Below are 72,089 nucleotides of genomic sequence, written 5' to 3'. Positions count from 1 at the left end.
AAATATATATACACGTCTTGTAGTAATTTATGGACATAGCTAGTCCTATGCACTTGCACTTTAGTTTAATCACTTGAATATATGTATATACTTATGTATTCACATTTAACACCATTGGGTTTATTATATTTCCACTTCATATACTTTCACTTTGTATCACCTTTGCATTCAATAAATTGGCATCCCTATAACTTAGTTTAACCCTAGTATCCTTCTGTTTATATTTATATTTATTACTATTTTTTTGTTTTTTACTTTCACTTGAGAGTCCTGAAATTAAAATTAATATGGTGACATAATATATTTCTGTGTATATATTACTTTTATCTGTCCATCACATTTTTGAGGTTCTGTTCACACATTACTTTTATTTTTATTATTTTTATTTTCATCATTATTTCATTATTATTTTTATTTTTTATTTTCTTCCCAAATACTTATGGTTTATTGTTTCTATTCTATATACTTCGTATAACCATATCATTATGACATCTCCTTTATGATTGGAACTTTGATTGTGTCTCTGTGCTGTGAATCTTTGATATACTTATTCTCACCTGGACCTCATACGCCTTCTCCAGTACTAAGGGTAGCTATCCTGTGGTGTGGTGTGCGCTTCCGTTTGCGGGCAGAATAGGTTGCCGTGGCAACGTGTCCTATAGCGTCAACTCTCCCCTCCTCCTGGGCTGACGCGTCGGCCGGTGGGCAAGGTCTGGTGACGTGGTACGCCACGGCTTCTGCTCTACCGCGGCTTCCGGAAGCGCCGATGCAGCCACATGTGAGCACACTGAGTATGGCTCAATATAAAGGAGATCTCCTACCCCCTATGTACCCATCCCCCCGAAAGAAGCGGAACGCGAAACACGCGTTCCGGTTGTCCCTCCTTCAACAGTGACCAGGTTGTATTGCCTCTTCCCTCTATTCCCCATATACCTAACATGTTATGATATATTTGTGTATATTTTATGATGGATTTTCTTTGACACTTGTCTACATCATATTCCAAACTGGCACTTAGCCATATGTCAATTTATCATAACTCTTACTTTTTTCAGGGCTTTTTGTGGCAGTGACAATTTTGAGGCTCCTTCACCATTTTTAAGGCCTGATATAGCATCATGCATGGACTCTTCATATTATTGCACGTTGCACTTTACAGTTCTATGACAAGTTCTCTTTACAGGTTTTTTATACCGCTGAATCCTTTTGAGTAACCTAATAATTTGGGTCCTCTTTATTATGAACTGTTATAGTACTATTATTATTTATTGCATGTGACTAGTGTTGAGTGAGCATGCTCGACACTTCTCGGTACTCGCCCGAGCATCTCGCTACTCGGGATGTTCGGCGAGCAACAAGCATTTCCGGGTTACTCGGGCGGGAGCTCTGGTCTCCGCCCTGCACGTTTAGCGCTCTTTACAGAGCCAATGAACATGCAGGAATTGCCAGCCAGTCACTGTAATGCCGCAGCCATGTTGTTTGTGGGCATTAAAGAGATTGGCTGGCCGCACAGCCTCACCTCGAGTATTTAAAACCGGGCGCCGCCATCTTGGACACAGTCGCTCCGGATCAGACAGTGTAGGGTCAGTGCTGCAGAGCTAGGGAGAGACTAATATCGATCCCAGATATCAGGCAGGCAGGCAGGCTGTATAGGAGATGCAGTGGTTATACCAACAAACAGTGCATTACAGTCCTGTGTACTCCTTCTGGTCAAATTGCTAGATTTATCACCCGGTCTCAGGGGCCAGGAAAAATCCTTTTTTTTTCATCTAAATCCTGTATTTTTTTTCCCTCAGTCAGACTGTACAAATACGCATCTTATTAACCTTTCGTATCCCCCCCCAAAAAAAAAAATTGAGTGTGTCTGTGACTGTTCAGATACCAATATATCTTGTTAAAATATTCTGGTGTAGGCCAGATAACTAGAAGTTTGGTTTTGCAGTTCCACGGTTCAAATCTCAGTATTATGCAGCTTTTGGCCTTTTTTACATATAAAAAACAGTAATAGTGTCTCCCTGACTGTTCAGACACAAATATATCTGCTTAAAATATTCTGATGTAGGCCAGATAACTAGAAGTTTGGTTTTGCAGTTCCACGGTTCAAATCTCAGTATTAAGCAGCTTTTGGCCTTTTTTACATAAAAAAAACAGTAATAGTGTCTCCCTGACTGTTCAGACACAAATATATCTGTTTAAAATATTCTGGTGTAGGCCAGATAACTAGAAGTTTTGTTTTGCTGTTCCACGGTTCAAATCTCTGTATTATCCAGCTTTTGTACTTTTTTACATAAAAAAAAACAGTAACAGTGTCTCCCTGACTGTTCAGACACAAATATAACTATTTAAAATATTCTGGTGTAGGCCAGATAACTAGAAGTTTGGTTTCGCAGTTCCACGGTTCAAATCTCAGTATTATCCAGCTTTTGTACTTTTTTACATAAAAAATAACAGTAACAGTGTCTCCCTGACTGTTCAGACACAGATATATCTGTTTAAAATATTCTGGTGTAGGCCAGATAACTAGAAGTTTGGTTTTGCAGTTCCAGGGTTCAAATCTCTGTATTATGCAGCTTTTGGCCTTTTTTACATAAAAAAAAACAGTAATAGTGTCTCCCTGACTGTTCAGACACAAATATATCTGTTTAAAATATTCTGGTGTAGGCCAGATAACTAGAAGTTTGGTTTTGCAGTTCCACGGTTCAAATCTCAGTATTATGCAGCTTTTGGCCTTTTTTACATAAAAAAAAATATTAATAGTGTCTTCCTGACTGTTAAGACACAAATATACAGTATAAACCAAAAGTTTGGACACACCTTCTCATTTAAAGATTTTTATGTATTTTCTTGACTATGAAAATTGTACATTCACACTGAAGGCATCAAAACTATGAATTAACACATGTGGAATTATATAGTTAACAAAAAATTGTGAAACAACTGAAAATATGTCTTATATTCTAGGTTCTTCAAAGTAGCCAACTTTTGCTTTGATGACTGCTTTGCACACTCTTGGCATTATATTGATGAGCTTCAAGAGGTAGTCACCGGAAATGGTTTTCACTTCACTGGTGTGCCCTGTCAGGTTTAATAAGTGGGATTTCTTGCCTTATAAATGGGGTTGGGACCATCAGTTGTGTTGTGCAGAAGTCTGGTGGATACACAGCTGATAGTCCTACTGAATAGACTGTTAGAATTTGTATTATGGCAAGAAAAAAGCAGCTAAGTAAAGAAATACGAGTGGCCATCATTACTTTAAGAAATGAAGGTCAGTCAGTCTGAAAATTTGGGAAAACTTTGAAAGTGTCCCCAAGTGCAGTTGCAAAAACCATCAAGCGCTACAAAAAAACTGGCTCACATGAGGACAGCCCCAGGAAAGGAAGACCAAGAGTCACCTCTGCTTCTGAGGATAAGTTTATCCGAGTCACCAGCCTCAGAAATCGCAGGTTAGCAGCAGCTCAGATTAGAGACCAGGTCAATGCCACACAGAGTTCTAGCAGCAGACACATCTCTACAACAACTGTTAAGAGGAGACTTTGTGCAGCAGGCCTTCATGGTAAAATAGCTGCTAGGAAACCACTGCTAAGGACAGGCAACAAGTAGAAGAAACTTGTTTGGGCTAAGGAACACAAGGAATGGACATTAGACCAGTGGAAATCTGTGCTTTGGTCTGATGAGTCCAAATTTGAGATCTTTGGTTACAACCACCGTGTCTTTGTGCAACACAGAAAAGGTGAACGGATGGACTCTACGTGCCTGGTTCCCACCATGAAGCATGGAGGAGGAGGTGTGATGGTGTGGGGTGCTATGCTGGTGACACTGTTGAGAATTTATTCAAAATTGAAGGCATACTGAACCAGCATGGCTACCACAGCATCCTGCAGTGGCATGCTATTCCATCCGGTTTGCGTTCAGTTGGACCATCATTTCTTTTTCAACAGGAAAATGACCCCAAACACACCTCCAGGCTGTGTAAGGGCTATTTGACCAAGAAGGAGTGTGATGGGGTGCTACGCCAGATGACCTGGCATCCACAGTCACCAGACCTGAACCCAATCGAGATGATTTGGGGAGAGCTGGACCGCAGAGTGAAGGCAAAAGGGCCAACAAGTGCTAAGCATCTCTGGGAACTCCTTCAAGATTGTTGGAAGACCATTTCCGGTGACCAGTCATCAAAGCAAAAGGTGGCTACTTTGAAGAACCTAGAATATAAGATATATTTTCAGTTGTTTCACACTTTTTTGTCAAGTATATAATTCCACATGTGTTAATTCATAGTTTTGATGCCTTCAGTGTGAATGTACAATTTTCATAGTCATGAAAATACAGAAAAATCTTTAAATGAGAAGGTGTGTCCAAACTTTTGGTCTGTACTTTATCTGTTTAAAATATTCTGGTGTAGGCCAGATAACTAGAAGTTTGGTTTTGCAGTTCCACGGTTCAAATCTCTGTACTATGCAGCTTTTGGCCCTTTTTACATAAAAAAACAGTAATAGTGTCTCCCTGACTGTTCAGACACAAATATATCTGTTTAAAAGATTCTGGTGTAGGCCAGAGAAAAAGAACTGTGGTTTTCCTCTTCCACGGTTCTAATCTCCTTTTTATTACCCTTTTTCCATTGATAGTGCGAGTGTAAGCTATTTTACTTCATTTACAATGGGCAAGGCGCGTGGCAAGGGACGTGGAACTGGACGTTCTGGTGATGGTGCGTGTAGAGGACGGGGCCGTTTCCAAGGTGAAAATGTGCCACAACCAACAGCCACATCTTCTCGCTCCCACTTCTTTACCGAATTACTAGGGAAGCACACTACAACACCAGTATTGCGAACTGATCAGTGTGAACAGGTTATTAATTGGATAGCAGTTAATACTACCAGTTACTTGGGCACCTCCACCTCCAGTCTGTCTTCCACACGGTCAAGTTTTAGTAGCTGTGAGTCTCGACCGCAACCTCCTCCGCACCCTGATGCTCCTTCCTCCCATCATGCTGAGTGTCGTCAGACAGCAACTGATCCCACAGTTGGACACTCTGAAGATCTGTTCACTGGTCCATTTCCGTATTTGTGCTCCTCGCCTGCTCTGCTTGATGTGGTGGAAGAGGAGATCCCATGTAGCGATGCCCAAATATTTGAACAGCCACGGCCACAGGATGTCGACGCTGGCAATTTGTCACAAGAGGTGGACGATGACGAGACACAATTGCCACGAAGTGAGGAGGAGGATCGCGTTGCGCAAGTGGAAGAGGAGGAAGTGGTGGATGATATAGTAACTGACCCAATGTGGCAGGAGGACACACAGAGCGTGGTCAGCAGCACACAGAGTGGGAGGCAGAGTACCCCAACAGGCAGGAAGAAGCAGTGTGGTGGCCGCACACAGAAGGCGGGCAACAGTTCCAAGTAACACCAACACGAGGGACTTTGCCAGTACAACCGGTAGGTGTTCCAGAGTCTGGAATTTTTTTAAAGACTCTGCTGATATCCCCAAAAAGGCCATTTGTACCACCTGCCATGCCAGCATCAGCAGGGGTGACAAAACTACCAGCCTGACCACCACCAGCATGATCAGGCACATGACAGCAAAGCACCCGACTTTGTGGGGAGAACCCCAGGGTCCACGACCAGTGTCAGCGGGTGTCACCACTGCTTCTTCCACTGTTGTGCATGTAAGAGAACCCCCTGTAGTGCGTGCAAGGCAATCCCCTGTCCATACTGCATGCAAAGATGCCCCCTCCTCTCAGTCTTCACTTGTTATGGCAGTTTCTCAAGAAACGGCATCAACGTCCACGTCCACGTCCCACCGCAGCATTCAATTGTCCATATTCCAGAGCTTTGAATGAAAGCGCAAATTCGCAATCAACGCCCCACAGGCCACAGTCCTAAATTTGCACATTTCACGACTGCTTGCATTGGAATTGCTACCTCTTAGGCTGGTGGAGATGGAATCCTTCTGCAACCTTATGGCGATGGCCGTCCCTCGGTACTCGGTCCCCAGCCGACACTATTTTGCCTGGTGTGCCATCCACGCACTACACAAGCACGTGTCCCAAAACATCTGCCGTGCCCTCAACAACGCTGTTACTGGGAGAGTCCACCTGACAGCGGACAAGTGGACAAGTGCTTGTGGCCATGGACGGTACATCTCCCTGACGGCACACTGGGTAAACATAGTGGAAGCCGGGACCCAGTCGGACCTTGGGACGGAAAACATCCTCCCCACACCGAGGATTGCGGGCCCTATGTCAGTCAGAGTTGCCCCCACAGTGTACAGCTCCTGCGCATCATCCTCCTCCACCTCATGTTCAGCCTCCATCTCAGATATCACCAGATCAGTTACAAGCTGGAAGCACTGCAGTACTGCCTCAGCCAAGCGGCAACAAGCTGTGCTGAAACTCATAAGCTTAGGTGATAAACCTCACACTGCTTGTGAGTTGTGGACAGCTGTGAAAGAGCAGGCAGATCTGTGGCTGAGACCACTGAACCTACATCCAGGCATGGTCGTGGGTGACAATGACCATAACCTGGTGGCGGCTCTGAGGCGAGGTGAGATCACACACGTACCATGCCTGGCTCATGTGCTTAACCTCGTGGTTCAGCGGTTTCTTAAATCGTACCCCGAGTCGCCAGATCTGCTCGTCAAAGTACGCCGCCTGTCAGCTCATTTTCGGAAGTCGGCTACAGCTTCCGCCGCCCTTGCTGTGCTGCAGCAGCATTTGCAGCTTCCGGCTCACCGACTGGTGTGTAATGTCCCCACACGTTGAAACTCTACCCTCCACATGTTGCAAAGGATTTGTGAGCAGAAGAGAGCAGTTGTGGAGTACCAGCTGCAACAAGGCCGTCGATATTCAGGTCAGACTCCACACATAAGACCTCAGGAGTGGACCTGGATGTCTGACATATGTACCATCCTGTCTTTTGCAACGCTCTCTGCAGAGAATTAAAGAGGAGGCATTGCAGCCAGAGTATGATGAGATGGATCAAGAATCCGTAATGGGCGATTACACACAGCCCAGCCTCATCTCATCCCAACATGCATTGGGGGACAATGAGGGAAAGGAGGAGGAGGAAGAGCAGGAGCTGGTATGATGCGCTGTAGATGGTAGTACCTGTACAAGTGTCATACCGTCGGTTCAGCGTGGGTGGCCTGAGGACAGGGGGGGAGGAGGAGGAGGAGAGCATGGTCAGTCGTCATCATGTTGAGGACACGGAAGTCTTGTCCGTTACCAGTCTGGCACGCATGGCTGACTTTATGTTACGCTGCCTTAACCGTGACTCTCGCGTTGTCAAAATGTTGGGTGACAGTCATTACTGGTTGGTGACACTTTTAGACCCCTGCTACAAGGAGAACTTTCACTCTCTCATTCCTGAGGTGGAGAGGTTTACAAAAATGTGGCTGTACCTTGAGGCCCTTGCTGCAGAACTGTTAAAAAAATTCCCATCTGAACACGCTAGCGGCAGAGGTCACAGTTCATTGACCAACCAAGGTGTACAGGCGAGAGAGATGCATCTCCAATCCAGCAGAGGCAGGGGACACTGTCAACATTCTGGGACAGTTTTCTGAGACCCGACCAGCTTACAGGCCCTGAGGCGCGAAGTACTCTCACAAGGAGTGGAAAGTTTCAAAAGATGGTGAGGGAGTACCTTGCCGACCGTACCAGAGTCCTCCGTGATTCCTCTGTGCCTTTTAATTTTTGGGTATCCAAGCTGGACACTTGGCATGAACTCGCTCTGTACGCCTTGGAGGGCCTGCCCTGCCGCTAGCGTTTTATCGGAGCGTGTTTTTAGTGCCGCTGGGGGAATTATAACTGATAAGCGCACTCGCCTGTCAACTGACAATGCTGACAAGCTGACCCTTATCAAAATTAACAAGGGCAGGATTGGGCCAGACTTCTCATCACCACCAAATGACAGCAGAGTAACATAAAGTCAAATCCACTGTGTTATTTCGGGAGGTGTATTCCCATGCACTGCTTCACACCCACACATGGGTATACTTTTCCTCATTTCGGCAGTTTTTTGCTCTTCTCCTTTTCCTCAGCCTCCACCACCACTTTAACACCAGGGTGACCGTGGTCCATGTTGCCACCATTGCAAGTTCCTCCGTCCTAATTTTTAGCAGCTTTTGCTTGTAAGGCATAGGCAAAGACTATGGGAGGCCCACTCCCCAATAATGGGAATAATGTTTTGAATATGCTGTACTACATGGCTCTTGTAAGGGGAATGAAAATTGTCTTGTTAAGCTACGGTGACCTCCACATCTCTTCCAAAGGGCATTAAAACCGTCCTGTTAAGCTTCTGCGACCTCCAAGACTTTTCCAAGGGGCATTAAAACCGTCTTGTTAAACCACTCTGAACTCCACAGCTCTTCCAAGGGGCATTAAAACAGTCTTGTTAAGCTACTGTGACCTCCACGTCTCTTCCAAGGGGCATTAAAACCATCTTTTTAAACCACTCTGAACTCCACAGTTCTTCCAAAGGGCATTAAAACCATCTTGTTAAGCTACTGCGACCTCCACCGCTCTTCCAAGGGGTATTGATATTGTGTTTTTATTCCAATGCAACCTCAATCACTTTTCCAAGGGGCATTAAAACCATCTTGTTAAGCTACTGCGACCTCCACCACTTTTCCAAGGGGCATTAAAACCATCTTGTTAAGCTACTGCGACCTCCACCACTTTTCTAAGGGGCATTAAAATCGTCTTGTTAAGCTACTGCGACCTCCACCACTTTTCCAAGGGGCATCAAAACCATCTTGTTAAGCTACTGTGACCTCAACGTCTCTTCCAAGGGGCATTAAAATCGTCTTTTTAAAACACTCTGAACTCCACAGCTCTTCCAAGGGGCATTAAAACCGTCCTGTTAAGCTAATGCGACCTCCACCACTATTCCAAGGGGCATTGATATTGCCTTTTTATTCCACTGCGACCTCCACCACTTTTCCAAGGGGCATTGAAACCATCTTGGTAAGCTACTGCGACCTCCACCACTCTTCCAAGGGGCATTGATATTGTGTTTTTTTTCCACTGCGACCTCCACCACTCTTCCAAGGGGCTTTAAAACCGTCTTGTTAAGCTACTGCAACCTCCACCACTCTTCTAAGGGGCATTGATATTGTCTTTTTAATCCGCTGCGACCTCCACCACTTTTCCAAGGTGCATTAAAACCGTCTTGTTAAGCTACTGCGACGTCCACCGCTCTTCCAAGGGGCATTAAAACCATCTTGTTAAGCTACTGCGAACTCCACCGCTCTACCAAGGGGCAAAAAAAACGTCTTGTTAAGCTAGTGCGACCTCTACTGCTCTTCCAAGGGGCATTGAAACTGTTTTGTTAAGCTACTGCGACCTCCACTGCTATTCCAAGGGCATTAAAACCATCTTGTTAAGCTACTGCGACCTCCACTTTTCCAAGGGGCATTAAAATTGTCTTGTTAAGCTACTGCGACCTCCACCACTCTTCCAAGGGGCATTGATATTGTCTTTTTTTTCCACTGCGACCTCCACCACTCTTCCAAGGGGCATTAAAACTGTCTAGTTAAGCTACTGCGACCTCCACCACTCTTCTAAGGGGCATTAAAACCATCATGTAAAGCTACTGCAACCTCCACCAGTTTTCCATGGGGCATTAAAACCATTTTGTTAAGCTACTGCGACCTCCACCACTTTTCCAAGGGGCATTAAAACCATCATGTAAAGCTACTGCAACCTCCACCACTTTTCCAAGGGGCATTAAAACCATTTTGTTAAGCTACTGCGACCTCCACCACTCTTCCAAGGGGCATTAAAACCATCTTGTTAAGCTACTGCAACCTCCACCGCTCATCCAAGGGGCATTAAAACCGTCTTGAATAGCTACTGCGACCTCCACCACTCTTCCAAGGGGCATTGATATTGTCTTTTTATTCATCTGCGACCTCCAACACTCTTCCAAGGGGCATTAAAACCATCTTGTTAAGCTACTGCGACCTCCACCACTTTTCCAAGGGGCATTAAAACCATCATGTAAAGCTACTGCGACCTCCACCGCTCTTCCAAGGGGCATTTAAACCGTCTTTGTTAAGCTACTGCGACCTCCACCGCTCTTCCAAGGGGCATTAAAACCGTCTTGTTAGCTACTGCGACCTCCACCACTCTTCCAAGGGGCATTGATGTTGTCTTCTTATTCCACTGAGACCTCCACCACTTTTCCAAGGGGCATTAAAACCATATTGTTAAGCTACTGTGACCTCCACCGCTCCTCCTAGGGGCATTAAAACTGTCTTGTTAAGCTACTGCAACCTCCACCACTTTTCCAAGGGGCATTAAAACCATCTTTTTAAGCTACTGCAACCTCCACCGCTCTTCCAAGGGGCATTAAAACCGTCTTGTTTAGCTACTGCGACCTTCACAACTCTTTCAAGGGGCATTAAAACCGTCTTGTTAAGCTACTGCGACCTCCACCACTCTTCCAAGGGGCATTGATGTTGTCTTCTTATTCCACTGCGACCTCCACCACTTTTCCAAGGGGCATTAAAACCGTATTGTTAAGCTACTTTGACCTCCACCGCTCCTCCAAGGGGCATTAAAACTGTCTTGTTAAGCTACTGCAACCTCCACCACTTTTCCAAGGGGCATTAAAACCGTTTTGTTAAGCTACTGCGACCTCCACCATTCTTCCAAGGGGCATTAAAACCATCTTGTTAAGCTACTGCAACCTCCACCGCTCTTCCAAGGGGCATTAAAACCGTCTTGTTTAGCTACTGCGACCTTCACAACTCTTCCAAGGGGCATTGATATTTCCTTTTTATTCATCTGCGACCTCCAACACTCTTCCAAGGGGCATTAAAACCGTCTTGTTAAGCTACTGCGATCTCCACCACTTTTCCAAGGGGCATTAAAACCATCTTGTTAAGCTTCTGTGACCTCCACTGCTCTTCTAAGGGGCATTAAAACCATCATGTTAAGCTACTGCGACCTTCACTGCTTTTCCAAGGGGCATTAAAACCGTCTTGTTAAGCTACTGCGACCTCCACCACTTTTCCAAGGGGCATTAAAAGCGTCTTGTTAAGCTACTGCGACCTCCACTGCTCTTCCAAGGGGCATTAAAACCGTCTTGTTAAGCTACTGCGACCTCCACCGCTCTTCCAAGGGGCATTAAAACCGTGTTGTTAAGCTACTGCGACCTCCACCACTTTTCCAAGGGGCGTATTGTTAAGCTACTGCGACCTCCACCGCACTTCCAAGGGGCATTAAAACCGTCTTGTTAAACCACTCTGAACTCCACAGCTATTCCAAGTGGCATTGAAATGTTGTTTTTAATTACCTCTAACGTCCACGACTCTTTCAATGGGCATTGCATTTCCTCCTAATTTTAGTCAGTTTTTGCTTTTCAATGCAAAGGTGAAAACTAAGGGAGACCCACTCCCCAATAATGGGTAGAAGGTTTTTAATACACTGTAATCCACGTCTGTTTCAAGGGGCATTGCAGTTCCTCATAATTTTTGGAAAGCCTTCCATTCACTGCTTAGGCTAACAGTGTACAGGAGACCAGTTGCTATAAATGGAAAAAACGGTTTAGTTAAGGCCCCCTGACCTCCATGTCACTTCCAAGGGGCACAGGAGCGCCTCGAAATTTTTGTAGGCATTGCACTCACTGTATGCCCTATAACTGTGCAGCCAAACCGCTCCTTTTGGTGCAGAAACATATCCTACAAGACATGTGTGGTTGACTGGCCTGATATTAATGTGAATGGTCCATATTCCTCCTGCTCTTTCTCCTTTGACACTACCTCATCCATCATTCATCACCTAAAGCTTTGTTTTAACGGGAGACATAGAACTGGGATAGTAGCAGGAAAACATCCAGCAATCCTCGTAGGAAGTAGGATATGTGCCAAAACGCTGACCACCTCAGGCCTAGCCGCTACTACATACATGCGCTTGCATTCCAAGGAACAGAAAGCTAAGGAGATGGATGGTCTCATGATCATGAATAATTTACTCGTTGTGTAGGAGGCTGACCACTGCTGCTGTCTACCTTCTGTACTTTGTGTTGAAGCCTGATTGACCCAGGACCTGCAATCCTCTATGTCTGGAGGACGTGTTGCATCCCAGTGTCCAACTGTGTCCCGGCTTCCACAATATTAACCCAGTGTGAAGGCGTCAGTGAGATGAACCATCCCTGGCCACTTTCACTTGTCCACGTGTTTGTGGTTAGGCTGTCCTTCAAATAGCGGTGGCTGGGGACTGATTATGGACACTCGGCCGCCCCCTGGCGGCTGGGGACCATGCGTGAACACACGGCCCCCTGGCTTCTGGGGTCCGAGTGTGGACACCCGGCTGCCGGGCTGCTGGGGACCAAGCGTGGACACCCGGCCGCCTTGCGGCTGGGAACTGAGTATGGATACCAGGCCGCCGATGCAGCCATGACGTTGTGGCCAGATTCTGCCTCCACATGCCTAAAAGGCCCAATTTCAAGTGCAAGCAAGCTAGCAGTATGGTATTGCAGCCTGGGTGTGGTTCGGTGGCAGGCTGCATACTTACGCTTGCATTCCAAGAAAACAAAGCAGATGCTAACTTCTATTATCATCATCATGCTCCTCACCTTGGCACTCTCAACTCCCCTAATGGAGAAGCCAGGGCCCACCGGAGGAGTCTGGTTGTCTGATGGGTTCGTCCAATGCTGCCTTAAAGCAGACCAGGCAAAGAAAAGTGTTGGGAATATTACCGGGACAAATAGGGGCGGCTGGGGACCGTTTATGTTCACCCGGCCACCCCCTGGCGGCTGGGGACCAAGCGTGGACACCCGGCCGCAGGGCGGCTGGGGACTGAGTATGGATACCAGGCCGCCGATGCAGCCATGATGTGGTAGCCAGATTTCGCCTCCACATGCCTAAAAGGCCCAATTTCAGGTGCAAGCAAGCTAGCAGTATGGTATTGCACCCTGGGTGTGGTTGGGTGGCAGGCTGCATACTTACGCTTGCATTCCAAGAAAACAAAGCAGATGCTAACTTCTATCATCATCATCATGCTCCTCACCTTGGCACTTTCAACTCCCCTGATGGAGAAGCCAGGGCCCACCGGAGGAGTCTGGTTGTCTGGTGGGCTCAGCCAATGCTGCCCTAAAGCAGGCCTGGCTAAGAAAAGTGTGGGGAAGGCTACCGGGACAAATAGGGGCGGCGGGGACCGTTTATGGACACCTGGCCACCCCCTGGAGGCTGGGGACCAAGCATGGACACCCGGCCGCCGGGTGGCTGGGGACTGAGTATGGATACCAGGCCGCCGACGCAGCCATGACGTGGTGGCCAGATTCCAACTCCACATGCCTTAAAGGCCCAATTTCTAGTGCAAGCAAGCAAGCAGTATGGTATTGCAGCCTGGGGCTGGGTGGGTAGCAGGCTGCAAACTTGCGCTTGCTTTGCAAGGAATTGGGGTGGTACAATTGAACACTGCCCTGGGACAAGGACTTGCACGGGGATAGTTGCAAGTCTGCATCATCTGATGCGCCAAGGATCACTTCTAATGGGCACACTTTTAGGCAGTGACCTGGGTGTCATAGATGCTTCCAGGGGTCTTTCCCATGCTGTTCCCATATCTTTTCAGCACTGTATGGATGTGTTACACAGCATATGGGCAGATAAGGCTGTAAAATGTTAAAATGAAATTTCCCGATGAATGCATTTGTCACGGTTGAAAGCAATACAAAAGTGCAAAAACGAAAAAAAAATGCTACTTTTGAACATAGCCCAAGGTGTGGAGGAGTATTTTTGTTTTTGGTTATTTATTTTACCTTATACACAAGTCTTTACCCTGCAAAGGATGTTCCTTAACATATTTCACAGGAAAGCACTTTCGGTTTCGTTTTTGAACGTTTTATTGTGAGCCCGTAAAAGTAGATTAATACATCTGACCACATTGTTGACAGTAGTGACCTGGGGGTCAGAAATTCTTCCTGGGGCAATCCCCATGCTGTCCCCATGTAATTTGAGCATTGTCACTATCGTTTTGGGCACTTTTTAGGCTTTCTACAGACTGCCGGGGGTGCCGCCGCAAAAATGCTCGGGTCTCCCATTGACTAACATTGGGCTCGTTGCTCGGGTCGAGCACCTGAGTATCACGATGAGCTCGGCCTGAGGTTCGAGCACCCGAGCATTTTAGTGCTCGCTCAACACTACATGTGACACTTTATTAAGGTTGCTTTTTTGGACAGGCCTCTACTGCCTTGACATAACCTTGGATGTGTGTTTATCTGTCTACTATCTTGTTGGACTATTCCTCCAACCTACTTACTGCGGTATCCTTCTATCTACTTCTCCTTTTTAGAAATGTATTTTTATTGATTGTTTTTTTTAAATAATTTGAATAAATATTAATTTTATTTGCATCTATACTTCTCTTTTTTTGTTAGCAGCATACAGCCAGATTTGGTTGATTTGACTAGCATTGCTGTATTGTGGAAGCAGAGAAACTTGTCCATAATCTCAGGTGGTCAAATATTACTGTTGTTTTAATCATGTTTTTTTTTTGCAATCTGCAAAAGATTATACTCCATTTAAAGTCTGCTACTTGCGTGTCAAAAGTATATTCACACTTGTTTGCTGACCAATAGCATCGGTATAACCTCATTGGGCAAAATAATTGGTCATCAGACGTGTGTCATGCTAGGTATAAGATGAACCCTGCGTACAATGATGGGAAAAGCGGGGAAGCCCAGCAACTAGGGAAAGGGGGAGTGTAGACCCCTAAGCATATCTAACAACACCCTGATTTCCCTATCATCCCTAAATAGGTTCCGTACCTATCGCCGAGAAGGATACCTTAGCCCTGGGTGACCCTTGAACTTGGCCCTAGGTAGGGATTGGTAGGGGTGCGCACTGGTCAGCCCCACTACAACTAAAGACAAACAAGTGAAACAGGAAGGGGATACACTTAACTTTGAGAAGATTCCAGAGAGATCTCAACTACAATCCACAAAGGAACTCAAAGGAGATTCTAGCCGACTGAAATAATTCCAGACCTGAACAGAGGAATTTACTCTATCACCAGCAACTCTCTGGAGAGACTGAGAATATTTAAAGATTCAGCAAGGGTGTGTTAATTAGTACCAGAAGGTGGAGATCACCGCTGGAACTAGAGAGGGAGGGATGATGAAAGGATCAAGAAGGTGTCTGCAAGGCTAAGATCAATGACCTTCTACACCCGGATCCAGAATGACTGTCTGTCAAACCTGACACACCAATGAAAATGTGATCAAATACTGAGGTATTAATCCAGATTTTTTTTTTCATGCTGTAAAAGATTATACTCCATTTAAAGTCTGCTACTTGCATGTCAAATATATATTCACGCTTGTTCGCTGACCAATAGCATCACTATACCGTGATTGGGCAAAAGAATTGGTCATCAGACGTGATCAAATACTGCGGTATTAATCCTGATTTTGTTTTGCATTCTGCAAAATATTATAGTCCATTTAAAATGGGCAAGACGCTTGGCAAGGGACGGGGATGATGATTTCCCAAGCAGGGGCCAAGGCCATGGGCAAGATGAAACTGTGCCTGCTGAGGAAGCACAACAAACACCCACATCATGTCGAACTACCTTACTGTCCCAATTTCTAGGTGGCCACAGAACACCACTCTTGAAGATAGAGCAGTGTGAAAGGGTTGTTGGTTGGATAGCAGATAATGCTTCTAGTCACTTTGCTACCACCATCACCACTCTGTCTTCCACACGGTCTAGTCTCAGTAGCCGTGAGTCTAGACCACATGTCTAGACCACATGTTCCTCACTCTGATTCTCTTTCCTCCCACAATGCCAAGCGCCTGGAGACAAGTGATCCCACACTTGGACACTCTGAAGAGCTGTTCACATTTCCAATTAAAGATTCTGATCTCTCGCTCGGTCCGCTTCAAGTGGGGAAAGAGGAGATCACATCTAGAGATGCTCAAATATTTGAGCAGCCGCGGTCATATGAAGGCAATGGTGGGAAAGTGAAATTACTGTCACATGAGGTGGATGAAGATGAAACACAATTGCCAGGCCCAGGGTGCATACATGGAAGACGAGGTGGTGGATGATGAAGTCATTGATCGAACCTGGCAAGGTGACATGCATAGCAAGGACAGCAGCACAGAGGGGGATGGAGGCATAGCACCACAACAGGCAGGAAGAAGCAGTGAGATGGCCACAGACACAAGGCGGGCAACTGTTTCCCAAAATACAAGGGCAATTGCAAGTCTAACTGCTAGGTCTTCCCGAGTCTCAATCTTTTTTAAAGACTGTCCAGTTAACCCCAAAAAGTCAATTTGCAACATCTGCCATGCCAGAATCAGCAGGGGAAGCAAAACTACCAGCCTGACCCCCACCAGCATGCCCAGGCACATGACAGCAAAGCACCCGACTAGTTGGGCCGAAAGCCAAGGTCCAGAAACAGCGTCTGTGGGTGACACCACTGCCACGTCCCCTGTTGTACGTGTGTACATGCATACCAAGCCTCTGACCATTATGCAGGTGAAGATGCCTCCCACCCTGCACCTGTCATTGCACACTTACAACCATCACCATCAGCAACCATGTCCATGTCCTTGTCCCAGCGCAGTTTTCAGTTTTCCCCACCTCAGTCCTTTAAACACAAGCTAAAATACACAGCCAACCACCCACAGCACACAGCACTAAACTGCAACATTTCTCAACTGCTGGCACTGGAAATTTTGCCTTTTAGACTTGTGGAGATGCATGCTTTCCGCAACCTCCTGGTGGTGGCCTTCCCAAGGTTTTCAGTCCCCAGCCGCTTCTATTTCTCCCGGTGTGCTATCCCTGCCTTACATAAGCACGTGTCCCAGAACATTACCCGTGCTCGCAACAACACACTTACTGAGAAGGTCTACCTAACCACAGACATATAGACAAGTGTTTGTGGCCAGAGACGGTACATCTCACTTTACAGCACATTGGATTAATGTTGTGGAAGCCGGGGCCCAATCGGACCCTGAGATCGAAAATATCCTCCCGACGCCAAGAATTGCAGGCCCTGGGTCAATCAGGGTTGCTCCTACATTCTACAGCTCCTGTACCTCCTCCTCTTCAGCCTTCATGTCCGAAATGAGTCGGAAGCTGGAAGCACTGCAGCACTGCCTCGGCCAAGTGGCAACAGGCTGTGCTGAAGCTAATATGCTTAGGTGACGAACCGTACACCTCTGCAGAGTTGTTGAAAGCAGTAACAGAGCAAGTAGATCTGTGGCTGTCACCACTGAACCCACAGCCACGCATGGTCATGTGTGACAATGGCCGGAACCTGGTTGCAGCTCTAAAGCTTGGAAACCTCGCACACGTACCATGCCTGGCCCATGTGCTCAATCTAGTGGTTCAGTGGTTTCTCAAAACCTACCCAGATCTGTCTGAGCTGCTTGTGAAAGTACGCTGCATGTGTGACCATTTCAGAAAGTCAGTTACAGCTTCCACCACCCTTGCCATGCTTCAGCAGTGTTTGCAGCTTTCAGCTCACCAACAAGTGTGCGATGTCGCCACGTATTGGAAATCAACGTTGCAGATGTTGGGAAAGATTTGTGAGCAGCAGAGGGTAGTTATTGAGTATCTGCTTCAACACGCCTGTCGGTATTCAGGTCAGCCTCCAGACATAAGAGTTTATGACTGGGCAAGGATGTCTGACATCTGTGCCATCCTCCAAAACTTTGAGGACTCCACCAAGATGGTGAGCATTGATGACTCCATAATTAGAATCATCATCCTGCTTCTCTGTCTACTGAAATGCTTGCTGCTCACAATTAATGAGGAAGCATTACAGGCAGAGCACGATGAGATGAAGCAAGCAACTATACAGGAGGATGCTATACAGCCCAGCTTCATCTCATCTCAATGCGGATTGGGTGATAATGAGGAAGAGGAAGAAGAGGAGGAGGAACAAGAGATGTTTTCCTGCCCTATAGACGGTACTACCCACACAACATTCATATCGTCTATTCAGCGTGGATGGCCTGAGGAGAGGGAGAAGGAGGAGCAGGATGAGAAGGAGAACATGGACAGTTGTCCTCTTGGTGGGGACAGCGAAGTCTTGATTGTTGGCAGTCTGGCACACATGGCTGACTTTATGCTCTGCTGCCTTTCCCGTGACCCTCGCGTTGTACGCATTTTGGGCAACAGTAATTACTGGTTAGTCACACTTCTAGACCCATGCTACAAGGATAACTTTCTATCTCTCCTTCCCGTGGCAGAGAGGACAAATAAAATGTTGCAGTACCAGAAGGCCCTTGTTGAAGAATTATTAAAAAAATTCACAGCTGACAACGCTGGCAGCATAGGTCACAGTTCGTAAGACAATCATGGAGTGAAGGCAAGGTAGACACAAACTAGATGCAGCTGGTTGCAGGGTAACACTGTCAAAAGTCTGGGACCGTTTTCTCAGCCCCTCCCAGCACCCAGGCCATGATGAGCGCGGTACTCTCACTAGGAGGGAAAAGTTTTGGAATATGCTGAAAGAGTACCTTGCCAACTGTACCAGCGCCCTCCGTGATTCCTCTGTGCCTTATAACTATTGGGTATCCAAGCTGGACACGTGGCTTGAACTGGCTCTCTACGCCTTAGAGGTTCTGGAGTACCCTGCCGCTAGCATTTTGTCAGAGCGGGTTTTTAGTGCCATTGGGGGTATTACAACTGATAGGCACATCCGCCTGTCAACTGAAAATGCTGACAGGATGACTTATCAAAATGAACAAGGGCTGGATTGGGACAGACTTCTTGACATCATCGGTTGTTAGTAGCATAACATAAAGTCAAATCCAGTGGTTATTTTTGGGGGGTCTATTCCCATGCACCTCTACACACCCTGACATGGGTATACACTTCATGATTTTGTCTATTTTATGTCACCCTCTTTCTTCTCATTCTCCTCATTATCCACCACCATATCAACAGGGTGACCATCATTCAACAGCCACATATTTTATTAAGGGTGTTTATGATGCCCATAGGAAATATTTTTAGAGGCCTACCTCTAAACAACCTACCTCTAAATGAACAAGATGCAGTAGATGCAAGGAAACACTTTCAAAGGTCTGGGACAATTTTCTCAGACCCTCCCAGCATGCAGGCCCTGATGTGTGGGTTACTCTGACAAGGAGGGAAAAGTTTTGGAAGATGCTGAAGGCATAACTTTGTCACCGTACCAGCATCCTCCGTGATTCCGCTATGCCTTACAACTATTGGGTATCCAAGCTGGACATGTGGCATGACCTGTGTGTCTACTCCTTGGAGATACTGGCTTTAGCATTTTGTCAGACATGGTTTTTAGTGCCACCGGGGGTATTATAACATATACATTGAAATTGATTATATATTCTACAATATTTCCTCTCTTATCTAGATAGCATATTACACCTATCCAGCCAGGTATTACTACCTTATACCGCGTACTTTGCTGCAAAAATAAAAAATAAAAAATAAATATATTCTATTCCCTATTGCTACCGCTGTTAGCTGCATTTACAGTAGGGACAGGTGCAGGGTATCTTCAGCAGGAGATGAGTATTGTTCATTGTCATCAAATACATCTCTTCCACAGTGCATTACTTGATATTTTCCATGCACTCGTTGACTGATTAATCATTTTTAACAGTGATCTGTAATTAGAAAATGATGAAAGCAGACAGGGTTTCTTAGGTTCCTTCACAGTTTTGGTGGTGCAACATACCAAAAAACCCTCTTCGGAGCCGGTTAAATTCTATTAAACATTGTACAATTTTATCTCTCTTATCTGAGATTTGTGTATGGGTGACATATAGCAGTTGGGATAGCGCCTTACAGGCATCTAGTCAGGGATTATTGTATTATACTCTGTGCTGAAAAAATATATATATTCCTTATTGATAATGCTGGATTGATGGTATTATTAGCTGGAAATGAGCGTTCATTCTGGTCGCATACATCCATACAACAATCCATAACTTGATAGATTTTTTTCATGCACTCCTTGACCGATTCATAATTTTTAATGGTGATCGGTAATTAGAAAATGAAGAAAGCAGACAGGATTGCTTGCGTTCCTTCAAAGTTTGGTGGTGCAATGTACCAAAAAAACCTCTTTGGAGCCGGTTAAATTCTACTGTACTATATTACTTCTCTTTTCTGAGACTCGTGTACAGGTGACCTATAGCAGTTGGGATAGCGTCTTACAGGCATCTAGTCAGGGATTATTGTATTATACTCCGTGCTGAAAAAAAAATTATATTCCCTATTGATAATGCTGTTAGCTGCTTTTAAAATAGGGACAGGTGCTAGATTGTATTATCAGCTGGAAATGAGTGTTCATTCTGGATGTGTCTGATCATGTTTCACACACCACATGGCCAGATAAGGTAGTAAAATGTTACAATTACATTTACTGGTGAATGTATTTTTCAATGTTTGAAAGCAATGCAAAAGTGCAAAACCGCATCAAAAATGCTATGTGTGAACATAGCCCAGGGTGTGGAGCAGCATTTTTGTTTTTGGTTATTTATTTTGCCTTATATACAAGTTATTACCCTGGAAAGAATGTTCCTTAACATTTTTTCCAGGAAAATCCATTTTGGCTTCGTTTTTGTATGTTTTATTTTCGGTCTGTAAAAGTGGAGTAATACTCTGACAACATTGTTCACAGCAGTGATCATGGAGTCAGAGATGCTTCCAGATAAGTCCCCATGATGTCCCCATGTCATTTGAGCACTGTTTCCATAGATTTGATTCATTTTTATGCCCCTTTCAGACTTCTGGGGGGAGGTGCCGGAAAAATGCTTGAGTTTCCCATTGACTTACATTGGGCTCGTTACTCGGGTCGAGCACCCGAGCATTACGATTTGTTCGACCCGAGCAATGAGCACCCGAGCATTTTAGTGCTCGCTCATCACTAATAGCAAATTATTTTAATAAACTTTCAAATATATCTTATAAATGAAATCAGAAAGAAAACCTTTCAAAAGTCTTCTAGAAGATGTCCCTATGCTTTTCCTTAACCAGACAATTTGCTCGTTGTCAGGGTAAAACCATATTTAAATAAACCTAAATGGTCATATACTAGCTGGAAGCACAAAACAGAGCAAACCTACAAAGAATACTTCCATACAGAAACTCATTTAAATAGTTAATCTTTATTTGTATACATAGAAATTCTAAAAACAGGTATAAAAGAGATACTGCAGAATGAAAACAGCTGGTATACAAAACCTATGTGTGTCACATGCATAGAATACATTCAGATTAAATACCATATAAATATGTTCACTTATATGCAAAGAGACATATATGCACACACATGCCCCCTTAATATATACAGGTAAATATTAGTGATGAGCGAGTATGTTCTGTTAACCTTTCTGCGAGTATGCTCGGGCTGAACACCATGTAGTTACAGCTGCTCGGTGATATGTTTGAATCACTCCCGTGTGCATGATTTGCGACTGTTTGACAGCTTTAGTACATGTGAGGAATGTCTATTTCTTACATATTCCTCACATGTATTAAAGTTGTCAAACAGTCGCAAATCATGCACACGGGAGCGATTCAAACATAACACCGAGTAGCTGTAACTACACGGTGCTCGGCCCGAGCATACTCGCCGAAAGGGTTAACAGAACATACTCGCTCATCACTAGTAAATATAAATAAACCAATATAAATACGACATCAGTAGAGAAAAAGCATGTATATTAATGGAGATTGTAACTCCGCTATGCAGAAGAAGATCACTTGAACATTTTGCCTAGGTATTTTAATTTGGTAAACAAAAATGCAAGTGCAAGTACAAATAAATTCTAAGGCAACCACAAGTGCTTCTTGGTAAAGCAGATAAATATATATTGCAAATGCATGTGTGCATATATATTTATCTGCTTTACCAAGAAGCACTTGTGGTTGCCTTAGAATTTATTTGTACTTGCACTTGCATTTTTGTTTACCAAATTAAAATACATGCTTTTTCTCTACTGATGTCGTATTTATATTGGTTTATTTATATTTACCTGTATATATTAAGGGGGCATGTGTGTGCATATACAGTACAGACCAAAAGTTTGAACACACCTTCTCATTTAAAGATTTTTCTGTATTTTCATGACTATGAAAATTGTACATTCACACTGAAGGCATCAAAACTATGAATTAATTAATTAAGTTCAGTGTGACCAGGACTGGTGGCTTACATAGTGCCAGCTTCAGCTCTTGGAATGCAGTCTCCATTTCAGCCATCCATTTGGCCATCGTTGATTTGGTGTCTTTAAGAAGATCCGCAAGTGGTGCGGCCATCATGACAAAATTTGGGATAAACCGCCGGTACTATCCCACAATTCCAAGAAACGCCCTCACTTGCTTCTTGGAGATTGGTTGCGGCCACTTCTGGATTGCCTCAACCTTATTTACCTGGGGCTTGATTTCACCTCTCCCGATGATATAGTATAAGTGCTTGGCCTCTTTCTTCTCAATGGCACACTTTTTTGATTTATAGTAAATCCCGCCTTTCTCAGAGCATTCAAAATTGCCTGTACCTTTGGTAGATGACTTCCCCAGTCTGGGCTGAAGACCACAATGTCATTGAGGTAGGCTGAGGAGTTAGGATCTGATCCATGGCCCTGTAGAAGGTGGCGGGGGCCCCTTGCAGTCCGAACGGCATTCTGGTGTATTGAAAGCACTCATCAGGTGTCGAGAAGGCAGTCTTCACCTTGGCACTCTGAGACATGGGTATCTGCCAGTAGCCCTCCGTCCAGTCGAGGGTGGTAATGTACATCACAGGTCCAAGCCTCTCTATAAGTTCATCGACGAGAGGCTTCGGGTAGGTGTCTCACTTGGATACTTCATTCAGTTTGTGGTAGTCATTACAAAATCTCCGCTCCTCATCAGGCTTTCGCACGGGAACGATGGGACTCAATCATCTGCTCTTTGACTCTTCGATCATGCTGAGGTCTAACATCCTCTTCACCTCGGTTGAGATCACCTCACTGTGTGCTTCGGGAATCTTATAGGGCTTAAGGTTCACCCTTATACAGTATGTGGCTCTGTCAGTACTGTTTCACCACCTGAGCATGCCCCAGCAACTCAGAGAACAGGTCACGGTTCTGCTGCAGGAGTTCTCAACACTGTTGCTTCTGGGCTTGCAATAGTCTCAGCTATCATCACATCCTCCACTTTGGCTTCAGGACTAGCTCCCAGGCAAGGAGCTCCCATGGTTTCCCGATCTCACCATGGTTTTAGCAAGTTCACATGTAATACCTCATGCGGCTTTCTTCGGCCTTGCTGGTGGGCTTTGTAATTCACTTAGCTGAATTTCTCCACCATCTCATAAGGACCTTGCCACTTGGCCAGAAACTTGCTCTCGACTGTGGGGATAAGCACTAGAACGTGGTCCCCAGGCTGGAACTGTATCAACTTTGCTGATAGGTTGTACACCCTTGCCTGGGCCTCCTGTGCCTGGAGGAGATGCGCCTTCACAATAGGCATCACTTACACCATTCTCTCCTGCATTTGGGTGACATGCTCTATGACGCTCCGGTGGGCGTAACCTTGGCTTCCCAGGTTTCATGGTGATATCCAGGAGCCCTTGTGGATGTCGACCATACAATAACTCGAATGAGGAGAAGCCAGTAGAGGCCCGAGGAACTTCCTTGACGGAGAAGAGTAGAAATGGAAGCAAGTAGTCCCAGTCTCGACCATATTTCTCAACGACCTTCTTGAGCATCAACTTTAAGGTCTTATTAAAGTGTTCCACTAGACTGTCTGTCTGCGGATAGTAAACTGAGGTTTTCAGCTGAGCAATCTGGAGGACCTAACAAAGCTCCTTCCTGACCTTGCTCATGAAGGGGATTTGTTGGTCTGACAATATCTCCTTTGACAGGCCGGTTCTGGCAAAAACATGGACAAGTTTCCGGGCTATACTCTTACTCGACGAGTTCCTTAGTGTTACCTCTTCTGGGTACGGGGTCGCATAGTCTATAACCACCAGGATATATTGGTGCCCTCATGCTGATTTAACTGAGGGACCCACTAGGTACATCCCAATCCTCTCAAATGGGACCTCTATCACAGGTAACGGGACTAGGGGACTGCAAAATTGAGAAGAGGGAGCGGTTATCTCGCAGGTGGGGAAGGACCTACAATAATCTAGGATTTCCTGGTAATATCCTGGTTAATAGAACCTCCGCATTATCTTTTCCTGAGTTTTCTCGACCCCCAGACTTTCCCCCAGCACATGCGAATGGGCCATGTCTAACACCCTCCTCCAGTAGGGTCCTGGAACTAACAGCTGCTCAACTATCTCACCATCCCTTAGTTTGGTCACCCGATACAATAACTCTCCATTTACTGCAAAATGTGGGAACCTGGTGTCTGCCCCCAGCTGTTGAGCAACACGATTACAGACAGTAACATTGTCAAACGCGCCCTTTCAGGTCAGGTCCTGAATTTGTGCAGTCCCAAAGTTCTCTCCGGACAACTCAGGGAGGTTGACCTCCTCGGTCACCATCTCATCCTCCTCACCGACTAGGACACACAGGGGAAACTCCTCCATCTTTGTTTCCTATGGAGTTTCTTGCCGAGGAATCTGGTTTTTGTCCAAGACACTCGGTATGACCCCCTTTTGTCACAAATCCAAAAAAAAAGGTAAAGTCTCACGCCAAAATGACCGGATGTATCAAGTCCTTAATTACCCCGAACTAATGGGGCAGGGCACCGCAGTTTGTTCCCACAGTTACTCTTGACACAGAGTAGTCCTTGGCATCTTTATGTATACTTCGAACGCCCATGTATTTGGCAGGGATCAACTGGTGGGGAAGTGTAGCACTGATCAGGGTCAACAGACTTCCCGAGTCCAAAAGTCCAAGTACCATTACCCCATTAATTGAAACGGCACATGCCAGCGGCCCCTTGATGGGTTGACAGTCCACACTACAGGCCAAATCGGTGTAATAAGAACAACGTCGGCCTAGGCTGCAGTCTATTGGTTCAGGAAACATGTGACACCGGGCGGCTATGTGTCCAGTATTGTGACTTCGCCACCAGATCACGTCTTTAAAATAGCCTTAGGCGGACTCTCAGTGGGATTGGGACGCTCCTGGTTTGTGGCTCTAGACCCTCTCTGTGGTGAGTGCACCCTCCTTTGGATAGCCCAGTACAGTGTAGTGACGATGTCAATGTTTCCCATAGGATTTCTTGACAACCTGGTACCTCTCTACTAGGGCAACCAGGTTGTCCGCTTTCCAAGGATCACCCTGGACAACCCAGGTCTGCACCCTCTGCACCAGCCTGGGAAGTGAGTGGATGAATCTGTCCATCACCACACGTTCGACCATCTGGGCAGACTTGGATGACTCTGGTTGCAACCACTTTTGAACCAGATGAAACAAGTCTGTGAGCGAGGGGGTTTGTCACCAGCATACGCCCAGTGGTGGACCCTTTGAGCGCTAACAGACATAGTCACTTCTGAGCATCCCAATATCTCAGTCTTTAATTTGGCATAAGCCTGTGCATCCTGTAGGGCCAGGTCATAATAAACTTTTTGGGGTTCACTCGTTAAATAGGGGGCCAGTACCTCCACCCACTGGCAGCTTCTCCCGCTCTGCTACCCTTTCGAGCACAGTTAAAAATGCCTCAATATCATCATCTGGGGTCATCTTTTGCCTTAGCGCCTTCTGGATGTATGAGACATCACATGGACTTGGGAGAGGGGTGGTTTCTCTGCTGCGGACCTCCTCTGCTAGGAGTTCCATCTGCCATTGCTGCTGTAGGATCTGCTGCATCATGAGTTTACAGTATTTTTCTCCTGCTGTACTTGCTGCTGCTCTCAGTGCTGCTGCTGCAGGTGCTGCTGGCTCTGCTGCTGTTCTCGAAGCTGCTGCTGCTGCACTCGATGCTGCTGCAGCTGCTCTTGGTGCTGCTGTAGCTGCTGCAGGTGCTATTGGTGCTCTTGCTGTTGGCTTTGGACCAGATGTTTGATTAGCTCCTCCATGCTGCCGGACATCTCTTGCTGGCTGACCGCCTTTACCCAGGACATATAACATTTTCTGTGACAGCTACACGTGTTACTGGAATTTTGCCCACATTCGACACACCAATTGTGGTAGATTAACACACTCAGATGCTTCCAGAGGTAAACACAGGAACATTTTTGTCTGCAGATTTATTTAAAATGGCATAAAGCAATGCAGGTTCAGCAAAATAAACACGGCCTTGCTGGCATACCAGCAAAACAAAAGATAAACAATAGCACATACCATAGCATGCGGGATTTGCCCACTTAGGTTGTAGCACACTTCAGCTCCTCCTGAGCTGAAGTTCTTCATAGTCGGAAGACTTCCTTCTCCAAACACACAACAGAAAAAAACCTCAATGCTGGAGATTTAACCTCTCCAGCCACACCCATGAGGTGGAGATATGATGAGCAGAAGTCCCGCCCATCTCACGCATGCTGGCAAAAAAAAAAATGGTTATAGGAAGTTTTGCCCCCAGCAGTTCACCCCCAGCAATTTGCCCCCATCAGTTCGCCCCCAGGTACATTTCTCCCCCGCACATTTCGCCCCTATCATTTCGCCCCGAGGAAGATTTGCCCCCGCACATTTCGCCCCCGCACGTTTCGCCCCCGGACCGGGGCGAACTCTGGGAGATATGGGCGGGGGTGAAATGTGCAGGGGCAAAACATCCTGGGGGCCAAATGCTGGGGATGAAATGTGCGGGGGCGAAATGTACCCGGGGCGAATTGCTGGGGGCGAACTGCTGGGGGCGAACTGCTGGGGGCGAAACATCCAATTCCCAAAAAAACAACCCAAGATGACTGATTAACCTCTTCAGCACATAACACGCAGAAGACAAGCTTTTGGGTTTCACATCACGGAAAGCAGCAACTGCCTTGACACATATCTCCCCTCACATACATTGCCAGTGACCCTGTCACAGTAGATATACTGACGAGCACAAGGGTAACATTAACAATATTTTGAACTTTTGACTTTCAGGCTATGTGCCCACGATGCAGAAATGCTCTGGAATTTTTATGCATCAGAAATCTAGCATAAACACTTTGATGAATTGGACCCATAGTGTACAGAAAAATAAGCTGCACTTTAAGACTGCAAATTAAATTTACACTGAAGACTATTAATCATTAGATTTGCCTGTTGACCGAGAAAAGGGGAAACAACAGGGTATATGTGCTTCTCTGCAACCAGCACAAATTTTTTTTAAAAAAATCTGGTATGACTAGAGGGAAAAATTCTGTCAAACACCTGGTGCTGGGATATAATGGATGGTTAAATAGCCCTCAGCCCATCAGAAGATTATCCTCTGCTGGTCACCACTCATGAGACAGAAGGTATTTTCTGTTATAACAATAAGGAGCTTGGTAACTGGCTGCAAGGATGTCACTGGGAGTGTAAATTGTCTACAGCTGTACAATATAAGTTCAGATTGTTCCTTTTAGCAGGGAATTATTTAATCCCTTTACAGCCTGGGGTGTAATAGCACGAACCAGGCTGTCACGCCCTGTTCAGCGCGGGCTCCGGCGGTGAGCCGACACTGAACCGGGAATATGTCTGCTGATTCTTACAGCTGACATGTGCCCTCATCAGCTGCGGGTGGAATCGCGATCCACCCGTGGCTGTTAACATGTTAAATGCCGCTGTCAATCTCTGACAGCGGCATTTAACATCGCCGCGCCGGAAGCGCGTCACTTACCCTACCCATCGTTGACCCCATCACGTGATCGCTGGTCACTGATGGGTGGGCATGACAACGCTGGGTCTGCAGCAGACCCCAGTGGTTGTCATGTACTGATCGCTATGAGCGCCACCTAGTGGTCGGCGCTCATAGCACAGGAGCATTTCTGCTACATAGAGGTGATCTGCTTATCACCTCTATGTAGCAGAGGCGATCAGACAAGTGCTGCTTCTAGTCTCCTATGGAGACTATAGAAGCAAGCAAAAAATGTAAAAAAAATGTTTTTATAAATATTTAAAAAATTTAAAAAATTTAAAAGTTTAAATCACCCCCCTTTTGCCCCATTCAAAATAAAATAATAAAAAAAACCTCACATACACATATTTGGTATCGCCGCGTTCAGAATCGCCCGATCTATCAATATAAAAACATAATTAATATGATTGGTAAACGGCGTAACGAGTAAAAAATTCTAAACGCCAGAATTACGTTTTTTTGTCGCCACAACATTGCAAAAAAATGCAGTAACGGGCGATCAAAACACCAAAACTACCCCAAAATGGTATCAATAAAAACTTCAGATCAGCACCCAAAAAATAAACCCTCACCTGGCCCCAGATCCCGAAAATGGAGATGCAACAGGTCTTGGAAAATGGAGCCATTTTTTTTTTTTTTTTAGCAAACTTTGGAATTTTTTTTTAACACTTAGATAAAAAAGAACCTGTACATGTTTGGTATCCACGAACTCGTAATGACCTGGAGAATAAGAACGGCAGGTCAGTTTTAGCATTCAGTGTACGTGGTAAAAAGAATAAAAAATAAACATCTGTGGTGTTGCACTTTTTTTTGCAATTTCACCGCACTTGGATTTTTTTCCCGTACATGATATGGTAAAACCAGTAATGTCGTTCAAAAGTACAACTCGTCCCGCAAAAAATAAGCCCACAAACGGCCAGATTGACAAAAAAATAAAAACGCTATGGCTCTGGGAACAAGGGGAGCAAAAAATGGAAATGCAAAAATGGAAAATCCCAGGGTCCTGATTAAAGTAACTCTGAGTCAAACCAATACATAATACTAGAACTATTTTAGATGTTCTTTGAAACCTTGATGGATGCACACATCACCTCAGAACTTCCACTAGATGTAACACAGTCAATCAGTTGACCTGGAATGTTCCTTCAAATGGGTTGTCCCAACTCAAAATTTTAGGGCATATTCAAAGCTGGGACCTGCATCAGACACTGCTACTGTATATGATTCCAGCTATGTATGTAATTTGACTCTGAAATGTTGCACTGTTTTTAAGAAAACATACTTTAAAAGATACAGGGGACCGAGCCACACAGGAGACTCATTAAAAAGGCCGGTCCCCAGCAGGTTCTCTCCACCCGCTCCCCTTTGGTGTCAGGTCCCTCAATGTAAAAAAAGAAAAAAAAAATTGATCCGCACCTCCATATAGTGTGAACCGGAACAAGCTGGAATGACTGCATAACATACAAAAAAAGGAACACAGCAGCACTCTGTAAGGGCCACGATACAGGTCCATCTCACAAAATTAGAATATCATCAAACAGTTAATTTATTTCAGTTCTTCAATACAAAAAGTGAAACTCATTATTTAGAGTCATTACAAACAGAGTGATCTATTTCAAGTGTTTTTTTCTGTTAATGTTGATGATTATGGCTTACAGCCAATGAAAACACAAAAGTCATTATCTCAGTAAATTAGAATACTTTATAACAACAGCTTGAAAAATGTTTTTAAAATCCTAAATGTTGGCTTTCTGAAATGTATGCTCAGTAAATGCACTCAATACTTGGTCGGGGCTCCTTTTGCATCAATTACTACATCAATGCAGCGTGGCATGGAGGCGATCAGCCTGTGGCACTGCTGAGGTGTTATGGAAGCCCATATTGCTTTGATAGCAGCCTTCAGTTCGTCTGCATTGTTGGGTCTGGTGTCTCTCATCTTCCTCTTGACAATATCCTCGAGATTCTCTATGGGGTTAAGGTCAGGCGAGTTTGCTGGCCAATCAAGCACAGTGATACTGTTGTTTTTAAACCAGGTATTGGTACTTTAGGCAGTGTGGACAGGTGCCAAGTCCAGCTGGAGAATGAAATTTCCATCTCCAAAAAGCTTGTCGGCAGAGGGAAGCATGAAGTGCTCTAAAATTTCCTGGTAGACTGCTGCGCTGACTTTGGTCTTGATAAAACACAGTAGACCTACACCAGCAGATGACATGGCTCCCCAAACCATCACTGATTGCGGAAACTTCACACTAGACCTCAAGCAGCTTGGATTATGTGACTCTCTACTCCTCCTCCAGACTCTGGGAACTTGATTTCAAAATGAAAATTGGAAGTCTGTGACATTATGGAGTGTGTGAATGACTGCCTTCTGGACATATGTCAAGTCAGCAGTCTTCCCCATGATTGTGGAGCCTACTGAAACAGACTAAGGATCCTTTTAAAACGCTTAGGAAGCCTTTGCAGGTCTTTTTTGTAAATTATTCTCATTTACTGAGATAATGACTTGTGTGATTTCATTGGCTGTAAGCCATATTCATCAACATTAACAGAAATATACAATTGAAATAGATCACTCTGCTTGTAATGACTCTATATAATATATGAGTTTCACTTTTTGTATTGAAGAACTGAAATAAATTAACTTTTTTGATGATATTCTAATTTGTGAGATGCACCTGTATATGCAAACACTGAATACATGAGATCTAAACTGCATTGTTGCTCAATAAAAGGTACTTAAAATAATGACAGTTCTCAGCAAGTAAATTGGCCAATTCATGTATGCCCATCAACAATGACAAGGTAACCTCCCTCTGCTGGCTTCCTACCCCACTAAATAAGTTTCTCTTGGGATATAAGCATACAATTTAAATGAACAGGTAGGAACTAGCACTAATTAAAAGCATCATTGGGCTGATGAGAAGAGTATACCTGTTTACACTATATTGAGTTGCCGGTCAGGTTAAGCATCATAGGAAATCTGAAGAAATATACTACATTTCTAATTAGAGGTATTTGCTAATATTGTTAGTATTGCACTTACTACATATTGGGATAGGATCTTGGAGATGGGAATACCCCATAAAATATTGTATAGTGATATTCTATAAGACCATATGATAAATTGCTGGAAAATCTGCATTACCTTTTTTTTACTGTATTAACAATTTGATTTTCTTTATTTGTGTATTGCAAGGTTATATTTTCCTGAAGAAATAATTTTGGTAGAAGCAAAACATTGCGCATGTTGTCAGTGATACATGAGTCCTCCTTTTCTATTTAATGTCATACTAAGGTATTTAGAAAAAATATTTACTGAACACCCCAAGGCCACAGAGTTCTGTTTCTTCCCATTTTAGCACATCATTTATGTCTTAACTCACAGAAGCCTACTAATATTTATATTTTAACACTATAAACTTTCTTCCAAACCAAATAACAGTACTGACAATATTACTCTCACTACTTTGGGAGAATGATAAGGTTTATCATAGATTGAAAAATAATGTTAGTCAGTAAATTTTAAGGGTTTTATTCATTCAAAATCTGATCCCTTAACTAGATTATTTAACTATGACCTTTCACCAGTTCTTGCATATTAAGCTGCATTCTAAACTGGCTATCTCATCACAGGGATTGAAACATTGAATAAAACACTGTTTTCCTTTTTTTTCTTTCTCCTCTCTATTAAAGAGATATTGGCTTCTAAAGTTTAATGCACCTAATAAAATGCTAATTTCACATTCAACCAAGTGGGTGTTAACAGAGATTCTTCTTTGTGTGCGTTTACTTTTTCTCCTGTATGACATTGCCCAATTATAAGGAGAAAGGGCGATGGGGACGCGTATAAAGCATATGCCCCCAGAGAAGGGCAAAATCATTTTTTCCAGTATGAAATATTTAGACTTATGTGTCTAATCTTATCAAACTGGGATCTCCTCACTCCCAGGACTTACTGTAATTACAAGTGCCGGGAGAGAAGAAGAGCTGTACTGTAATGTCATTACATATAATGCTCTGCATCTACCCTAGGTATCGGGGAATAATGCACTACTTAGTACTATCATCTGCACCACTGTTCACTACTGTAGATGTCTTCTCCTGGAGCTGTAATAATATTCGTAATGTAATAACATTTACTGCATTGGGACAGGAGAGTTAGAGCAGTGAGCAGGGATAAAGATAATCAGACAATATGACCTGTAATTTCCTTCGCTCTGCTTCTCTAGCATTTACTCCATGCTACTTGATAGGTCACAAACAAGCTGTGATTGTGCAGAAAGGTAGAAACACAGAGCAGATCAAAAGTGAGTGGGAGGAGGGACAACACATCCACACAGACTTTGAAAAGCCATGCTCAGGGGGCATGGCCTATGCACAGCTGGGCGCTAGCCACACTCTAATCTCTGATATTTTGTCTCAGAAATGAGAGGGGGTACTCAGGAGGTCACAGTGATAAGTGGTAAAATCTCTTGAAGTAGTAAAGGCATATAAAGTTATATAATATCTGGCAAAGGGGTATGAACCCTCATAGTTTTATACAAAATGTAGATTGAAGTTCATTTTTATCACCCCAGAAAACCCCTTTAGGATTTTTTTATTTTTTTACTTTGATGCATACTTCTGACATTTGTAAAAAAATTCATCAGCTATAGGCTCCCATGTTAGAAAAAAAATAATATATTTATTTATATATATATATATACATATATATTGTAATGCAGCGGCTTGCTGCATTGCTAGAATGTCCAGGGGGTGTACTCTAGCTGACCATTTACCTCCCCCTCAGGTGACTGATCACGTGACTGTGACATCATCACAGGTCCTGTGTGCACAAAAGGATATATAATCCCTGGTAGTTTTGAAACAGGGAGAGAAAGAGTGGCCTGGTGAGGCCTAGAAACAGAGGCCTGGTGAAGCCTGGAAGGCAGAGGCTGGATCCCCTGTGTTTAGGATACCAGTAGCCTTGGAGGGCGAGAGGCCTGGTCCCTGTGTGGGACTCCACTAGCCTGGAAGGCAGAGGTTGGATCCCCCTGTGTTTGAGATACCAGTAGCTTTTGAAGGTATGTGGCCCGGAGGCCCCATCTGGAAAGCCTTAAAGCCACAGCTGTGGCAGAACCGAGCTGACTGAAGCAGCTACAACCCGGCAAAGGTAAAAACGTTGCTTGATGTGGACATTGATATTGTTACCTTGCTGAAGGCTGTATCTAGAGCCAAGTGGGCATGTCTGTCACTAGAAAGGCTCTAGGATATTATGTGTAACATGTCGGCGAGCCACTGAGACGGACTATGTTATGAGCGGTTTATGAGATGTAATAAACTGCTGTACTGTGAATTACCGGAAAAATGTTGCATGTGTGCTTTGATTGATCCAGTGAAGCGAGTGACCCCAGCGTGATGAATAGCGCTACCTTACATGTGGTTGGAGAATGAGGGCAACTGCAGCCTGGTTGCTAGGGGTAACGGCACAGGACGACAATTGTGGATGCAAGCATCTTGCTGTGGCTCGGCGGGGTCACGAAGATAAAAGCATCTGGCTCTAACTCGGCGGAGTTATGAAAATTGTCGTTGCACTAAAACCTGGTTTGCTGTGGCTCGGCGGGGTCAAGAAGATTAAAGCATCTGGCTGTAACCCGGCAGGGTTACGAAAATTGCCATCGCACTCAAACCTGGTTTGCTGTGGATTGGTGGGGCCACGAAAATTTTCCGGGGAGAGCGGTGTGAAGTGTCTAGTGTGAACAGTGTACCGCGATAGCTATGAATGGAACAGTAGCCCAAGACGGAATGGAGAAGTGGTTAGATGACCGGCTGCATACTCTCTTCAGCAAAATAGAGTTTTCTGAAGAGGTGCAGGAGCAGATGAAAAAGGCTGTGAAGGGAGCAGCAGATGAGACTGAATCTGCTGAGCGGTTAAGGTACCTGTTAAAATTACAGCAATAGGACATGGTGCAGGAACGGCAGGAGCTGTTGGCATCGTATAGAATGGCGGCAGCGGACCATTCTGTGAGTTCTCCTTGGGCGCCGGTATTGTCCCAGAGTGCCCGGGGAGGTGGTAAGAGATGTTGTGAACTGGGTCCTAAGACTATCGAGTGGGTTTTTTTAAAAAATCCCCCTACAGGTGTGGGTGTCCAAAAGGGGGCGGAGCCTCAAAAAGGGGGGGCAGTCAAAAGAGCGTGGAGTATAGAAAACCAAAATTGGTTACTAGTTGTGGGTTGGTACCGCCTAAAAATGACAATTTGACCATTGATAACGGGGTAGCTCCAGTAGAAGGGGTTGTCAAAGTGGGAGGTGACTTGTTGGTCCACAACACCATGGGGAGTGACACAGACCCCATATCTGATGGTGACACTACGAAAGTAGAAAGAGAGTTCAGTCAGGAGGAGCTATACGAAGTGAGAAAGTCCACCTCTCGTCGTCGACGGCGCAAGGGCCACAAAAAAGCTGCTCCTGTAGCCTTTGCTGAATGGGCAAATGAAGAAAATGCAATGTTGTGTGCTTTTATTCCGAGTGTGGATCCTCCTTTAAAAGCAGAAGAGGAGGTGACGTTGCAAGTAGCAACCTCCGGTACAGTACTGGGACAGAAGGATCAGAATCCGACAGCCCTGAAAGAGGAGACGGCCAGTCATGACCATGAGCTGGAACCTATCAGGCAGCAGTATAAGAGTGACGTGCAGCAACTAAGGAAAAACATGGAGAACATGTCCTCAAACCAGCTGAGCCTAGAGTCTGAATGGCAGAAAATAAACCAGGTTGTGAGGAACTTACAGCAATAACTGGAAGAAAGCAACAATTGGAAGGAAAAGTTCCAGAAAAGTAAAGAGGAGGTTTTTCAGTTGGAGCTTGACAAAGCGGAGTTTGAAGATGAGCTGTGAGAGTTGAAAGATCGGTTCTCCCTGGCACACTTAGAGCTGATGCAGGTGAAGCAAAAGCTGGATGAGGGACTACACCAGAGGGATAGGGAGCTGTCTGCCTTAAAAGAGGCGCTGCAGGATGAAGTTTCTGGACGTGACAAAAACCTAGAATGACTGCTCGAACAGTTCAACCGGGAGCTGTGTGACTCCAAGAAGGAGTATGGTGAACTCATGAGGGAGCTGCAGCAATTCCAGGACCAAGTAAAGCCTCTAATGCAGGAGAAGGAGCGGCTGGCGGACTCTCTGTACCAGCGAGACCAGGATCTTTCCGCCCTGAAAGAGGCAATAAAAGATGAAGTGTCTGGTCACGACCATGAGGCAGAAAAGAGGCATGAAAAGTTCAATAGGGAACTGCAACAAATCAAGAGAGACTATGAGGATCTCCTCAAGCTTAAGGAAAAACTAGAGGATGATAAAACTGATGCAGAGGACCTGCGCCAGGTGATTGAGACTACTCTACAGGACCCCCGTGCTGAGAATGATGATTAGAGATGAGCGGTGTTCGACTAGAACTGTTCGCCAATCTAAAATTCGAGCTGTTTTGGGCGGTGTTCGAGTTGTTCGACGAACCCGAACGATTTGCAAAAAATTCGGCTGTTCGAGGTTATGTTCGATAACTGTTCGTGCACCAAAAGCGTGTCCTGCATGTCTGGCGCTATTTAGAGCACCAATCATGCAGGGATTGTCTGCCACTCACTGTAATGCCACAGCCATGGTGGTTGTGGCATTAGAGTGATTGCCCAAATCGATGGGAACTGTGCACACAGTGAAACATGAAAAGCCGGCAATTCAGCAGCGGTACACCGGTACCCGACAATTTAGAACCAAAAGAATAGAGCATCACACATAGATTAGATAGATAGAAACATGTCAGTCACATATATAAGAAGTACAGTGACAGTGTTGATTACTGTACTTGTCATTTAGTGTAAAGGATTTATAAAAAAAAATATTAGTGTTTTCATGCACCGTCTCTTTAAAAAAGCCGGCCGGCAATTCAGCAGCGGTACCCGACAATTTAGAATAGAAGGAATAGAGAATCACACATAGATTAGATAGATAGAAACATGTCAGTCACATATATAAGAAGTACAGTGACAGTGTTGATTACTGTACTTGCCATTTAGTGTAAAGGATTTATTAAAAAAAATAATAGTGTTTTCATGCACCGTGTCTTTAAAAAAGCCGGCCGGCATTTCAGCATCTGTACCCGACAATTTAGAATGGAAGCAATAGAGCATCACACATAGATTAGATAGATAGAAACATGTCAGTCACATATATATGAAGTACAGTGACAGTGTTGATTACTGTACTTGTCATTTAGTGTTAAAATAAAGGATTTATTTAAAAAAAAATTGGCGTGGGATCCCCATAATTTTAGTCTCTAGCGGAGGTTAAGCAGATGGCTGGGGCAGATGTTTGAAGCCTTGGAAGGGGTAATACCCACGGAGCTTCCCAGGCTACTAATATCAGCCCCCAGCTGAATGCCTAGCCTTTACTAGCTATTAAAATGGGGGACCCCCCAAAACATTGACGTGGGGTCCCCCCTATTTTAATAGCTAGCAAAGGCTAGGCAGACAGCTGGGGGCTGATATTAATAGCCCAGGAAGGTTGCCATGAATATTGGCCCCCTCCCAGGCTAGAAACACCAGCCGTCAGCCGCCCCAGAAATGGCACATCCATAGGATGCGCCAATTCTGGCACTTAGCCTCGCTCTTCCCACTGCCCTGTAGCGGTGGCAGTGGGGTAATAGGGCTGGGGTTGATGTCAGCTTATAATGCCAGCTGACATCAGGCCCAGGTTAGTAATGGAGAGGCGTCTATAAGACACCCCCATTACTAACCCCATAGTCAAAGTTAAAAAAAAACACAAACACCCAGAATAAAGTCCATTAATTGAAATAAAGACACAATTCTTTATTGTTCTAAATTAAACCATACTTACAATCACGCCCATTCCAGCTGAAGCCAACGATCCCCTGCAATAAAAGAAAAATAATAAAGCAACATAATCCTTACCTTCCCATGGTTCCCACGACAGCTTCAGCTCTGCTACATCGAGATGACAGGCTGGACCGCAGCAGAAAGCTGCCATCCAGCCTGTCATCCCGCAGACACTGAGAAGCGCAGGCTTGCTTGCGCTGCTCAGCGTCTCTCTGTGACGGCATCCAGATGAGCCGAGTTCATGTCCAATGAACTCGGCTCACCTCATGCACGTCACTGACAGCGTGGGAAAATTCTCACGCTGAAGCGGTGAGTGCAGGAGAATTCTCCCACGCTGTCAGTGACGTGCATAAGGTGAGCTCATGTCCAATGAACTCAGCTCACCTCCTGCACGTCACTGACAGCGTGGGAGAATTCTCCTGCACTCAGCGCTTCAGCGTGAGAATTCTCCCACGCTGAAGCGCTGAGTGCAGGAGAATTTTCCCACACTGTCAGTGACGTGCATAAGGTGAGCTCATGTCCAATGAACTCAGCTCACCTCCTGCACGTCACTGACAGCGTGGGAGAATTCTCCTGCACTCAGCGCTTCAGTGTGAGAATTCTCCCACGCTGAAGCGCTGAGTGCAGGAGAATTTTCCCACGCTGTCAGTGACGTGCATGAGGTGAGCCGAGTTCATTGGACATTAACTCGGCTCATCTGGATGCCCTCACAGAGAGACACTGTGGAGCGCAAGCAAGCCTGCGCTTCTCAGTGTCTGCGGGATGAGAGCCTGGCTGGCAGCGTTCTGCTGCGGTCCAGCCTGTCATCACGATGTAGCAGAGCTGAAGCTGTCATGGGAACCATGGAAAGGTAAGGATGATGTTGCTTTATTATTTTTCTTTTATTTCAGGAGATCGTTGCTTCAGCTGGAATGGGCGTGATGGTAAGTATGGTTTAATTTAGAACAATAAAGAATTGTGTGTTTATTTCAATTAAAGGACTTTATTCTGGGTGTTGTGTTTTTTTTAAATACTTTACTAGAAATTCATGGTGGTCATGTCTAATATTGGCGTGACCCCATGAATTTTGGGCTTTGGGCCAGCTGATAATGCCAAGCTGGCCCTAACCCCTTTATTACCCAGTGAGCCACCGCATCAGGGCCCTGGATGAGTTGGGTACAGCGCCAGAAGATGGCGCTTCTATGAACGCGCCATTTTCCGGGGTGGCTGCGGACTGCAATTTGCAGCGGGGGTGGCCCAGAAAGCTTGGACCTCCCTGCGCTGCGGATTCCAGCCCCCAGCTGCCTAGTTGTACCTGGCTGGACACAAAAACTGGGCGAAGCCCCACGTCAATTTTCTTTAAATTATTTCATGAAATAATTAAGAAAAAAAGGGCTTCCCTATATTGTTGTGTCCGGCCATGTACAAATAGGCAGCAGGTGGTTGGGGGCAGCCCATTCCTGCCTGCTGCACCTGACTGGACACAAATATAGTGCGAAGCCCCACGTCAATTTTTTTTTAATTATTTCATTAATTTCCTGAAATAATTTAAAAAAATTGAAGTGGGGCTTCGCACTATATTTGTGTCCAGCCAGGTACAGCAGGCAGGAACGGGCTGCCCCCAACCACCAATTGCCTATTTGTACCTGGCCGGACACAACAATATAGAGAAGGCCTTTTTTTCTTAATTATTTCATGAATTTCATGAAATAATTAAAAAAAATTGAAGTGGGGCTTCGCACTATATTTGTGTCCAGCCAGGTACAGCAGGCAGTAACGGGCTGCCCCCAACCACCAGCTGACTATTTGTACCTGGCCGGACACAACAATATAGGGAAGGCCTTTTTTTCTTAATTATTTCATGAATTTCATGAAATAATTAAAAAAAATTGAAGTGGGGCTTCGCACTATATTTGTGTCCAGCCAGGTACAGCAGGCAGGAACGGGCTGCCCCCAACCACCAGCTGACTATTTGTACCTGGCCGGACACAACAATATAGGGAAGGCCTTTTTTTCTTAATTATTTCATGAATTTCATGAAATAATTAAAAAAAATTGAAGTGGGGCTTCGCACTATATTTGTGTCCAGCCAGGTACAGCAGGCAGGAACGGGCTGCCCCCAACCACCAGCTGACTATTTGTACCTGGCCGGACACAACAATATAGGGAAGGCCTTTTTTTCTTAATTATTTCATGAATTTCATGAAATAATTAAAAAAAATTGAAGTGGGGCTTCGCACTATATTTGTGTCCAGCCAGGTACAGCAGGCAGGAACGGGCTGCCCCCAACCACCAGCTGCCTATTTGTACCTGGCCGGACACAACAATATAGGGAAGCCCTTTTTTTCTTAATTATTTCATGAATTTCATGAAATAATTAAAAAAAATTGAAGTGGGGCTTCGCCCTATTTTTGTGTCCAGCCAGGTGCAACTAGGCAGCTGGGGGCTGGAATCTGCAGCGCAGGGAGGCCCAAGCTTTCTGGGCCCCCCCCCGCTGCAAATTGCAGTCCGCAGCCACCCCGGAAAATGGCGCGTTCATAGAAGCGCCATCTTCTGGCGCTGTACCCAACTCATCCAGGGCCCTGGTGCGGTGGCTCACTGGGTAATAAAGGGGTTAGGGCCAGCTTGGTATTATCAGCTGGCCCCAAGCCCAAAATTCATGGGGTCACGCCAGTATTAGACATGACCGCCATGAATTTCTAGTAAAGTATTTAAAAAAAACACAACACCCAGAATAAAGTCCTTTAATTGAAATAGACACACAATTCTTTATTGTTCTAAATTAAACCATACTTACCATCACAACCATTCCAGCTGAAGCCAACGATCTCCTGCAATAAAAGAAAAATAATAAACCAACCTCATCCTTACCTTTCCATGGTTCCCACGACAGCTTCAGCTCTGCTACATCGAGATGACTGGCTGGATGCAGCAGAACGCTGCCATCCAGCCTGTCATGCCGCAGACACTGAGAAGAGCAGGCATGCTTGCGCTCCTCAGTGTCTCGCTGTGACGGCATCCAGATGAGCCGAGGTCATGTCCAATGAACTCGGCTCACCTCATGCACGTCACTGACAGCGTGGGAAAATTCTCACGCTGAAGTGCTGAGTGCAGGAGAATTCTCCCACGCTGTCAGTGACGTGCATGAGGTGAGCTCATGTCCAATGAACTCAGCTCACCTCATGCACCTCACTGACAGCGTGGGAAAATTCTCCTGCACTCAGCGCTTCAGCGTCAGAATTTTCCCACGCTGTCAGTGACGTGCATGAGGTGAGCTGAGTTCATTGGACATGAGCTCACCTCATGCACGTCACTGACAGCGTGGGAGAATTCTCCTGCACTCAGCACTTCTGCGTGAGAATTTTCCCACGCTGTCAGTGACGTGCATGAGGTGAGCTGAGTTCATTGGACATGACCTCGGCTCATCTGGATGCCGTCACAGCGAGACACTGAGGAGCGCAAGCATGCCTGCTCTTCTCAGTGTCTGCGGCATGACAGGCTGGATGGCAGCATTCTGCTGCGGTCCAGCCAGTCATCTCGATGTAGCAGAGCTGAAGCTGTCGTGGGAACCATGGAAAGGTAAGAATGAGGTTGGTTTATTATTTTATTTTTATTACAGGAGATCGTTGGCTTCAGCTGGAATGGGCGTGACGGTAAGTATGGTTTAATTTAGAACAATAAAGAATTGTGTGTTTATTTCAATTAAAGGACTTTATTCTGGGTGTTTGTGTTTTTTTTAACTTTGACTATGGGGTTAGTAATGGGGGTGTCTTATAGACGCCTCTCCATTACTAACCTGGGCTTGATGTCAGCTGGCATTATAAGCTGACATCAACCCCAGCCCTATTACCCCACTGCCACCGCAACAGGGCAGTGGGAAGAGCGAGGCTAAGTGCCAGAATTGGCGCATCCTATGGATGCGCCATTTCTGGGTCGGCTGACGGCTGGTGTTTCTAGCCTGGGAGGGGGCCAATATTCATGGCACCCTTCCTGAGCTATTAATATCAGCCCCCAGCTGTCTGCCTAGCCTTTGCTAGCTATTAAAATAGGGGGGACCCCACGTCATTTTTTTGGGGGGGTCCCCCATTTTAATAGCTAGTAAAGGCTAAGTATTCAGCTGGGGGCTGATATTAGTAGCCTGGTAAGCTCCGTGGGTATTACCCCCTTCCGAGGCTTCAAACATCTGCCCCAGCCGTCTGCTTAACCTCCGCTAGAGCCTAAAATTATGGGGGATCCCACGCCAATTTTTATTTTAATAAATCCATTATTTTAACACTAAATGACAAGTACAGTAACCAACACTATCACTGTACTTCATATATATGTGACTGACATGTTTCTATCTATCTAATCTATGTGTGATGCTCTATCTTTCTGTTCTAAATTGTCGGGTACCGCTGCTGAATTGCCGGCCGGCTTTTTTAAAGAGACAGTGCATGAAAACACTATTATTTTTTTAAATAAATCCTTTACACTAAATGACAAGTACAGTAAGCAACACTGTCACTGTACTTATTATATATGTGACTGACATGTTTCTATCTATCTAATCTATGTGTGAAGCTCTATTCTTTCTGTTCTAAATTGTCGGGTACAGATGCTGAATTGCCGGCCGGCTTTTTTAAAGAGACGGTGCATGAAAACACTAATATTTTTTTTAATAAATCCTTTACACTAAATGACAAGTGCAGTAACCAACACTGTCACTGTGCTTCTTATATGTGTGACTGACATGTTTCTATCTATCTAATCTATGTGTGATGCTCTATTCCTTCTTGTCTAAATTGTCGGGTACCGGTGTATGCCGCTGCTGAATTTGCCGGCCGGCTTTTTTAAAGAGAGTGTCTTCTGAGCAGTTTGTCAGCTTTTGGACACCTTTGCAGGTGTTTTCTATGTGTTTCTATGTGTTTTTGTTTGCCTGCCATTGGTTTTAATGGTGTTCGACGGTGTTCTAAGGTGTTCGACGAACAGTTCAACGAACAGTTCCTCGAACATCCCGGTGTTCGACGAACCGAACCGAACCCGAACACTACGGGGGTGGCTCAACACTAATGATGATCTCCGCAGAAAGATTCCAGGTCTGAAAGCTCAGGTGAAGGAGCTGCAAACGTTCTGTGGTGATCTCCAGAGGTCAGAGACGTGCCTTAAGGATAGAATCTGCAGGATGGAGGAGTCCATCGAAGTAAGGAGGTATGAAGCAAATGCCTCTTCGGATAATGCAAGCTTGGGTGATTCGGTGGATGTGAAAGCCGAGATCAAGGAACTCAAGGAGTCGCTACAAGTGCATTGGAAGCAAGAGAAGCTTGAGAGACTGGCTGTTGAGAGCCGAGTGGGCGCATTGGAGACAGAGAGCTCTGAGAAAATTCTGCTGATAAAGGAGCAGTTGAAGCTGGAAGAGCTACAGAGATGGGCTGCTGAGAGGCGAATAGCTGAGCTAGAGAAAGAAGTTGTCGAGCTCAAAGGTCACCTGGCAAAGTACCAATCAGTGAACGAGGCCTCCTTGCAGAAGGAGAAGGGCAAACAAGTTGCACTCAGTCCTTTGGGCCATGAGAGGCTGGACCTGAGGAGAGCTGAGAAAGTGTTGAAAGAAAATAATTATGAAATGGGGGTGGTCAAGACAAGAATTCTTGAGTTCATAGCTGTGAGTCAGCTCAGGGGAAGCATGCAGGGTGAAGAAGCTGAAAGTCTGTTGCCCCTGAAACCTGAGCCAGATGATCATTTGGAGACCACTGGTGAGACAGAAACGTCTCGGTACAAGTGCCTCATAGATGTACCCTAAGATTTAAGAGAAGAATGTACCAGAGAGTCAGTGCATGAAGAGTTTAAGAAGGCCGTGGGAGCCTGTAAGGTGTACTCGACCTCAGAAGCTAAACAGCTGGTGGTCCTGTCCACAGCCGAAGTCACAGCGAAGAGGGTAACTATCCTAAGTGACATGCACTGGCGATGTATTCGCACAAAGCGGTTTGTCCGGTTGAAGACGGAACAAGCCATTAGACAACTGGAGCTTATGAGAAAAGCTCAAAGTCAGCATGAAGAGGTCATCCGGGTGCCTCATGCTCTTGTAAGAAAGCTCATTGGGAGAAATGGACAAGCCATGCAAATGATGGTAAAGAAGTCTGGTGTGATGAAAGTAAGCAGTCCACGTGATGGCAGGACTGGATACCAGATGAAGACGGCATGGTGTCATTCTCCGCTGTAGGAAAGGAAGAAAATCTTGCATATACCCGCATGCTGATGGAGTACCGAGTGACCTACCTGCGAGAGGTAGAACAAATGAATCTCGCCAGACTGCGAATGGAAAGACAGCATCATCTGAGCAGCAGAAGATGGCAGCCATTTATAAATTGTGAGACCAGACAGAGAAAGGGCCCTTCGAATAATAGGACGGCTACAGTAGAAGTTAGGGACCTTTCAAGATGTCCTGAGGATAGTGGCCGTGGGTTTAGAGGTAGTGAGACCTCCAGTAACTCAGGTCTGAGAGGCCCATACAAATGACCCAATAGAGTACGGGACAGCACGAAGTCAGACCTGACCGTAGTTACAAGGGCAAGTATGTCACACTGCTGTATTCACTGCTCGGAGCGTGAGAGGTCTGAAAAGGTTACAACTTACCGCTGGGAGAGGGGGAGGTCTGACAAGGTTACTACTTGGAAATGTGACTTGACGAAGTTAGTGACAATGACAGATGGTAGGCTCCTAAGGAATGGGATAATGTTGATGACTAATGTTCCAGGGGCTGAGCAGCGCAATTGTTAAGTACATGGTCTCTGTGTGAACTGTGGGTTATAATTTGATTGTGTATGCTAAGTGTTCAACCCCACAAGTTTGAACAGAGGGGGGGGATATATAATGCAGTAGCTTGCTGCATTGCTAGAATGTCCAGGGGGTGTGTTCTAGCTGACCATTTACCTCCCCTCAGGTGACTGATCACGTGACTGTGACATCATGGGCTAAAAAAGTGGTGAAATGATTCCGCAAAATTGATGTTACCAGCAGATATTGTGGTTCTGTTACGGTTTGAGTGCTGAACACTCGACGGTCCCATGGTTGGCAAGTTGGAACTGTGAGATTCACTACGTGCACCACTGGTGTTTTGTGGAAAAGCACATGTAAGATTCTGCAACAGTCTCTGCTGATACTCCTGCATGCGTGCATCCCTTTCTATGGCAGGAATAATTTCTGCAAATTTACTTATGTACCGGGGATCTAACAGTGTGGCAACCCAGTAGTCAGGATTATTTCTAATTCTCACAATTCGAGGGTCATGTTGCAGGTAGTGCAGCAAGAAGGCACTCATGTGTGTTGCGCATCCAGGAGCACCAAGTCCCTGTTGTGTTGGTGGCGAGGTAACAATCATGCTTCCTTCCTCTGTCCTCTCCCCCCAACCACGCACAACAGAAATGTGATCAAGGTCTCCCTCATCTGATGAGTCTTCCATCAGTTCGTCCTCCACTTCTTCCTGGGCTCCTGCACCTTCCTCACTAGTTTGGCTGCTACCATGCGCCCTGGTAAAACCATCTCCCCCACCCTCACATGCCTGCCGCCTTGGTGCTGCCGACCGTCTGGACCTTGCAGATGTTAGCCCTTCCGCATACAACTCCTCCTCCTCTACATCCTCCACCTCCTCTTGTGCCACCACCTGACTCCAAATTCTGTTTAACATGTGCTCCAGCATGTAAATCACCGGAATAGTCATGCAGATAATGGCATCGTCAGCACTAAACATCTTCGTCGCCATTTCAAAACTGTGCAGAAGGGTGCATAGGTCCCTGATCTGAGACCACTCCTCCAGCGTGATTTGCCCCACCTCTGGATCTCGTTGGCCCAGGCTATACATCAGAACGTATTGCACCAGGGCTTGTCGGTGCTGCCACAGTTGCTGCAACTTATGCAGAGTTGAATTCCACCGGGTAGGCACATCGCATTTTAGCCCTTGAAGTGGCAGGCCCAACGACTTCTGTAGAGATGTAAGTCGCTGAGCTGCGGGATGCGAACGGCGGAAGTGAGCACACAGCGACCGTGCCCTCTGCAGAAGGCCATCTAGTCCGGGATAGTGGGCTAAAAATTGCTGGACAACCAGGTTCAACACGTGAGTCATACAAGGCACGTGTGTGACATTGCCCTGGCGAAGGGCCGCACCCAGGTTTGCAGCATTGTTGCACACGGCCTTCCCTGGTTTCAGGTCCAGTGGAGACAACCATTCATGAAATTGGTTCTCCAGAGCTGACCACAACTCCTCAGCTGTGTGACTCACATTTCCCAGACATTTGAAAGTAAAAACCGCCTGATGACGTTGAGCCCTACTGCCAGCATAGTAAGGAGGTGTTCAGGATCCCTTCTGCGCAGTTAGAAAGCTTGTGGCATGACCAGACAGGCTTTGGGTGCAGGTGGAGGACTGAGAGGAGGTTGAGGAGGCAGAAGCAGTGGAGGAACTTTGAGATAAAGAGGATTGACGCACAACTCGTGGGGATGGCAAGACTTGGACAGCAGCCCCTTGTCTTGCTGTCACCATAGTTACCCAGTGCCCAGTCAGCGACATGTAACGCCCCTGTCCTTGCCTACTCGTCCAAGTGTCTGTGGTGAAATGCACCCTGTCACACACAGAGTTTCTCAAAGAAGGGGTGATGTTGTGTGCGACATGCTGGTGGAGCGCAGGCACACCTTTCTTTGAGAAGTAGTGCCGACTGGGCATCTGGTACTGGGGCACTGCGACGGACATAAGGTCTCGAAAATCCTCTGTGTCCACCAGGCGGAAAGGCAGCATTTCTGTAGCCAAGAGCTTGCAGATGGTGAAATTCAACCTCTTAGCTTTCTCATGGCTAGGAAGAAATGGTATTTTACTTGTCCACATCTGAGGGACCGAGGGCTGGCTATTGTGCTTAGACGGGGTTGATAAGGGTGTCCCCGGCAAACTGCCGGTCTGTGAGGAAGATGCAGGGGGACATGTTAGGTTGCCTTGATCCAAAGGTGGTGCTATCGATGTCGGACAGCGCTCAACACCAGCTGGTGTTACCACCTCCAAAGAAAATGATGACCTGCAAATCACGCTGGCTGTTGCGTGTAAAGAGGTGGCAGGTCTGCGCCCCAAAACAGGTGTGACTGCTGTACCCCCAGTCACAGAGGATGAAGAGGCCGCGGGTGCACAAGATATGGCAGACGGTGGTTGGCCCGGCCGGCTAGGCCGCATTGTAGCACAGTGAGCTTCCCACTGCAACTTATGCTTCATGTCCATGTGCCGGTTCATGCATGAAGTACTCAAACTATGTATTTTTTGGCCTCTACTTAGCTTTTGCTGACAAATGTTACAGATAACACGAGTTGGGTCATCTTTATCGATCTGAAAAAATGCCCAGGCTATGCAAGGCTTAGCACCCATGCGACCTGAAGAGCCACCACGACTTGTGGTGAGAGGCAGAGTTGTGTTTGAGGATGCAGTTGTTGACGTGCTTCCAGTACTACGTCTCTGTCCAGGAAGGCGCAACCTGACCTCGTCGTCACTAGCATCCTCCTCCACCTCCTCTGCTGACCTCATCTCTTGGCTGACTGTGGGTTGACAGTAAGTGGGATCTCCAACCTCATCATCATCACCCTGTGCGTTATCACACCCGTCGTCCTCAGAGCCAACCTGTTCCTGCCCTGACAAAAAACTAAAGTTGTCGCTCCAATCAGGTATTTGAGTCTCATCATCATCTTCCTCATTGTCTCCACCAACAGGAGTTACAGTTTGGGAATGAGGGTCTACATTATGGTCAGAACCTTCTGCGTCTGGTCCTGGATCCGACTCATAAAGATTCTGCGCATCAGTCCAGATCATTTCCTCGTCTGGATTCACAGAAGCGCTGGAGTTGACCTCTGATTCCCAGGTTATAGTATGAGTAAACAGCTCTACAGACTCAACCATCAGTTCTACCTCATACTCAGACGGGCAGCTGGAGATTTGGGAGCTTTGAGGAAGCATGTGCTATTGGGGTGACACCTTTGAGGACTGGAGCATTTGTGATGTTGAAGTTGATGTGGAGGAGAGCCCACTTAAAGGAACACTTGATATCCGTTGAAGCACCTGCTGTTTTTGTGACTCATCTGGAATTTGTAGCGATTGGCGTGGCCGTAAGAAAGGGAACTTATCACATTGTCCGCTAAAAGAAGTAGACATTTTAGTTTGGCTGGAAGATGGTCTTTCTTCTGCAGATGTTACTGTTGCTTTAACACCTACCCCACGGACACAACCTTTTTTCCCCTTCCCAACAAGCCTATTCCCCTTTCCACCAGCAGCAGGCCTTTTTCCACTCATTTTGGTGGTTAACTAATTCACAACTCTGGAGTTGTTTGCACAAAAAAACAATGGATGGGAACCGAGCAGAGCTGAGTGGCCAAACTGTAGTATTAGGCCAAAACTATTGGCTGGGTTAGATGCAGAAAAAAATTATATTCAATTTGCAACCTGATGGAGGTCAGTATAGATGGACTAATAGAACAAGTCCCACACACAGCTAGAAGCCCAAATATATTTTCAGAGGTAGATGCAGAAAAAAAATATATTCAGTTTGCAACCTGATGGAGGTCAGTATAGATGGACTAATAGAGAACGTCCCACACACTGCTAGAAGGCCAAATATTTTTTCAGAGCTAGATGCAGACAAAAAATTATTTTGAATTTGCAACCTGATGGAGGTCAGTATAGATGGACTAATAGAGAAAGTCCCACACACTGCTAGAAGGCCAAATATTTTTTCAGAGCTAGATGCAGATAAAAATTATTTTTAATTTGCAACCTGATGGAGGTCAGTATAGATGGACTAATAGAGAAAGTCCCACACACTGCTAGAAGGCCAAATATTTTTTCAGAGCTAAATGGAGATAAAAATTATTTATAATTTGCAACTTGATGGAGGTCAGTATAGATGGATTAATAGAGAAAGTCCCACACACTGCTAGAAGGCCAAATATTTTTTCAGAGCTAGATGCAGAAAAAAATTATATTCAGTTTGCAACCTGATGGAGGTCAGTATAGATGGACTAATAGAACAAGTCCCACACACAGCTAGAAGCCCAAATATTTTTTCAGAGTTAGATGCAGATAAAAATTATTTTTAATTTGCAACCTGATGGAGGTCAGTATAGATGGACTAATAGAACAAGTCCCACACACTGCTAGAAGGCCAAATATTTTTTCAGAGCTAGATGCAGAAAAAAATTATATTCAGTTTGCAACCTGATGGAGGTCAGTATAGATGGACTAATAGAACAAATCCCACACACAGCTAGAAGCCCAAATATTTTTTCAGAGGTAGATGCAGAAAAAAAATATATTCAGTTTGCAACCTGATGGAGGTCAGTATAGATGGACTAATAGAACAAGTTCCACACACTGCTAGAAGCCCAAATATTTTTTCAGAGCTAGATGCAGATAAAAATTATATTCAATTTGCAACCTGATGGAGGTCAGTATAGATGGACTAATAGAGAAAGTCCCACACACTGCTAGAAGGCCAAATATTTTTTCAGAGCTAGATGCAGACAAAAAATTATTTTGAATTTGCAACATGATGGAGGTCAGTATAGATGGACTAATAGAACAAGTCCCACACACTGCTAGAAGGCCAAATATTTTTTCAGAGCTAGATGCAGAAAAAAATTATATTCAGCTTGCAACCTGATGGAGGTCAGTATAGATGGACTAAAAGAACAAGTCCCACACACAGCTAGAAGCCCAAATATTTTTTCAGAGGTAGATGCAGAAAAAAATTATATTCCGTTTGCAACCTGATGGAGGTCAGTATAGATGGACTAATAGAACAAATCCCACACACAGCTAGAAGCCCAAATATTTTTTCAGAGGTAGATGCAGAAAAAAAATATATTCAGTTTGCAACCTGATGGAGGTCAGTATAGATGGACTAATAGAGAAAGTCCCACACACTGCTAGAAGGCCAAATATTTTTTCAGAGCTAGATGCAGACAAAAAATTATTTTGAATTTGCAACCTGGTGGAGGTCAGTATAGATGGACTAATAGAACAAGTCCCACTCACTGCTAGAAGGCCAAATATTTTTTCAGAGCTAGATGCAGACAAAAAAATATTTTTAATTTGCAACCTGATGGAGGTCAGTATAGATGGACTAATAGAGAAAGTCCCACACACTGCTAGAAGGCCAAATATTTTTTCAGAGCTAGATGCAGATAAAAATTATTTTTAATTTGCAACCTGATGGAGGTCAGTATAGATGGACTAATAGAGAAAGTCTCACACACTGCTAGAAGGCCAAATATTTTTTCAGAGCTAGATGCAGATAAAAATTATTTTGAATTTGCAACCTGATGGAGGTCAGTATAGATGGACTAATAGACAAAGTCCCACACACTGCTAGAAGGCCAAATATTTTTTCAGAGCTTGATGCAGATAAAAATTATTTATAATTTGCAACCTGATGGAGGTCAGTATAGATGGACTAATAGAGAAAGTCCCACACAGCTAGAAGCCCAAATATTTTTTCAGAGGTAGATGCAGAAAAAAAATATATTCAGTTTGCAACCTGATGGAGGTCAGTATAGATGGACTAATAGAACAAGTTCCACACACTGCTAGAAGCCCAAATATTTTTTCAGAGCTAGATGCAGATAAAAATTATATTCAATTTGCAACCTGATGGAGGTCAGTATAGATGGACTAATAGAGAAAGTCCCACACACTGCTAGAAGGCCAAATATTTTTTCAGAGCTAGATGCAGACAAAAAATTATTTTGAATTTGCAACATGATGGAGGTCAGTATAGATGGACTAATAGAACAAGTCCCACACACTGCTAGAAGGCCAAATATTTTTTCAGAGCTAGATGCAGAAAAAAATTATATTCAGCTTGCAACCTGATGGAGGTCAGTATAGATGGACTAAAAGAACAAGTCCCACACACAGCTAGAAGCCCAAATATTTTTTCAGAGGTAGATGCAGAAAAAAATTATATTCCGTTTGCAACCTGATGGAGGTCAGTATAGATGGACTAATAGAACAAATCCCACACACAGCTAGAAGCCCAAATATTTTTTCAGAGGTAGATGCAGAAAAAAAATATATTCAGTTTGCAACCTGATGGAGGTCAGTATAGATGGACTAATAGAGAAAGTCCCACACACTGCTAGAAGGCCAAATATTTTTTCAGAGCTAGATGCAGACAAAAAATTATTTTGAATTTGCAACCTGGTGGAGGTCAGTATAGATGGACTAATAGAACAAGTCCCACTCACTGCTAGAAGGCCAAATATTTTTTCAGAGCTAGATGCAGACAAAAAAATATTTTTAATTTGCAACCTGATGGAGGTCAGTATAGATGGACTAATAGAGAAAGTCCCACACACTGCTAGAAGGCCAAATATTTTTTCAGAGCTAGATGCAGATAAAAATTATTTTTAATTTGCAACCTGATGGAGGTCAGTATAGATGGACTAATAGAGAAAGTCTCACACACTGCTAGAAGGCCAAATATTTTTTCAGAGCTAGATGCAGATAAAAATTATTTTGAATTTGCAACCTGATGGAGGTCAGTATAGATGGACTAATAGATAAAGTCCCACACACTGCTAGAAGGCCAAATATTTTTTCAGAGCTTGATGCAGATAAAAATTATTTATAATTTGCAACCTGATGGAGGTCAGTATAGATGGACTAATAGAGAAAGTCCCACACTGCTAGAAGGCCAAATATTTTTTCAGAGCTAGATGCAGAAAAAAATTATATTCAGTTTGCAACCTGATGGAGGTCAGTATAGATGGACTAATAGAACAAGACCCACACACAGCTAGAAGCCCAAATATTTTTTCAGAGGTAGATGCAGATAAAAATTATTTTTAATTTGCAACCTGATGGAGGTCAGTATAGGTGGACTAATAGAGAAAGTCCCACACACTGCTAGAAGGCCAAATATTTTTTCAGAGCTAGATGCAGTCAAAAAATTATTTTGAATTTGCAACGTGATGGAGGTCAGTATAGATGGACTAATAGAACAAGTCCCACACACTGCTAGAAGGCCAAATATTTTTTCAGAGCTAGATGCAGAAAAAAATGATATTCAGTTTGCATCCTGATGGAGGTCAGTATAGATGGACTAATAGAACAAGTTCCACACACTGCAAGAAGGCCAAATATTTTTTCAGAGCTGGATGCAGAAAAAAATTATATTCAATTTGCAACCTGATGGAGGTCAGTATAGATGGACTAATAGAACAAGTCCCACACACAGCTAGAAGCCCAAATATTTTTTCAGAGGTAGCTGCAGAAAAACATTATATTCCGTTTGCAACCTGATGGAGGTCAGTATAGATGGACTAATAGAACAAGTCCCACACACAGCTAGAAGCCCAAATATTTTTTCAGAGGTAGATGCAGAAAAAAAATATATTCAGTTTGCAACCTGATGGAGGTCAGTATAGATGGACTAATAGAGAAAGTCCCACACACTGCTAGAAGGCCAAATATTTTTTCAGAGCTAGATGCAGACAAAAAATTATTTTTAATTTGCAACCTGATGCAGGTCAGTATAGATGGACTAATAGAGAAAGTCCCACACACTGCTAGAAGGCCAAATATTTTTTCAGAGCTAGATGCAGACAAAAAATTATTTTGAATTTGCAACGTGATGGAGGTCAGTATAGATGGACTAATAGAACAAGTCCCACTCACTGCTAGAAGGCCAAATATTTTTTCAGAGCTATATGCAGAAAAAAATTATATTCAGTTTGCAACCTGATGGAGGTCAGTATAGATGGACTAATAGAACAAGTCCCACACACTGCTAGAAGCCCAAATATTTTTTCAGAGCTAGATGCAGAAAAAAATTATATTCAATTTGCAACCTGATGGAGGTCAGTATAGATGGACTAATAGAATGATGCTATGCCCAAAAGATTTTACTTCAATAGGTGCAGTAAAAAAAATTGGTATTCTATACACAGGTGGTATATCTTGCAACACAGATCGGCTACTCCACTGACTAACACACTCTGCAATAGGCCAAAAAGGATTAGCTTTGCTAGATTCAGCCAAATGCTGTGAAAAAAACTTGCACAGCACTGGCACAGACCTGCCTGGCAAAAACTGATAGGAACTGATGTAACCTAGTCCTGAAAAGGACTGCAATTACAATTAGTCTTTACTCCCACAACCTATCTATTTAAGAGCACAGACCTGCCTGATAAAAGTCGTAGGAAATGCTGTAACCTAGTCCTTAAAAGGACTGCAATCACAACTATTCCCTACTCCCAAGCTATCTGTAGATTTGTGCGAAAATTGGCTTGAAATTAACAAGGTATAGCGCACACAGCAACAGCGGTGCCGTCTAACACGCAGCTGCAGCAGTGAGAAAATGGTGGCGACTGGGAAATGGCTTGGTCTTATAGAGCAAGGACATGTGACATACACTGCCAATGACACATGCCCTTGCTTGTGTGAAAAAAAGCACTTCGCTCCGTGTGTGCGCTGCTGATAGGCTGACAGATTGCACCTCCCCACTGTAAATGCGGGAAAGAGAAAAAAAAAGTGGAGATCTTCATTATTCCTGCAGAGATCCATCCCCTGCCCCTCCCCCCGCCCAGCTGTACACTCAAACTGCGTATTAACATTAATTTTCATCATTGCTGAGAAAAAATCCAGTTATGAGTTTGGTGCACGAACAGTTATCGAACATAACCTCGAACAGCCAAATTTTTCTCAAATCGTTCGTGTTCGCCGAACGGCTCGAACACCGCCCAAAACAGCTCGAATTTGACATTGGCGAACAGTTCGAGTCGAACAACGCTCAACTCTATTTAGGATACCATTAGCGTTGGAGGGCGAGAGGCCTGGTCCCTGTATAGGACTCCACTAGCCTGGAAGGCAGAGGCTGGATTCGCCTGTGTTTGAGATACCAGTAGACATTGAAGGTACATGGCCCAGAGGCCCCATCAGGGAAGCCTTTAAGCCACAGCTGTGGTAGAACCGAGCTGACTGAAGCAGCTACAACCCGGCAAAGGAACAAACGTTGCTTGATGTGGACATTGATATTATTACCTTGCTGAAGGCTGTATCTGGAGCCAAGTGGGCATGTCTGTCACTAGAAAGGCTCTGAGATATTATGTGTAACATGTCGGCGAGCCACTGAGACGGACTATGTTATGAGCGGTTTATGAGATGTAATAAACTGCTGTACTGTGAATTACTGGAAAAATGTTGCATGTGTGCTTTGATTGATCCGGTGAAGCGAGTGCCCCCAGCGTGATGAATTGAATAGCACTACCTTACAATATTTATATTTACAGTGAAGGAAATAATTATTTGATCCCTTGCTATTTTTGTAAGTTTGCCCATTGACAGTCTAAATTTTAAGGGTAGGTTAATTTTAACATTGAGAGATAGAATATCTCAAGAAAATCACATTGTATAAATTAGATAATTTTTTTGCATTTTGCAGTGAGAAATAAGTATTTGATTCCTCTGGCAAACAACACTTAATACTTGGTGGCAAAACCCTTGTTGGCAAGCACAGCAGTCAGACGTTTTTTGTACTTAATGATGAGGGTTGCACACATGTCAGGAGGAAATTTGGCCCACTCCTCTTTGCAGATCATTTCTAAATCATTAAGATTTTGAGGCTGTCGCTTGGCAACTCGGAGCTTCAACTCCCTCCATAAGTTTTCTATGGGATTAAGGTCTGGAGACTGGCTTGGCCACTCCATTACCTTAATGTGCTTCTTTTTGAGCCACTCCTTTGTTGCCTTGGCTGTATGTTTTGGGTCATTATATTGCTGGAAGACCCAGCCACGACCCATTTTTAATGTCCTGGCGGAGGGAAGGAGGTTGTCACTCAGGATTTTACAGTACATTGCTCCATTCATTCTCCCATTGATGCGGTGAAGTAGTCCTGTACCCTTAGCAGAGAAACACCCTCAAAACATAATGTTTCCACCTCCATGCTTAACAGTGAGGACGGTGTTCTTTGGGTCATAGGCAGCATTTCTCTTCCTCCAAACACGGCTAGTTGAGTTAATGCCCAAGAGCTCAATTTGTATCTCATCTGACCACAGCACCTTCTCCCCATAAATCACAGAATCATCCAGGTGTTCATTGGCAAGCTTCAGACGGGCCTGCACATGTGCCTTCTTGAACAGGGGGACATTGCGGGCACTGCAGGATTTTAAACCTTTAAGGAGTAATGTGTAACCAATGGTTTACTTGTTGACTGTGGTCCCATCTTCCTTGAGATCATTAACAAGTTGCCCCATGTAGTTTTAGGCTGATCTCTCACCTTCTTCATGATCAAGGATACCGCACGAGGTGAGATTTGCATGGTGTCCCAGATCGATGTTGATTGACAGTCATTTTGCATTTCTTCCATTTTCTTACTAATGCACCAACAGTTGTCTCCTTCTCAGACAGCGTCTTACTTATGGTTTTGTAACCCATTCCAGCTTTGTGCAGGTCTCTGATCTTGTCCCTGACCTCCTTAGAAAGCTCTTTGGTCTTGTCCATGTTGTAGAGGTTAGAGTCTGACTGATTAATCGAGTCTGTGGACAGGAGTCTTTTATACAGGTGACTATGTAAGACAGCTGTCTTTAATGTAGGTAATGAGTAGTGTTGAGCCACCCCCATAGTGTTCGGGTTCGGTTCGGTTCGTCTAACACCGGGATGTTCGAGGAACTGTTCGTCGAACTGTTCGTCGAACACCTTAGAACACCGTCGAACACCATTAAAACCAATGGCAGGCAAACAAAAACACATAGAAAACACCTTCAAAGGTGTCCAAAAGCTGACAAACTGCTCAGAAGACACTCTCTTTAAAAAAGCCGGCCGGCAATTCAGCAGCGGCATACACCGGTACCCGACAATTTAGACAAGAAGGAATAGAGCATCACACATAGATTAGATAGATAGAAACATGTCAGTCACACATATAAGAAGCACAGTGACAGTGTTGGTTACTGCGCTTGTCATTTAGTGTAAAGGATTTATTAAAAAAAATATTAGTGTTTTCATGCACCGTCTCTTTAAAAAAGCCGGCCGGCAATTCAGCAGCGGTACCCGACAATTTAGAACAGAAAGAATAGAGCTTCACACATAGATTAGATAGATAGAAACATGTCAGTCACATATATAATAAGTACAGTGACAGTGTTGCTTACTGTACTTGTCATTTAGTGTAAAGGATTTATTTAAAAAAATAATAGTGTTTTCATGCACTGTCTCTTTAAAAAAGCCGGCCGGCAATTCAGCATCTGTACTCGACAATTTAGAACAGAAAGAATAGAGAATCACACATAGATTAGATAGATAGAAACATGTCAGTCAGATATATAATAAGTACAGTGATAGTGTTGGTTACTGTACTTGTCATTTAGTGTTAAAATAAAGGATTTATTAAAAAAAAAATTAGCGTGGGGTTCCCCGTAATTTTAGTCTCTAGCGGAGGTTAAGCAGATGGCTGGGGCAGATGTTTGAAGCCTGGGAAGGGGGTAATACCCACGGAGCTTCCCAGGCTACTAATATCAGCCCCCAGTTGAATACCTAGCCTTTACTAGCTATTAAAATGGGGGACCCCCCAAAAAAATGACGTGGGGTCCCCCCTAATTTAATAGCTAGCAAAGGCTAGGCAGACAGCTGGGGGCTGATATTAATAGCCCAGGAAGGGTGCCATGAATATTGGCCCCCTCCCAGGCTAGAAACACCAGCCGTCAGCCGACCCAGAAATGGCGCATCCATAGGATGCGCCAATTCTGGCACTTAGCCTCGCTCTTCCCACTGCCTTGTAGTGGTGGCAGTGGGGTAATAGGGTTGGGGTTGATGTCAGCTTATAATGCAAGCTGACATCAAGCCCAGGTTAGTAATGGAGAGGCGTCTATAAGACACCCCCATTACTAACCCCATAGTGAAAGTTAAAAGAAAACACAACACCCAGAATAAAGTCCTTTAATTGAAATAAACACACAATTCTTTATTGTTCTAAATTAAACCATACTTACCATCACGCCCATTCCAGCTGAAGCCACCGATCTCCTGCAATAAAAGAAAAATATTAAAGCAACCTCATCCTTACCTTTTGATGGTTCCCAGGACAGCTCCAGCTCTGCTACATCGAGATGAAAGGCTGGACCGCAGCAGAAGGCTGCCATCCAGCCTGTCAACCCGCAGACACTGAGAAGAGCAGGCTTGCTTCGCTCCTCAGTGTCTCGCTGTGACGGCATCCAGATGAGCCGAGGTCATGTCCAATGAACTCGGCTCACCTCATGCACGTCACTGACAGCGTGGGAAAATTCTCCTGCACTGAGCGCTTCAGCATGGGAGAATTCTCACGCTGAAGCGCTGAGTGCAGGAGAATTTTCCCACGCTGTCAGTGACGTGCATGAGGTGAGCTGAGATCATTGGACATGAACTCACCTCATGCACGTCACTGACAGCGTGGGAAAATTCTCACGCTGAAGCCCTGAGTGCAGGAGAATTCTCCCACGCTGTCAGTGACGTGCATGAGGTGAGCTCATGTCCAATGAACTCAGCTCACCTCATGCACGTCACTGACAGCGTGGGAAAATTCTCCTGCACTCAGCGCTTCAGCGTGAGAATTTTCCCACGCTGTCAGTGACGTGCATGAGGTGAGTTCATGTCCAATGATCTCAGCTCACCTCATGCACCTCACTTACAGCGTGGGAGAATTCTCAAGCTGAAGCGCTGAGTGCAGGAGAATTTTCCCACGCTGTCAGTGACGTGCATGAGGTGAGCTGAGTTCATTGGACATGAGCTCACCTCATGCACGTCACTGACAGCGTGGGAGAATTCTCCTGCACTCAGCGCTTCAGCGTGAGAATTTTCCCACGCTGTCAGTGACGTGCATGAGGTGATCCGAGTTCATTGGACATGACCTCGGCTCATCTGGATGCCGTCACAGCGAGACACTGAGGAGCGCAAGCATGCCAGCGCTTCTCAGTGCCTGCGGGATGACAGGCTGGATGGCAGCGTTCTGCTGCGGTCCAGCCAGTCATCTCGATGTAGCAGAGGTGAAGCTGTCATGGGAACCATGGAAAGGTAAGGATGATGTTGGTTTATTATTTTTCTTTTATTTCAGGAGATCGTTGGCTTCAGCTGGAATGGGCGTGATGGTAAGTATGGTTTAATTTAGAACAATAAAGAATTGTGTGTTTATTTCAATTAAAGGACTTTATTCTGGGTGTTGTGTTTTTTTTAAATACTTTACTAGAAATTCATGGCTGTCATGTCTAATACTGGCGTGACCCCATGAATTTTGGGCTTAGGGCCAGCTGATAATACCAAGCTGGCCCTAACCCCTTTATTACCCAGTGAGCCACCGCACCAGGGCCCTGGATGAGTTGGGTACAGCACCAGAAGATGGCGCTTCTATGAACGCGCCATTTTCCGGGGTGGCTGCGGACAGCAATTTGCAGCGGGGGGGGGGCCCAGAAAGCTTGGGCCTCCCTGCGCTGCAGATTCCAGCCCCCAGCTGCCTAGTTGTACCTGGCTGGACACAAAAATAGGTCGAAGCCCCACGTATTTTTTTTTTAATTATTTCATGAAATTCATGAAATAATTAAGAAAAAAAGGCCTTCTCTATATTGTTGTGTCCGGCCAGGTACAAATAGGCAGCTGGTGGTTGGGGGCAGCCCGTTCCTGCCTGCTGTACCTGGCTGGACACAAATATAGTGCGAAGCCCCACGTCAATTTTTTTTAATTATTTAAGGAATCATGAAATAATTAAGAAAAAAAGGCCTTCCCTATATTGTTGTGTCCGGCCAGGTACAAATAGGCAGCTGGTGGTTGGGGGCAGCCCGTTCCTGCCTGCTGTACCTGGCTGGACACAAATATAGTGCGAAGCCCCACTTCAATTTTTTTTAATTATTAAAGGAAATTCATGAAATAATTAAGAAAAAAAGGCCTTCCCTATATTGTTGTGTCCGGCCAGGTACAAATAGGCAGCTGGTGGTTGGGGGCAGCCCGTTCCTGCCTGCTGTACCTGGCTGGACACAAATATAGTGCGAAGCCCCACTTCAATTTTATTAAATTACTTCAGGAAATTCATGAAATAATTAAAAAAAAATTGACGTGGGGCTTCGCACTATACTTGTGTCCAGTCAGGTGCAGCAGCCAGGAATGGGCTGCCCCCAACCACCGGCTGCCTATTTGTACCTGGCCGGACACAACAATATAGGGAAGACCTTTTTTTTTTAATTATTTCATGAAATAATTAAAAAAATATTGAGGTGGGGCTTCGCACTATATTTGGGTTCAGCCAGGTACAGCAGGCAGGACCGGGCTGCCCCCAACCAACAGCTGCCTATTTGTACCTGGCCGGACACAACAATGTAGGGAAGCCCTTTTTTTCTTAATTATTTCATGAAATAATTTAAAGAAAATTGACGTGGGGCTTCGCCCTGTTTTTGTGTCCAGCCAGGTACAACTAGGCAGCTAGGGGCTGGAATCCGCAGCGCAGGGAGAACCAAGCTTTCTGGGCCACCCCCGCTGCAAATTGCAGTCCGCAGCCACCCCAGAAAATGGCGCGTTCATAGAAGCGCCATCTTCTGGCGCTGTACCCAACTCATCCAGGGCCCTGGTGCGGTGGCTCACTGGGTAATAAAGGGGTTAGGGCCAGCTTGGCATTATCAGCTGGCCCTAAGCAAGAAATTCATGGGGTCATGCCAATATTAGACATGACCACCATGAATTTCTAGTAAAGTATTTAAAAAAAACACAACTCCCAGAATAAAGTCCTTTAATTGAAATAAACACACAATTCTTTAATGTTCTAAATTAAACCATACTTACCGTCACGCCCATTCCAGCTGAAGCCAACGATCTCCTGAAATAAAAGAAAAATAATAAACCAACATCATCCTTACCTTTCCATGGTTCCCATGACAGCTTCAGCTCTGCTACATCGAGATGACAGGCTGTACCACAGAAGAATGCTGCCATCCAGCCTGTCATCCCGAAGACACTGAGAAGCGCAGGCTTGCTTGCGCTCCACAGTGTCTCTCTGTGAGGGCATCCAGATGAGCCGAGTTAATGTCCAATGAACTCGGCTCACCTCATGCACGTCACTGACAGCGTGGAAAAATTCTCCTGCACTCAGCGCTTCAGCGTGGGAGAATTCTCACGCTGAAGCGCTGAGTGCAGGAGAATTTTCCCACGCTGTCAGTGACGTGCATGAGGTGAACTGAGTTCATTGGACATGAGCTCACCTCATGCACGTCACTGACAGCGTGGGAGAATTCTCCTGCACTCAGCGCTTCAGCGTGAGAATTTTCCCACGCTGTCAGTGACGTGCATGAGGTGTGCCGAGTTCATTGGACATGAACTCGGCTCATCTGGATGCCGTCACAGAGAGATGCTGAGGAGCGCAAGCAAGCCTGCGCTTCTCAGTGTCTGCGGGATGACAGGCTGGATGGCAGCTTTCTGCTGTGGTCCAGCCTGTCATCTCGATGTAGCAGAGCTGAAGCTGTCGTGGGAACCATGGAAAGGTAAGGATTATGTTGCTTTATTATTTTTCTTTTATTGCAGGGGATCGTTGGCTTCAGCTGTAATGGGCGTGATTGTAAGTATGGTTTAATTTAGAACAATAAAGAATTGTGTCTTTATTTCAATTAAAGGACTTTATTCTGGGTGTTTGTGTTTTTTTTTAACTTTGACTACGGGGTTAGTAATGGGGGTGTCTTATAGACGCCTCTCCATTACTAACCTGGGCTTGATGTCAGCTGGCATTATAAGCTGACATCAACCCCAGCCCTATTACCCCACTGCCATCGCTACAGGGCAGTGGGAAGAGTGAGGCTAAGTGCCAGAATTGGCGCATCCTATGGATGCGCCATTTCTGGGGCGGCTGACGGCTGGTGTTTCTAGCCTGGGAGGGGGCCAATATTCATGGCACCCTTCCTGGGCTATTAATATCAGCCCCCAGCTGTCTGCCTAGCCTTTGCTAGCTAATAAAATAGGAGGGACCCCACGTCATTTTTTTGGGGGGTCCCCCATTTTAATAGCTAGTAAAGGCTAGGTATTCAGCTGGGGGCTGATATTAGTAGCCTGGGAAGCTCCGTGGGTATTACCCCCTTCCCAGGCTTCAAACATCTGCCCCAGCCGTCTGCTTAACCTCCGCTAGAGCCTAAAATTATGGGGAACCCCACGCCAATTTTTTTTTAAATAAATCCTTTATTTTAACACTAAATGACAAGTACAGTAATCAACACTATGACTGTACTTATTATATATGTGACTGACATGTTTCTATCTATCTAATCTATGTGTGATGCTCTATTCCTTCCATTCTAAATTGTCGGGTACCGCTGCTGAATTGCCGGCCGGCTTTTTTAAAAAGACAGTGCATGAAAACACTATTATTTTTTTAAATAAATCCTTTACACTAAATGACAAGTACAGTAAGCAACACTGTCACTGTACGTCATATATATGTGACTGACATGTTTCTATCTATCTAATCTATGTGTGAAGCTCTATTCTTTCGGTTCTAAATTGTCGGGTACCGGTGTACGCCGCTGCTGAATTGCCGGCTTTTCATGTTTCACTGTGATCACAGTTCCCATCGATTTGGGCAATCACTCTAATGCCACAACCACCATGGCTGTGGCATTACAGTGAGTGGCAGACAATCCCTGCATGATTGGTGCTCTAAATAGTGCCAGACATGCAGGACACGCTTTTGGTGCACGAACAGTTATCGAACATAACCTCGAACAGCCGAATTTTTTGCAAATCGTTCGGGTTCGTCGAACAACTCGAACACCGCCCAAAACAGCTCGAATTTGAGATTGGCGAACAGTTCTAGTCGAACACCGCTCATCTCTAGTAATGAGCTGATTAGGATCGTCTTACTGGTCTGTAGGAATCAGAACTCATAATGGTTTGTAGGGGATCAAATACTTATTTCTAACTGCAAAATGCAAATAAACTTATCTAATTTATAAAATGTGATTTTCTTGATATTTTTTTTGGGATATTCTATCTCTCAGTGTTAAAATTAACCTACCATTAAAATTATAGACTGTTCATGTCTCTAGTAAATCAAACTTCTGTGAAGTCAAACTGTCCACTTAGGAAGCAACACTGATTGACAATCAATTTCACATTCTGTTGTGCAAATGGAATAGACAATAGATGGAAATTATTGGCAATGATCAAGACACACTCAATAAAGAAGTGGTTCTGCAGGTGGGGACCACAGACCACATCTCAGTACCAATGCTTTCTGGCTGATGTTTTGGTCACTTTTGAATGTTGGTTGTGCTTTCACACTCGTGGTAGCATGAGACGGACTCTACAACCCACAGAATTTGCTCAGGTAGTGCAGCTCATCCAGGATGGCACATCAATGCGAGCTGTGGCAAGAAGGTTTGCTGTGTCTGTCAGCGTAGTGTCCAGAGGCTGGAAGCTCTACCAGGAGACATGCCTGTACACCAGGAGATGTGGAGGGGGGCGTAGGATGGCAACAACCCAGCAGCAGGACCTCTACCTCCGCCTTTGTGCAAGGAGGAACAGGAGGAGCACTGCCATAGCCCTCCAAAATGACCTCCAGCAGGCCACAAATGTACATGTGTCTGCACAAACGGTTAGAAACCGACTCCATGAGGGTGGTATGAGGGCTCGACATCCACAGATTGGGGTTGTGCGGACAGCCCAACACCGTGCAGGATGCTTGGCCTTTGCCACAGAAACCTGGATTTTCAGAGTCACCCCTGCAGCCCTGTGCTATTCACAGATGAAAGCAGGTTCACACTGAGCACATGTGACTGACGTGACAGAGTCTGGAGACGCCATGGAGAGCGATCTGCTGCCTGCAACATCCTTCAGCATGACCGCTTTGGCAGTGGGTCAGTAAGGGTTGGGGGTGGCATTTCTTTTGAGGGCCGCACAGCCCTCCATGTGCTCACCAGAGGTAGCCTGACTGCCATTAGGTACCGAGTTTAGATCCTCAGACCCCTTGTGAGACCATATTCTGGTGCGGTTGGCCTTGGGTTCCTCCTAATGCAGGACAATTCCAGACCTCATGTGGCTGGAGTGTGTCAGCAGTTCCTGCAAGATGAAGGCATTGAAGCTATGGACTGGCCCGCCCGTTCCCCTGACCTGAATCCGATTGAGCACATCTGGGACATCATGTCTCGCTCCTTCCACCAATGTCACATTGCACCACAGACTGTCCAGGAGTTGGCGGATGCTTTAGTCCAGGTATGGGAGGAGATCCCACAGGAGATCATCTGCAACCTCATCAGGAGCATGCCCAGGCATTGTAGGGAGGTCATACAGGCACGTGGAGGCCTCACACAATACTGAGCCTCATTTTGACTTGTTTTAAGGACATTACATCAAAGTTGGATCAGCCTGTAGTGTGTTTTTCCTCTTTAATTTTGGGGGTGACTCCAAATCCAGGCCTCCATTGGTTAATAAATTTTATTTACATTGATGATTTTTATGTGATTTTGTTGTCAGCACATTCAACTTTGTACAGAACAAAGTATTCAATGAGAATATTTCATTCATTCAGCGGGGGCATTTATGCATACAGCATTTATGCATACTTTATCGAAGTGCCATAGTTTATCAAAGTGCCACGACAGTTGGATATGGGAGTTGGACAGGTCAGGAGATAGGTAAGACATGCAAGGCAATTAAACAAACTTGCTTCCAGGTCATCAGTTTTGCAAACAGTATTCACCATTTGCATATGTGCCATTTATATTCTGGCTGCTACAATCATCCACATTCACCGTTCTCCCACAAATTCGGCACACTTCACCCATATTAACCCCTCTCTTCTCCTATGTACAGGTGTCATGCTCTCTTTACAATATTATACCACACAGATCCATTCATTCCCACCATACAACACAGGAAACGCTCTCTCAAATCACTCAACCATTTGCTCACTCTCTGTATCTTCCTTCTCTTAGTCGCAGGTGATATGTCTCCTAATCCAGGCCCCTCCAGTAATAATAACACTAACTCTTTCCCTGTTACATTCAGAAACCCAGCTAATCTCATTAATATTCCCTGTATATCTTCTGTCTCATTCAACTGTGCCTTTTGGAATGCACGCTCTGCTTGTAATAAACTCTCTTACACCCATGACTTTTTCCTCTCTAATTCCCTCAACCTTCTGGCTCTCACCGAAACCTGGATCCAGCAGTCAGACATCACCGCCGCTGCAGCTCTCTCCTATGGTGGCCTACAATTCTCTCATACCCCGACACCTGACAACAGATCAGGCGGAGGTGTTGGTCTGCTTCTTTCAGCAAACTGTACTTTTCAGGTTATCCCCCCAGTACCCTCCCTCATCTTCCCTTCTTTTGAGGCCCACACAGTCAGTCTCTACCTGCCCTTCTCCCTGAAAGTGGCGTTTGTCTATCGCCCTCCAAGTCCCTCCTGTCAGTTCCTGGATCACTTTGCTGCCTGGCTTCCAAATTTTCTATCGTGTGACATCCCCACTCTAATCATGGGAGATTTTAACATCCCAATTGGCGATTCTCTTTCCCCATCTGCCTCTCATCTTTTATCCCTAACCTCCTCCTTCGGCCTTTCACAGCTTGCTAATTTTCCTACACATGAAGACGGGAACACATTGGACCTGATCTTCTCTTGGCTTTGCGCAGTACATGACTTTACTAACTCTCCCCTTCTACTCTCTGAACATAATCTTCTTTCATGCTCTGTCAAGAACTGTGAAGCTACTCAAGAAACCCCCACTTTCCACACTTATAGAAATTTACGTGCCATTAACACCCAGATATTTATGAAAAAGTTGCAATCATCATTGGCCCCAATCTCCTCCCTCTCATGTCCCGACTCTGCGTTGAAGCATTATAACGAAATATTGCTATGCGCCCTAGATGAAGCCGCACCTTCTACACAAAAAACAATTCGGCATAGATGGCGACAACCCTGGCACACGCCTCAAACACGTCTTCTCCAGAGGTGCTCCAGGTGTGCTGAACTGCTGTGGAGAAAATCTAATCTGCACGAAGATTTCCACCATTATAAATTTATGCTGAAAACATATAACTCTGCCATTCACCTCTCCAACCAAACCTACTTTAACAATCTCATCATCTCACTTTCCAATAATCCTAAACGCCTCTTTGACATGTTTCATTCTCTCCTCAAACAGCACAAGCCCCGACCACCGACCTCAGCGCTGACGATCTGGCCAATTATTTCAATGAAAAAATTGACCATATCCGACAGGAAATTTTCTCCCAATCCCCAAACGTTATGCATGCTCTCCCTCGCCACATTGTATCTTGCTCACTTCCTGACATCGTACCAGTCACGGAAGATGAAGTGATTATGCTCCTTGCATCTTCTCGCCCTACTACCTGCATCAGTGATCCTATTTCCTCACATCTCCTTCAGTCCCTTTCTCCAGCTGTCACCACTCACCTAACTAAAATTTTCAACCTCTCCCTCTCATCTGGTATCTTTCCCTCTTCTTTTAAACACGCCAGCATACATCCATTACTTAAAAAAACATCCCTTGACCAGAACTGCACGGCCAACTACAGACCTATTTCCAATCTTCCATTTATCTCTAAACTCCTGGAACGCCTGGTCCATTCCCATCTAATCCACTATCTCTCAGACAACTCTCTTCTTGACCCTCTACAATCTGGTTTCCGATCTTTACATTCTACTGAAACTGCCCTCACTAAAGTCTCTAATGATCTACTAACAGCTAAATCTAATGGTCACTACTCCCTGCTGATTCTCCTGGATCTCTCTGCAGCATTCGACATTGTGAATCACCAGCTCCTCCTCACTATGCTCCACACTATTGGCCTCAAGGACACTGTTCTCTCCTGGTTCTCCTCCTATCTCTCTGACCGCTCCTTCTCTGTGTCTTTTGCCGGCTCCTGCTCCTCTCTCATTCCCCTTACTGTTGGGGTTCCTCAAGGATCAGTCCTAGGCCCCCTTCTTTTCTCCTTATACACCGCTCCTATTGGACAAACAATCAGCAGATTCGGCTTTCAGTACCTTCTCTATGTTGATGACACCCAATTATACCCCTCTGCTCCGGACATCACCCCTGCATTACTACAAAAGACCAGTGATTGTCTTTCTGCTGTTTCTAACATTATGTCCTCCCTCTGTCTAAAACTGAATCTGTCAAAAACTGAACTACTCGTATTTCCTCCCTCCACTAACCTACCTGTGCTCAATATTGCCATTTCTGTTTGTAGCTCAACCATTACTCCCCAGCATCAAGCCCGTTGTCTTGGGGTCATTTTTGATTCAGATCTTTCCTTCACTCTTCACATCAAATCACTCGCTCGTTCATGTCATTTACACCTCAAAAACATCTCGAGAATCAGGACTTTTTTCACCTTTGACTTGGTAAAAACTCTTACTATAGCTCTTATTCATTTTCGACTATTGCAACTCTCTACTAAACGGTCTCCCCCTTTCTAAACTCTCCCTTCTCCAATGCGTCCTTAACGCAGCAGCAAGGATCATATTCCTCGCCAACCGCTACACCGATGCCTGTTCCCTGTGCCAGTCATTGCATTGGTTACCCATCCAATATAGAGTTCAATTTAAACTTATCACGCTTACCCACAAAGCGCTCCATGCTTCTGTAGCCTCCTGCATCTCCTCCCTTGTCTCAGTCTACCACCCTACACGTGCCCTCTGTTCTGCCAATGACTTAAAACTAAAATCCTCCATAATCCAAACTACCCACTCCCGTCTCCAAGATTTCTCACGTGCGGTGCCAATTCTTTGGAATGCACTACCCAGGACAGTTCGATTAATTCCCAATACCCACAGTTTCAAGCAGACCCTAAAAACCCATTTCTTTAGACTGGCGTATCGCCTAAACACACTATCTGTCTGTCCAAGTTTTCACCCATATTAAAATCTTCTTCAATTTCAGGTTCATACCATCCATGTACTTAATAGCCTCGGTCAGAACTTTACACATACTGGCTGGCAACCAGTCCATGTATTATTATTTATCCTATTTAGTATATCAAGGCTGCATTATACAATATATGTACACTTTACCTTTTGCGTCTCCCCCATTTCCTTATAGACTCTAAGCTTGCGAGCAGAGCCCTCACTCTTTTTGATTTGAGGAATGCTTATTCTGTATTGTTTGTATAACTCCCCCCTAAAATTGTAAAGTGCTGCGGAATATGTTGGCGCTATAGAAATAAAAATTATTATTATTATTATTATTATTATCTAGGATGTGTTATTTCAGTGTTTCCTTTATTTTTTTGAGCAGTGTATATACATATATATACGCCTTTTTCATTGGATGGTGTGAGGAATTTGTCATTTTAGTATTGTGGGAAATTAGAATCAAAATTCAAGTGGAAGTAGAGTTGGGTACATCTGTATGTAGAGGTAAAACTATATTCGTGACATATGCTCCTATTGCTCGTTTGATGTATCACAAGATATTACTTGCCTTGACAGCAACATCTTAGCAGAAGTTTCTAAAGTTAGGTTTAATGTCCACCAATATAAAATAATTTTTCTTGTCCCAAATGTATAATCTTCAGTATATCTACAATATACTTTCACAACTTGCAAACTTTAAATACCTTCGCTATAATTACTAACTTTACGATGAACGTGATTCAAACGAATAGGCTACACTGTACATGACACATAGCAGTACTTTACATTACTCTGCTTTGCATTCTAAAAACTACCAGCAAGCACAATTTTTCAATTTGTATTCAAGAATTTTCTTTTTATTTCTACAGAATTGTCCCGGCCAACAAAGTTATAATTTTCTCTATGAACATTCTTGCTGTGTTTTAGACAGAAGCTATTATAAAGCTATTTTAATTAAATTTGCCCATGTAGATCTGAAAAAAAAACTGGTTTTCATTAGAAAAGCTAATTTTTTTCTTTCATTTGAGCGTCAATCTCTTTTTTTTAATGTCAACAGACATATGCTACAACATTAAAAAGGAAATTTGAAGACTCAAACTGTCCTAATATTAGATTTTAAGATTTTAACACATTTAGACAAATGCTTCTCCTAGAATATTTTGGTATACAGCAGGCACACATGTTAATGTAAAAGTGAGAGTGACATATGGAATAAGGTATAATTGAATTTATACCCTTAGGTGTTGCCAGCAATTCTGTTTTGTGCACTTAGAATACATCCCATGAGATGCATTATAATGACAAATAAGAAAAGCAATCCTATATTTTTTTTCCATTACTACATGCAGCTCATACTGGTTTTTCTTCCTTCTATGTTCACTTTTATGAAGCAGAAAACATGAGAACACAGCCAACTATTTACATTTAAATAGATCTGCAGCACAGATCCGCAGTATCTCCTGCATTCATTGTCTCGCCTAATGGCTACTTATATCAATTGCCAATATATTGAAAAGACTCCAAAAAATCTGTTTGTTAGCAAAAGCCTTGTACACTCTCATCTTTATTCATGAGCCAGCGAGAGAAATTCTAAAAGAATAATACAGATTCTATCTGGTTAATAATTGTGAGAACGTGTGTGGAGGTGTACACACATACACACATATGAACTGTATTTTTAGACCTTTATTTAGGTTTTGTGATCACAGTAGTTCATATAAATGATAACAACTCTATTCCGCTAATTAGCGAAACAGATGTAGCTACCTTTACTATACCATATAAAGTAAAAGATTCTGCCAGGATTCTGCATAACACAGGACTTGTTTTCAGTAATATTCTGAAATATGGCAAACCAGATAGCTTTTCTGGCTTATGAAAAGAAGCGCGGCGCTGGAGCTTTTTGTGCCGTTTCCTGCAGCAGCTGTTTCATTGGCAATACAATGCTTTTACTTTGAGATTGCACCAGATAATACTCCGAAGGCTTAAAGTCGACGGCTTCATTGTGATTTCAGTTGCAAAATGATGAACAATTTTATTCTTTGTTAGAACTTGAAGTCTGTATTTTCTTTAACAGCTTTGTAATTAAATTTATGTCTGATTAGTGCACAGATGGTTAACAAAAATACATATGTACTTGGTGACTAAATGGTGCAATCAAGCTTGTTAGCATCTTTTGCACAGAAGTCTTTGCAGGTTCATGAGCTTGGATTTGTTTATGGTTGTGCAGATGTAATAAATGTGGAAAAGTTTCACTGTCATTTTATTTTTCTTTTGAAGGTCATAATACGTAATCTTTTATTTATTATATAATCATAATACATTTCTGGAATCACAGCGCTGTCATTCCGATATAAAACTTCAAATTCCTTACTTTGCTTCTCTTAAAGGGGGTTTCCATTGATCAAAAGTTTATTTTAACCACTTCGCACCAGAGCCTGTTTTTGCCTTCGTGACCGGGCCAATTTTTACAATTCTGACCACTGTCACTTTATGAAGTAATTACTCTGGAACGCTTCAACGGATTCCCCTGATTCTGAGACTGTTTTTTCATAACATATTGTACTTCATGATAGTGGTAAAATTTCTTTGATATCACTTGCATTTATTTGTGAAAAAATCAGAAATTTGGCGAAAATTTTGAAAATTTTGCAATTTTCAAACTTTGAATTTTCATGCCCTTAAATCAGAGATATGTCACACAATATAGTTAATAAATAACATTTCCCACATGTCTACTTTACATCAGCACAATTTTGGAACCCAATTTTTTTTTTGTTAGGGAACTATAAGGGTTAAAAGTAGACCAGCGATTTCTCATTTTTCCAACAAAATTTACAAAACCATTTTTTTAGGGACCACATCATATTTGAAGTCACTTTGAGGGGTCTTTATGACAGAAAATACCCAAAAGTGACACCATTCTAAAAACTGCACCCCTCAAGGTGCTCAAAACCACATTCAAGAACTTTATTAACCCTTCAGGTGCTTCACAAGAATTTTTGGAATGGAGTGACACCATTTTGGAAACTAGACCCCTTAGGGAACTTATCTAGATGTGTGGTGAGCACCTTGAACCCCAAAGTGCTTCACAGAAGTTTATAATAATCAGCTGTAAAAATAAAATTTTCACATTTTTCCCACAAAAACGTTTTTCATCCCTTAATTTTGCATTATCATAAGGGTAATAGGATAAATTGCACCATGAAATTTGTTGTGCAGTTTCTCCTGAACACGCCGATTAGAGATGAGAGTTGTTCTACTCGAACTGTTCGCCAATCTCAAATTCGAGCTGTTTTGGGCGGTGTTCGAGCCGTTCGGCGAACACGAACAATTTGAGAAAAATTCGGCTGTTCGAGGTTATGTTCGATAACTGTTCATGCACCAAAATCATAACTGGATTTTTTCTCAGTAATGATGAAAATTAATGTTAATACGCAGTTTGAGTGTACAGCGGGGTGGGGGGTGCGGCAGGGGATGGATCTCTGCAGGAACAGTGAAGATCTCCATTTTTTTTTTCTCTTTCCCGCATTTACAGTGGGGAGGTGCAATCTGTCAGCCTATCAGCAGCGCACACACAGAGCGAAGTGCTTTTTTTCACACAAGCAAGGGCATGTGTCATTGGCAGTGTATGTCACATGTCCTTGCCCTATAAGACCAAGCCATTTTCCCCATCGCCACCATTTTCTCACTGCTGCAGCTGCGTGTTAGACGGCACCGCTGTTGCTGTGTGCGCTATACCTTGTTAATTTCAAGCCAATTTTCGCACAAATCTACAGATAGCTTGGGAGTAGGGAATAGTTGTGATTGCAGTCCTTTTAAGGACTAGGTTACAGCATTTCCTACGACTTTTATCAGGCAGGTCTGTGCTCTTAAATAGATAGATTGTGGGAGTAAAGACTAATTGTAATTGGAGTCCTTTTCAGGACTAGGTTACATCAGTTCCTATCAGTTTTTGACAGGCAGGTCTGTGCCAGTGCTGTGCAAGTTTTTTTCACAGCATTTGGCTGAATCTAGCAAAGCTAATCCTTTTTGGCCTATTGCAGAGTGTGTTAGTCAGTGGAGTAGCCTATCTGTGTTGCAAGATATACCACCTGTGTATAGAATACCAATTTTTTTACTGCACCTAGTGAAGTAAAATCTTTTGGGCATAGCATCATTCTATTAGTCCATCTATACTGACCTCCATCAGGTTGCAAATTGAATATAATTTTTTTCTGCATCTAGCTCTGAAAAAATATTTGGCCTTCTAGCAGTGTGTGGGAATTTCTCTATTAGTCCATCTATACTGACCTCCATCAGGTTGCAAATTAAAAATAATTTTTATCTGCATCTAGCTCTGAAAAAATATTTGGCCTTCTAGCAGTGTGTGGGACTTTCTCTATTAGTCCATCTATACTGACCTCCATCAGGTTGCAAATTCAAAATAATTTTTATCTGCATCTACAGTACCTCTGAAAAAATATTTGGGCTTCTAGCTGTGTGTGGGACTTGTTCTATTAGTCCATCCATACTGACCTCCATCAGGTTGCAAATTGAATATAATTTTTATCTGCATCTAGCTCTGAAAAGATATTTGGCCTTCTAGCAGTGTGTGGGACTTTCTCTATTAGTCCATCTATACTGACCTCCATCAGGTTGCAAATTGAATATAATTTTTATCTGCATCCAGCTCTGAAAAAATATTTGGCCTTCTAGCAGTGTGTGGGACTTTCTCTATTAGTCCATCTATACTGACCTCCATCAGGTTGCAAATTAAAAATAATTTTTATCTGCATCTACCTCTGAAAAAATATTTGGGCTTCTAGCTGTGTGTGGGACTTGTTCTATTACTCCATCTATACTGACCTCCATCAGGTTGCAAACTGAATATATTTTTTTCTGCATCTACCTCTGAAAAAATATTGGGCTTCTAGCTGTGTGTGGGACTGGTTGTATTAGTCCATCTATACTGACCTCCATCAGGTTGCAAATTAAAAATAATTTTTATCTGCATCTAGCTCTGAAAAAATATTTGGCCTTCTAGCAGTGTGTGGGAATTTCTCTATTAGTCCATCTATACTGACCTCCATCAGGTTGCAAATTAAAAATAATTTTAATCTGCATCTACAGTACCTCTGAAAAAATATTTGGGCTTCTAGCTGTGTGTGGGACTTGTTCTAATAGTCCATCTATACTGACCTCCTTCAGGTTGCAAATTGAATATAATTTTTATCTGCATCTAGCTCTGAAAAAATATTTGGCCTTCTAGCAGTGTGTGGGACTTTCTCTATTAGTCCATCTATACTGACCTCCATCAGGTTTCAAATTAAAAATAATTTTTATCTGCATCTACCTCTGAAAAAATATTTGGGCTTCTATCTGTGTGTGGGACTTGTTCTATTACTCCATCTATAGTGACCTCCATCAGGTTGCAAACTGAATATATTTTTTTCTGCATCTACCTCTGAAAAAATATTGGGCTTCTAGCTGTGTGTGGGACTTGTTCTATTAATCCATCTATACAGACCTCCATCAGGTTGCAAACTGAATATATTTTTTTCTGCATCTACCTCTGAAAAAATATTGGGCTTCTAGCTGTGTGTGGGACTTGTTGTATTAGTCCATCTATACTGACCTCCATCAGGTTGCAAACTGAATATATTTTTTTCTGCATCTACCTCTGAAAAAATATTGGGCTTCTAGCTGTGTGTGGGACTTGTTCTATTAATCCATCTATACAGACCTCCATCAGGTTGCAAACTGAATATATTTTTTTCTGCATCTACCTCTGAAAAAATATTGGGCTTCTAGCTGTGTGTGGGACTTGTTGTATTAGTCCATCTATAGTGACCTCCATCAGGTTGCAAACTGAATATATTTTTTTCTGCATCTACCTCTGAAAAAATATTGGGCTTCTAGCTGTGTGTGGGACTTGTTCTATTAATCCATCTATACAGACCTCCATCAGGTTGCAAACTGAATATATTTTTTTATGCATCTACCTCTGAAAAAATATGTGGCCTTCTAGCAGTGTGTGGGACTTTCTCTATTAGTCCATCTATACTGACCTCCATCAGGTTGCAAATTAAAAATAATTTTTATCTGCATCTACAGTACCTCTGAAAAAATATTTGGGCTTCTAGCTGTGTGTGGGACTTGTTCTATTAGTCCATCTATACTGACCTCCATCAGGTTGCAAATTGAATATAATTTTTATCTGCATCTAGCTCTGAAAAAATATTTGGCCTTCTAGCAGTGTGTGGGACTTTCTCTATTAGTCCATCTATACTGACCTCCATCAGGTTGCAAATTGAATATAATTTTTAGCTGCATCTAGCTCTGAAAAAATATTTGGCCTTCTAGCAGTGTGTGGGACTTTCTCTATTAGTCCATCTATACTGACCTCCATCAGGTTGCAAATTAAAAATAATTTTTATCTGCATCTACCTCTGAAAAAATATTTGGGCTTCTAGCTGTGTGTGGGACTTGTTCTATTACTCCATCTATACTGACCTCCATCAGGTTGCAAACTGAATATATTTTTTTCTGCATCTACCTCTGAAAAAATATTGGGCTTCTAGCTGTGTGTGGGACTTGTTGTATTAGTCCATCTATACTGACCTCCATCAGGTTGCAAATTAAAAATAATTTTTATCTGCATCTACAGTACCTCTGAAAAAATATTTGGGCTTCTAGCTTTGTGTGGG

This window comes from Phyllobates terribilis, unplaced genomic scaffold (genome assembly GCF_046119375.1).
Source record: "Phyllobates terribilis strain yellow unplaced genomic scaffold, ASM4611937v1 Scaffold_4__5_contigs__length_816908805, whole genome shotgun sequence".
Classification (NCBI taxonomy): Eukaryota; Metazoa; Chordata; class Amphibia; order Anura; family Dendrobatidae; genus Phyllobates; species Phyllobates terribilis.
Note: the sequence above shows the minus strand (reverse complement) of the source record.